This window comes from Suncus etruscus, chromosome 17 (assembly GCF_024139225.1).
Source record: "Suncus etruscus isolate mSunEtr1 chromosome 17, mSunEtr1.pri.cur, whole genome shotgun sequence".
Taxonomy (NCBI): domain Eukaryota; kingdom Metazoa; phylum Chordata; class Mammalia; order Eulipotyphla; family Soricidae; genus Suncus; species Suncus etruscus.
In genome coordinates, this window is record NC_064864.1 from 11,354,864 (window position 1) to 11,426,952 (window position 72,089).

Sequence of the window (72,089 nt, forward strand, 5' to 3'; positions counted from 1 at the left end):
TACCAGTGAATGTCCCAACATACATCAGTGCTGCATCGGCCCACCCTCCACCCCATGTGTTCCCCACCCCTTAGTGTAAAGAGAGAAAGGGGGAAAGCCTGAGGACCACTTTAGAGTCCACCTAAGCCGGCAACCAGGGAAGGCCTAGAATAAAGGGGAGAAATAGGAGAATGGCTGGAGGCCTGCCAACCCTCCCAGCACCCCCCAACCTAGGGAGTAGGCCTATGGCATGGGGTGTCCCCTAACCCCATACCTGGGAAGATCTGGCCTCCAGGATCAAGGCACCAGAAACCAGATATCTGCCTGGCCCCTCCCCATGGTCCTCCCCCCTACTCTAGGGGAGGAAGACTGAGGACACCTAAAAGAGTCCACCTGAAACCCACTTCAGGCCACTTGAGCTGGCACTCAGGGAAGTCCTAGAGTCCAGGAGGAAATAGGGGAATGGCCTGCCAAGCCTCCCAACACCCCCCAAGCTAGGGAGTAGGCCTCTGGCATGGGATGTCCCCTAACCCCATACCTGGGAAGAGCTGGCCTCTCTATCAATACATTTTAACATGGATTGTATTATGCTATTTAAGGAGGAATATTTTTATATATTCTATGATGAATCAATACAGTTAGGCCAGTTCAAAAACTACCTTGGTACATATAATTAATGGGAAAAAATCCACAAACTCTACTAGGTCATATTTACTGTGCCCATGCAGAAAAAAAAATAGAAGCAGCATAAAATAATTTTTTTTGGTTTTGTTATTGTTGTTTTCATCTTTTTGTGCTTTGTTTTGTTTTTATTTCAGGATCATGGTTATTGTGTGGTGGTTGCTACAGTGCTTTTCAGATTTTTTGTTTGATTTTTCTTTTTGTATTGTTGTCTTTCTCTCTGTTTCCCTTCTCTCTAATTGATATTTATAGCCTCTAGAAGGCCTCCGCCTATTTTTTGCTTGTTTGATTTTTACCCCATTTTATTTCTTTTTTTTCTTCAAACAGAAGCACATAACTTGAACCATTTTGTTTCCCCTCTCAAATTGAGGGGGAAATAATGGAGGGTACCAAGTCCAAACAGTTGTATGATCACTAAGTAGTAATAAAAATGATCGGACTTAAACACCAAATCCAAAGCCAATGACAACAGAATCGATACTCAATCTATAACAAGCTAGACATAGAGGGAACCACTTATATTAGTAGCCTGGGGGATTAAGGAGGGGGATATGGGATGTATGCTGGGAACGGGAATGGAGGGAGGACAACTTTGGTGGTGGGAATTCCTGATTCAATGTCAATATATGCCTAAAATATTACTGTGAAAGATATGTAATCCACATTGGTCAAAATAAAAATTATGACATAAAAATAAAAAATAAGGAAGAAAAAATAATATTTTTGATCTTGTATTTTAATAATTTCTCTTAATAGCAGGAAATAAATTTTACTTGCAGTAAAAACAAAACAAAAGATGATCACTTTATCAGAACTGCATTCAGTAATGAGAAAAGTTAATGTTTTAAATTAACAAGTGTAGAGACATGATACCTAGTAATAAACATGATACCTGACTCTCACAGATTCAAAAATATGATTATGATGATTCCTAATTTAAATGCACTAAAGTAATACTTCTAAGCATATGAATGATCAAGTCCTATTGATATTTATCAATCCAATCTAAGGCGACAAATTTTTACCATACTCAAGTACTTTTATATATGGATGTATCTATGTATGTGTTGGACTATTTACTTTCTAAGGCACACATGGCTAAGCTCAGGATTATCTCCTGGCTCTGCTCAAAAATCACTTCTAGAAGTGCTTAGGGGATCATATGTGGTGGCAGGGAATCTACTGGATCACCAATAGAAGAAGGCAAGTGCTATCTTTCTGGCCCTCAGTTACGTTTAGTTTTTCAGTTTGTCTTATACTCATGATCTTTTAAACCATATGATTTTCTTAGATTTCCTCTCTATTCTGATCATGTCCATAGACACTTGCATGATTTTTAAATAATTACTTGTGTGAATGCATCTGCTTAACCACATTCATAATCAGGAAATTAGTCATATTTTGATTCTATATTTTGACTTCAATTGTTCAATAAATCAATAGGATTTTATTAATGTTCCTTTTATCTATAACTATAGCATTCAGTTTTATACTTTTGCCAATTAAATAGTCGAATGTTGTAGGATATATGTGTAAAACAGTAAGTTAAGCATTTTCTTAACCCTGAGCTTCAAGAACACAAAGATCTTTTTTTTTTTTTCATTCTTCTGGGGATCAGGGTTGTTAATATCTCAATAAGATTGTCACTCTTTTTATTTGTGTGCCTTCTATTAAAAAGACGTATCTATAATATACATATGCAATATAAACACTATACGATGAAAAAATTCTTCTGATTACTACTTTGCATGTGTTCAGTAAAATAAAATATTTTGGTCCTATGATATTGATTGTGATAACCAGGCACAGTCTTAGAATCAATATACCAAGTCCTAGAGGACTTATATAATGCAAAATATTATGAAGAAAACATTGTAAACAGTATTGAAATTAATTTCTGAAGTATGCTCATTCCTCAGTTTGCACACATAATAAAATATAAGAGATACATTTATAAGTCAGTGCTAATTTTTATTTTTATTAGGCATAATTTTATTCAAGAAGTTTAGCTAAAAATACATATCTCAATATTTGTTTATTTGAGGTACCTTTTTGTGTATCCAACATAGATTAATAGCTCTTAATGAATACATTTATGTTTTGGGCCTTTATTACCAAATCTTAGTCTTTTTGTGAACATTTATTCAGAATACAGATTTTTAGTATTGATTAGTCTTCAATTGATTTCTACGGAAAAGTTTTCCTTGCTTTCATTAAATATATCCCCTGGCAATTTTAACAAGGATATATTTCAATCATTAAGTGTCCCCAAGTAACTGGGGACTCATGTTTTGCAAAATATTTGCTGCAGTTTCACAGAATAGTTTTCTCCTTAGACCTGTTTCAGTGATTATACACTAACAAATGTCTATATAATTACTTGACTTTGATATGAAAAAATGTTGAAAGCTCATATTTTCTCTGCCATATTATCTAAACCATTCATACTATACAATTTTGCTATTTTATGTCACTTGCTAAATATCCCTGTAGCACGATTTCAAAGCCATGAATCAATGCATTGACATCCATTTGATTTCTATGGCTTCGGATCACTGTCAGGTCTGAAAAGTCTGACACAGACAGTCAAAAAATAGAAGATGCTTGGGAAAGTCTCTTTTGCAATTACACCCAGACCAAACTGCACCAAAAATACAGGAATAATCACAGAATTCATATGCTACCTCACAGAGGAAGTTCAAAGGGGTCATCAGCAAAAAAATCTTTGAGGACTCTCTGAAGATGAGGACCTAGGGCTGATGATGGTGTAAAACAAAGGCACACGCACACACATAAATAAGGGAAAGGAAAAAAGATGAAAGAATTGAGAGTTCAAATTTTCCTGAGCTTCCCAAATCTCATCATCACTGAACTTGCGTGGTAGGTGGATCTGGGCTTCAGGCAGAATTCTGTAATGATCTTGTGTCTGCAACCAGTTGACTAGGTGACCTGCAAACATACAGGCCCAAGTAGTTTCCCACTCCACTTCACAGCATATTCTGGTGTACCATAATTTTTCATTGGCAGGAAATTTCTGTGGACCAGCAGCTAAAAACCAGTAATCTACGTTGATTACAATATTGCATATTCATAAACTCTCTTAAATCTCCAGATTGTCCTAACATTAGATGCTAAAATATAGCCTTGAGAATTTAAGAGACAGTCCATGGTCATTTAATAAAAAAACCAGACTTGATAATGATGGCAGTAAAAGAATTTGCTGAAAATTAGTTGAATGAACTGAAAATAAATTGCTTTTAATGCACATAATGGATTTAACTCTCTTCCAGTTTTAATAAAGGATCGCTCTCAATTAAAAGTTTTTAAAATTCCTTGGGGATTCTTCTAATAATGAAATATTTTTTCCTGTTAAATCTTTGAATATTCATTACCTGAGAGTTCCCAAGAAAAATGTATTATGAGTTTACCAAGTATAACATGAAAGCTAGCCAACTGTTATATAATGTCATATTTTAACTTATTATAATAATATATAAAAACCAAAATCGACCAATTTAGCCTTTTTTGGGGGGTGGGAGTTACACCCAGCAGCACACAGGGGTTACTTCTGGCTTTATGCTCAGAAATCGCTCCTGGCAAGCTAGCGGGACAGTATGGGATGTTGGGATTCAAACCACCGTCCTTCTGAGTGCAGAGCAAATGCCCTATCTCCATGCTATCTCTCCAGCTCAAATTTAGCCCTTTTGAAGGGCACACATCAAAGAAAGTATTTACATTTACATTGCACAACATGTGAAAGTTAAAAACTAGAAAAATACTGCATACCAAGTATAGCTCAATAGTTCAGAGGGAAGTACTGTGGCTAGGACACTTGCCTTGCATGTGACCCATCTGTGATTTGATCATGCATAGCCTTTATGGTTTCCTGAGCATTTCCAGGATTAAATCCTAAATGCAAAGATAAGAGTAGTCCTTTAGCAAGAGTGGGTTTCAACCAAAACAATTAAAGACACAGTAAACAAGACTATATTTTGAATATATTTTTTAAATTAATTTTGTTTGTTTTGGGCCACAGATAATGGTACTTAGGGACTTACTATTGACTTTGTGCTCAAAATTACTCCTGGAGGGCCTGGATAAATATATCAGATACCAGAGGAAAATCCTAGTTTGCCTGTTGCAAGGCAATGTCCTACCCATTTCTGCCCTTCATTTAGAATTTTTTTATATTTTTATATTTTATTTTTGATCAAAGTGGATTACATATCTTTCATAGTAATATTTTAGGTACATAGTAATATTAAACCAGGGGAATTCCCACCACCAAAGTTGACCTCCCTATCCCCCCATTCCCAGTGTTCATCTGATACTCCCCTCATTTACCCCTGGGCTGCTAATATAGGTGATCCCTCTGTATCTAGCTTGTTGTTGGTTGGGCATCGATTCTGTTGTTGTTGGCTTTGGATTTGGTGATTAAGTCTGATCATTTTTATTACTATTTAATGATCATACAGTTATTTGGACTTGGTACCCTCTGTTATTTCCCTCTCAATTGGAGGGCAGAGCAAGATGGTTCCAGTTATGTGGTTCTGTTTGCAAAAACAGAATAAAAAATAAAAGGAAAAGAAATAGAATGGGGTAATGCCACAGGCCAAAAGTGGGCAGAGTCCTTCTCAAGGATCTAAACAGCAGTTTTGAGAGAAGAAAGGGAAAGAGAATGAGGATCACCACATTCTGCCCCTCATATAAAATTTTCATCTGAGGATCTATTGGATTTACATTATATCAGTTTCAGTTGTATCCATTCATACTTAAAAATCTCTTGCTCCTCTCCCTTCCCAACTCATAAAAAGCAGAAGTACTATAATTACTCCAGTCTATTTATTGCTGTCTCTAGTATCTTGGTGAAGTGCCTATTATTTCAGAACAAAGGAATAATACTGAGATTAAAGGACCAATTCCGATAAGAAAGGGCAGCAGAATCATTTGGAATCAGGTATAAAACAGACCTTTATTAGGAAAAGATAAATGACCCTCCTTCTTGAAAATTGGCAGGGGACTAACCTCTGTGTGCTGGTCCCTCAATTACTTTTCTTTCTTTTTTTAAACTTCACCTTGTTCAGCGTACCATATCATAATAGATGGATAATTCTCTGACTCAGGTGTAACTGACCTTTGCTTCTTCCATTAATGGCAAACACAGTTCAAAAATGGACCCACACCATTTACTCAGCGTTTTTTGATTTCCTTTCCTGGAACTACAGGAATCATATTTTTTTTATTTTTGCTATGATTAGATATTTTGGTATTATTTCTTGTTATTAGAAAACTCAATTTCAAGGTATGGAATACAAAATGTGTTCTATTTTAGACATTAACACTCAAGCCTTATTGAATAGTATGAAAGATATATTAAATAATAATTACTGACCTTGTTATGGATGACTATTACCTCTGAGATGAAGTTTGTCCCCCAACTTAGACCTATATCCTGATGAATTTCTCACTGCCTCTTGAACTGGTACTATGATGTCTCTAATAATAGTTAATATTCAGATGGTAGATAAATCATTTGCTATTCATACTACAAACTAGTCTATCTTTTAGGTTTTGGGGCCATAACCAAGAGTGCTAAGGGATTACTTCTAGCTTTTTATACTTGAATTTCTGAAGAAAAAAATCAAAACTTTTATCAAATGAGTGGGAAATATGCACATGTCATAATTAGTATATTGACAGAATCTATTCAGGTTATCGTAAAGTAATATATTGGTGTTGGAGAAATGGGGATTGCATTGAAGGGCTTATTTAATAAAATATTGCTTTTTCAGAAATTTAAAGCATTATTTTATTAGCATTTTTGCTTATTATTCAATTTATGGTTATTTAAATTTAAATAACTGCAGCAATGGTTTATAATATAAGATTTGAGATTTAAATATGCAAAAGCTATTATAAAATTTAAAAAAATTCTTAAAAATTGATGAAATATTTCTTTCATGCTGCAAAAATGTTGAAAATCACTAACAGATGTAGTTGCTTAACCATCTAAGTTTTGTTTCATATAGGCTTAATTGAATTCTGGGGTCGTTGCTTGGTAGCTTCATGATTTGGAAAAAAAATTTTTCTTTTTGTTGATTGTATTATACATTGAAATTATAAGCTCAATTTTCTTTTAAGAAAGTGTGGGGCAAAAATAATTCCCGGGGCCGGAGAGGTGGCGCTAGAGGTAAGATGTCTGCCTTGCAAGCGTTAGCGTGGGATGGATCTCTGTTCAATACCCTGGCGTCCCATATGGTCCCCCAAGCCAGGAGCGATTTTTGAGCGCATAGCCATGAGTAACCCCTGAGCGTCAAAACGGGTGTGGCCCCAAAACAAAACAAAAACAAATAATTCCCATTATAAAAGTGATTGTATGTATGTATGTATGTCATATGTATGTATGTATTTCAGTATTTCTCAGTGTGGACAATACTATACTCTCATTGTGGAACATTTTCTGCCTATTTTTTTTAAATTAGATGTATTACCAAGGTGCTGAGTTCTTTTGGTTCTAAGAAAGGTGTGTACAAATAAGTTTAGGAATATTGGCATAGATAAAATAAGTCATTCAACACAGAAACTGACCATAGAAAATCTTCAAGAAAAAAAATACAATCACTTACCCCAAAGATCTTGTGGTGGATTTTTCTGAGACACTGTATGAAAAAATACCAAGCATTATCCTTGATGAATGTATTAATTCTATCAATGCCAACAATTAATATGGTCATTATCCAGAACTTTTGTGTAATACCATCTTATTATATCACTTTATTCATCCTTCATCACTGCAACAACTTTATTTATCCGCATTGAAATATTTGTTTTTCAGATCTTTTGAGTAATTTCCTCTTGACTAACAAATTAAACCTAAGTTCTTATTTGCAAATTGTCTCAAATTGTTCTTAGAACAACTGTTGAAATTCTGACTTTATAAATAGCCTAATGAACAAAACAGTTGTTCAAGTTGCTTTTATAATGTAAGGTTCAATTATCTCATTTGTGAGAAGAGGGAAACAAATAGTCACTATGAGCCATTCTTCATCTTTTTCTTATTTTAGATAACTTTATTTGAACTGTCAAAGAAAACTTGTACCACGAAAAGGCAAACAAACTTAAAGGGCTTTATTTAAAACTGTGGCAATTGATCAAGGAGTCTGAATATGGTTCTGGTGAAATGAAGGACTGGAGAGTGTTAGGAAAAGAAGTGTATGGTTCCCAGATTCTTTCTATTGTGAACACTGTTGTGATGAACATAGGGGTGCAGACGCCTTTCCTCCATTGTGTTTTTAGGTCCCTCATGGTCCAAGAGGGCTGATCTATGGTAGGACGCTTGCCACAAAGAGTGGGAGATGGAAAAATAGAGTTAGGGCCGTGAAGAGGGCACTTTGACAAAGATAGTTGGAAAGGATCACTCTGGACAAAAACCGGGTGCTGAAATGATGTAAAATGATATCTATTTAGTAAAAAATTGCAAACAGTTGTGTCCAAAGGGAATAAAAAGACTGAGAGAGAATGAGAGAGAAAAGTCATTGAGGTCAGCAGTAGGGAATGTAGATGAGGTGGAAGAAAAAATGGGGACATTGGCGGTAAGAAATATGCTCTGAGCTGGTTAAGGGATGAAATGTTGAATATTGTATTACTGAAACTCATTCACGAACAATTTTGTGACTGTATCTCGTGGTGATTCAATTAAGATTTTATTTAAAAAATGGGTAGAGGTGTAAGATTTGATCTTAAAACCCAGGCTTGCTAGTTGGTCTAATTAAAGGAAACACAAATATTTTTTTTATTGTCACAAGTAGTTTTACAACTTGGAGCTATGCTCTTATTTGTACTATAAGAAGTGGGTATAAAGATGATATCCACAAAAACATAATGTACAGGCCCTTAGGAAGAAAAGAAAATGGATGTATTGTTTTATATGATGATACAGAGAAAACCTGGAGTCTACATATCAAGAAGAGAAGTCTTAAAGTAAACAAATTCTTGGGATACTTTAGCCTTTGACTTAGTCTCCAGAACTCCGAGGAAATAAATTTCTGATGTTATAGCAACCCAAATGAATAGACTGGCTTAGGAAAAATCTATAGAATATGGAATAAGAATATTCAGATCAAGTGTATTTGCAAAATTCAAAGTTCTTTCAAATAATCTTGCTATATATCTTACCTTTTATATTGACATCCTTCATTTTTTATAATTACCCTTTGAAGGTTTTATTGCTATTTTTAGTAGAATCCTTTATCAAGACTTTGCTAAGACATAAAGATCCATGGCATTTCCTCCTACCCCATAGTCAGGCACATACAGTCTGTTCTGGATTTAACTATTGATCCCTTTATATTGCATGTTGATTTTCAAGTATGTCACTTAACAGTCTGTTCTGGATTTAACTATTGATCCTTTTATATTGCCTGGTGATTTTCAAGTATGTCGCTTATCTTAGGTCCTTATACTTTTGCATATTCCATTGTGTCTGACTGTTCTGTCCTGTAACCTCTTCCTCAGTGCTTAAACTTTATTTCCCTGTTATTTGATGTTTAGAGTGAACACCATCTCTTTTGAATAATCTAAGGATCTGACACTGAGGAAATTTTTCTGCCCTTTGAATCTCAAGGATGTCCATTTCTACAGATGTCCTTTAATATAATGTTCTTGTTCTACTTTGTGTTTTCTCCCATCTTAGTATTTAGATGATGAAAATTCTCTTTGAGATTTGCATGTCATTCACTTTATCTTTCAACCTTCTTCAGAGTTAGTTCTTTGTATTGCAGATATCAAACAGAAATTTACATTTGGCAAATGGAACTGAGTCCCTTGATTTATGAATGAGATGTCAGAAGACCAAAAATAAAGTGTAAATGAATGATAATGTATTAGACATTTCTCTATCTGTTACCAGTTTGCATTTATTACCACCAATCAGTAAGGCCATTTAGTAAAATAATTAAACTAATTTATAGCAGAAGTTGATTTTTCTATTACCCTCCTTATATTTTATAAACCTATCTAGTAAGATTTATCCTTATAATTATTAATTTATTATGAACTATATCAAAATGAACTAAAAGATTTAATATTCAGATATTAACCAAATAATAAAGAAAAATGCCTACATATCAGAGAATTTCTAGGTACTTCTGAGTTTTAATCAACTTTTCTGCAGGGGGTAACCTAAGTGAAAATTGAAATTCTATAGTATGTAAAATTTTGTCCCTACCTTGGGAAAAATTTAATATGACTATGATTTTAGCATATTATAACTTGTAATATCAGCCTGTTAATGAAGGCACTGATGTTATTAAATCTTTCGAATGAAGAGAGACACAAGAACTTTTTGGCATAATCCCTGAGTGCAGAGTCAGGAGTAAGCCCTGAGCACCTACCTCCAGGTTTGGTGGAAAACAAAACAACAAAACAAAACTAGATCAAGCATCTATAGTTATTTAAATATTGAAATACCTTCATTAGCTTCATTGATGTTCATTTGTACCGAATTGTACATATGTACAGAATTGCAATTACAAGACCCTGGAGGAAATATATTTTACATGAATTATGATATAATAAAATGAGTTTGATGAAGTAATATTGTGTTATAGCCTTATATAAGTTTCAGGTGTGAATTGTTGAAAATTAACATATGTGATTACTAAGTGTGTACTATCTGTGAGAATAGTAATAAATATACTGGGCCAGAGAGATATCATACAGGAAGGCACTTGTGTTTAACCCTGCACAGAGCCCCCCAGAGTAACCCTGAGCACAGCAAATCTCTACCAAAGCCACTCCCAAGAGGAGTATGTCAAAATGTACACTAAGAAAACTTATCACATATTAGTCCACTTTTACCATATTTATACACCTCCCTCATAATTTTTTCAGGCAATCACTAATTGGTCTTACAATCTAAGAGATTTTTTGTTCAGCATTTTGCTTTATGCATATACGCATATAAATAAAATAATATGTTGTTACCTTTTTTTGACAAGGCATTATACAGATTTAATGCGATCTCTCTAAAGATACCCATGACATTCTTCAAAGAAGTGGATCAGGCACTTTTGAAATTCGTTTGGAACAATAAACAACCTAGAACAGCTAAAGCAATCATTGGAAAAAAGAATATGGGAGGAATTACTTTCCCCAACTTTAAACTTTACTACAAAGCAATAGTTATCAAAACAGCATGGTATTGGAATAAAGACAGGTCCTCAGATCAGTGGAATAGACAGACTTGAATACTCAGAGAATGTTCCCCAGACATACAACCACCTAATTTTTGGTAAAGGAGCAAGAAATCCAAATGGAGCAAAGAAAGCCTCTTCAGCAAGTGGTGTTGGCACAACTGGCTAGCCACTTTCAAAAAAATTGAACTTAGACCCCCAGTTAAAATCATGTACGAAGGTAAAATCCAAATGGACTAAATACCTCGATATCAGACCGAAACCATAAGATATATAGAACAACACATAGGCAAAACATTCCAGGACATTGAGACTACAGACATATTCAAGGAGGAAACTGCACTCTCCAAGCAAGTGAAAGCAGAGATTAACAGATGGGAATATATTAAACTGAGAAGCTTCTGCACCTCAGAGGAAATAGCGCCCAGGATACAAGAACCACCCACTGAGTAGGAGAAACTATTCACCCAATGCCCATCAGATAAGTGGCTAATCTCCAAAATATACAAGGCACTGACAGAACTTTACAAGAAAAAAAACATCTAATCCCACTAAAAAATGGGAGAAGAAATGGACAGACACTTTGACAAAGAAGAAATACAAATGGCCAAAAGACACATGAAAAAATGCTCCACATCACTAATCATCGGGGAGATGCAAACAACTATGAGGTACCACCTCACACCACAGAGATTGATACATATCAAAGAAAGAGAACGAACAGTGTTGGCGGGGATGTGGAGAGAAAGGAAACTCTTATCCACTGCTGGTGGGAATGCCGTCTAGTTCAACCTTTATGGAAAGCAATACGGAGATTCCTTCAAAAACTGGAAATTGAGCTCCATTCGACGCAGCTATACCACTCCTAGAAATATACCCTAGGTACACAAAAATACAATACAAAACTCCCTTCCTTACACCTATTTTCATTGCAGCACTATTTACCATAGCAAGACTATGGAAACAACCAAGATGCCCTTCAACAGACGAATGGCTAAAGAAACTGTGGTACATATACACAATGGAATATTATGCAGCTGTCAGGAGAGATGAAGTCATGAAATTTTCCTATATATGGTTGTACATGGAATCTATTATGCTGAGTGAAATAAGTCAGAGAGAGAGAGAAAGACGCAGAATGGTCTCACTCATCTATGAGTTTTAAGAAAAATGAAAGACATTCTTGCAATAATAATTTTCAGACACAAAAGAGAGAAGGGCTGGAAGTTACAGTCACCTCATGAAGCTCACCACAAACAGAGATGAGTTTTGTTAGAGGAATAACTACATTTTGAACAATCCTAATAATGATAATGTATGAGGGAAATAGAAAACCTTTCTAGAGTACAGGTGGGGGTTGGGTGGGGAGGAGGGAGATTTGGGACATTGGTGATGGGAATGTTGCACTGGTGATGTGTGGTGTACTTTACATGACTAAATCCCAAACACAATCATGTATGTAATCAAGGTGTTTAAATAAAATATATAAAAAATAAAAAAGAAAATATCTTTACAAGTGTTTTCTATTGTTAAATATTTACTATAGTATAATTTGGAGGATTCAGTAACGTTTTAAAACCCAATTATTGCTATCTCTGAAGTGTTAATACTTGATTCTTTCATTAAGTTTTGGAATTAGAAATTTAAATGTCTTAGTAAATAAACAAGAGAACTATTTTATTTGTATTTTATTGCTGTTTATACACTGTCAATCTCTTTTTTTGTCTTAAATAAAATTTAAAAAGAGTTATGAAACATTTAAATAAAGGAGTCATTCAGTATTTACAAAGAACCTGAATATTTCTTCTTGACAATTTTTATTATACTCTTGTTTTGGTATCCTTGAAACAGCATGTAATATCTTTGCGGATTTTGATGACAAATGATAGAGTTTTATATTTATCTTTACTGGTTTTCTTTTTCAATTTTAATAATCTTTTTAAAGCTTGCCCCTTAATTTTCTATTTAGTAATAAATTTGGCAGTTGGATTACATGTTTTGCAAAGGTTTAAAAACAAACAACTGTTAAAGGTACACTTTTTAATAACACTAATAATTTTCATAGTACTGAAAAGCACAACATAGGACTCGGTTATACTGAGTACCTCTCAATGAATCTTGCATTGAAGAAAAATGCAATGTTTATTGCCAGCAACTTTACTTTTGCTATAAATTCAACATTCTTATCCAGCTATGCTCTAGCACCATCAGTATGGTCCCAATGTAAGTTTTTGCACTGTAAATTTTCATTGGTTAAATTTCATTGTCTAGAGAGATTGTATAGTGAATAAAAACTTTGCTTTGCTAAAGGCTGACCAGGGAGTCAGGAGAAAACCCTGAGCATAACTAGCTGTGGCACCAAAAGAAAAACAAAATATAAAATTCCATCTACTTCAAAATTTATTCTTTCCCCTTTTATGTGCCCTTCCAAAGGTGATAAAATAATAATTTCTCATGCTCCCTTTATAAACATATTATGTAAAGAGCTGTGCCATGTTAAAAATAAGAATTGTTTCATATCATTGAATTTTAACTTTGGGATTCTCTTAAGCATTGAGTAATTGAATAATGTTCAAAACCAAATGAACTGGTCCTAGCACAGGGTATGGCACTTGCCTTTCATGCTGTTGGGACGACCTGGGTTCGATTCCTGGCAACCATTTGGTCCCCCGAGCCTGCCAGTGGCAATTTTTGAGCAATTTATACTCTCTGAAGACAAAGATACATCATCATTTAAGCAAAATAAAAACAATTTTCTACAATATCATGATAGTCATATAATAAAAATGATTCTTGGCCAAGTTCAGTCTGAGGGTTGAAGAATGTGGAACTTCTGGGAATCTTTCCTCTTCTCTGCATAGTTTAAGATTTTCCAGATCATTTCCAGCAGTGCTTGGAGAACTTTAGGTCTCCTTAACTGTACTGAGGACCCTGTGAATTACCTGTGGTACCTGAGATCTAAACAAGTCAACATCATGCAAGGCCTACCTCCTTGAAATATATCTCTGTTCATCTTTTTTGGTAATCTGTTTTTAAAATCAGTACATTTCAATTAAATCACCAAGAGGTTCATAGTTACAAAGTTGTTCATGATTGAGTTTCAGTCAGATACTGTATTTTTTATACCATAAGACTCACTTTTTTTTACCCCAAAGATGGGGGAAATGTCTGTGTGTCTTATATTGGGAATGCTGACTCTAGTGATGAGGAGTTCTTGGGGTTCCCGGAAAACTAGAAGAGTCCTTGAAACTTAAACTCTCTCCATTTGTTAATGACAGTCCTAATGATTCCTAATGTCACGTTGACTGCTGTTCACTTAACATGGTTGAAATATTATTCAGTTATAGTTTAGTAGACCATTTGCTTTTGAACTTTCCTTTCTTGTTTTCCTCATCTAAAAACTATGTGTGTATTATGCTCAGGTGCGTCTTATAGAGCAAAAAATATGGTAATATTCCAACTCTCATTCCATCATAGTGCCCATATCCTGCCACCAATGTGCCCAGTTTCCCTTCTGCCCCTTGACCACTCCTGCTTTCATGGGAGGCTTTTGCTTCTTTCTCTTTTTGTTCTTCTCTCCCACACTTCCCTTTTTCCTTTTAGACACTCTAAGTTGCAATATGCTACTGAAAAGATATCATGCATATAGTTTTACCTTTTTTTTTGAACCAATTTCTTGACCACACTGATCTCTTCCAACTCTCAACGTCATAGTTTTTCCATCTCTACCCTAATTCCACTTGCTCCTCTTTTTGTGGCAATCTTCCAACCTAGTCCTCCTGGCTCTTGAGCGTGGGTTAATAAGGTCGTCAGGATTCATCCAGATAAATCAGGTAGTAATAAAGCTGTTTTCAAGTGACAATTACTTTCATTGAAATCTCATGTGTGCAGTCTCAAAAAGAATGAAATAAATTGAGTAATGTTCAAAACCAAAAAAAAAAGTTACCATTATTAAGCACTACAAAAAATATACCAATGGGAATGTTGCTCTGGTGAAGGAGGGGGTTATCCTGTTTATGACTGAAACCCAACTACGAACAGGCTTGTAATTATGGTGCTTAAATAAAGATTTATATAAAAAATATACCACTTGCTAAATTACTTTCTTGAATATTATGCCTACTGATAAATACCTATCTTAGTAGAATAGTAAATTTTATTCAAATTTTGTCAGATAGAAAGAATAGAAATATTGTATATGTGCTAATTTATGTTTTTCCATATGAAGTTTATATGCCTCCATGGCAACTTTCAGAAATAATAATGATAGTTAAATTTTATTTATTTTTTTAATTTATCTAATTATAGTAAAATCCTGCATATTAATAAATTGTTTCAGTCATATTTGATACTGAGTAGACTTGATAATTGGCAGTGACAAATAGTACCTCCAGAAAAATAATCCAGGTTTGGTTTCTGGAAATATAATAAAATAAAACTCATTTAGACATAGAATCTATACCAAAGACCATCTTACAGGAATCTTGGACTATGGCTATTTACAAGGGTATAACATACAGAAATAATATTTTGTAAGAGAAGAGTGTAGAATTTGTGAAATATACAGCTTTCCATAGCTTCTTTTTTTTTTTTTTTTGTCTTAAGAGAGCAACTCTAGGAACCTAGTTAGATAATGGAGATAAAGGAGAGACAAGGACAGGTTTTCTGGGTAGAAACCACAGGAAAACTCATTTGACAGTTAACATCACCCCCAAAGTAACAAAGAGCAAGACTTAAAATTATCTTGGCTTCTTGCCATTACTTCATTGCCTGTCTTTTAGTCTTTCCATGGGAGACTGTATAGCATAGAAGAAAAGCATCCTTAAAGAAAATGAGCATAATTAACAAACAGTTGATTGACTTTTAGAGTAACTATTGAGTAGTCATGGTAATGGAAAGGGAAACCGAATTTCAAGTAAATAGTATATGAAATATTGGAAAGCATTACCTCCATTAAGGAAAACCAAGAAAAGAGTATGTTATAGCTCAACCTTTTATAGAACTGGAATTTTTATCAAAATTGTAAATTATGTATAAAATATTGGTTATCAGACTCACTGGGTTTGTGTATCCTATATCTGCATTTAGTCACTATGTGATCAGAATCAGAATAGGAAAAATAACATACTATGAATGTAGAAACAAAGAAAAATTGATTTAACATAGCTAAGGATTTTCTTCATTATTTTAGCCCATCATTCCATCCAACCAGGCAAACTTCCAGACTTTTTTATTGAAAGGATAATGGATTCGTTAGAGATCCCAACAGGCCCTCACAGTGGAAACCCTGGCATTCTATAATTACCTGACAGAAGGTAGAGTGTCTGGCTGACTTCTCGTAACCTCTTGATTTTTCTCTATGTTCATTGACACAAACTCTGAAGAAGTCACCTCATTCCGTCACCCAAAGCACTTAGATAGGATTCTTTAAATTTAAAGTTGGTTTAAGAGAAAAAGAGCACTTAAATCGTCCATATTTATTAACTTATAACAACATGAATTTCATTCTCAGGCCCATCAAAATTCAGGATACATATGCATTTTATTTGATCTATATTCAGCCATTCTTCTTTTCTTGGCTTTGAGCTCAGCAATCATTCCTGGTAGAACTCAGAGAACATATCTGGTGCCAATGATTGAATTCAGGTGGACTGCATGCAAGGCATACATTGTACCTGTTATACTATCTTGCAGACCTTCCCAAATATTTTTTAAATGACAAGATTATAAAATCTGAGTAGTCCTGTATATACAGACTTTTTGCTCTTTGGGGTCTCAAACTCCATTTACCTAGGGGCCGCAGGAGGCAAAGTTGGGGTGATCCTTGAGTGCAAAGTCAATAATAAGCCTTGAACATTGGGGGGTGTGACCCAAACAACTAAAACAAAACAAAACAAAACAAAAAAAGATTCCTCTAGGGCAGGGCCACAAAACGTATGGAGGGCCATTTGCGGCCCACGGGCCCTGAGTTTGAGACCCTTAGGGATTACTCCTGGTTTTGCACTCTGAAAGTCCTCCTGGCTCAGGGGACATATGGGATGCCTGGAATCAAAGACAGACTAGTTGCCTGCAAAGCAAGTACTCTACCCTCTGTACTATCTCTCCAAGTCCCTGGCTTTTTATTTGAAACAGTAAACTCAATTCATTTCAGATTTGTTTTGTTAGAAAGCCATGTATATGGGGCCGGAGAGATAGCACAGCGGCGTTTGCCTTGCAAGCAGCCGACCCAAGACCTAAGGTGGTTGTTTCTAATCCCGGCGTCGCATATGGCCCCCCCGTGCCTGCCAGGAGCTATTTCTGAGCAGACAGCCAGGAGTAACCTCCTCTGAGCACCGCAAAGTGTGGCCCCAAAACAAAAACTATGTATATATTCTTTTTGTTTATGTTTTTGGGTCACACACAGCAGTGTTTAGGGGTTACTCCTGGCTCTACACTCAGAAACTGTTCCTGGCAAGTTCGGGGGACCACATGGGATGTCGGGATTCGAACCACCGTCCTTCTGCATTCAAGACAAACTCCCTGCCTCCATGCTATCTCTCCAGCTCCTAAGTATATATTCTAAGAAGTACAAAAAAGTTCTTAACTATGTGACATAAGATGATCAATCTTATCTAAGCATACTATGAGTCAGCCTGGGTCACGCATTCTCTATGTTATTTTGGGACCATAGATAAATTATAAAAATGAAATTGTGCATTGCAGAGATATTACAAGTGTTAAGATGCTTTCCTTCTATATTCTGAGCCTAATTTGAGCTTCAAAAACATATAGTCTTCCAAACACTGCTATGGACTGCCTTCTGAGCTCAGAGCTAGGTTATCCCATGAGCATCCTGGGGTATGTCCCTAAATACCTCTTCACACCACAAAGAACAAAGAAAGGAGAAAGAGAAAGAAAGAAAGAAAGAAAGAAAGAAAGAAAGAAAGAAAGAAAGAAAGAAAGAAAGAAAGAGAGAACGAGAGAAAGAGAGAAAGAGAAAGAAAGAAAGAAAGAAAGAAAGAGAGAACGAGAGAGAGAAAGAGAAAGAAAGAAAGAAAGAAAGAAAGAAAGAGAGAAAGAGAGAGAGAAAGAAAGAAAGAAAGAAAGAAAGAAAGAAAAAAGAAAGAAAGAAAGAAAGAAAGAAAGAAAGAAGAAAGAAAGAAAAGAAAGAAAGAAAGAAAAGAAAGAAAGAAAGAAAGAAAGAAAGAAAGAAAGAAAGAAAGAAAGAAAGAAAGAAAGAAAGAAAGAAAGAAAGAAAGAAAGAAAGAAAGAAAGAGAGAAAGAAAAAGAAAGGGGCCGGGCGGTGGCGCTGGAGGTAAGGTGCCTGCCTTACCTGCGCTAGCCTAGGAGACGGACCGCGGTTCGATCCTCCGGCGTCCCATATGGTCCCCCAAGCCAGGAGCGACTTCTGAGCGCATAGTCAGGAGTAACCCCTGAGCGTTACCGGGTGTGGCCCAAAAACCAAAAAAAAAAAAAAAAAAAAAAAAGAAAGAAAGAAAGAAAGGAAGGAAGGAAGGAAGGAAGAGAAAGAAAGAAAGAAAGAAGAAAGGAAAAGAATGAGAGAATGAAAGAAAGAAAAAAGAAAGAAGAAAGAAAGAGGAAAAAACTGCTGTAGATATTAGTTTTGAAATAAAATTTGAATTGGAGTTTATTAGGGATCAAATATGGGGATGGGTTGTAACCACCCCAACTTTTTCTAACCTATAGATTTTGGTTAAAGGGTAAGGTGAATTTAATTTTAGTAGGTATAAACACTTTCTTCTTTCTTTCACCCTCATTTTAGCAAAGAAAGACCATTTTGCTACCTTCTGATAATTGCTACAAAAATTCGATATTTTCACACATCTTAACCATCTGTTTAATTGCACTCAGTAAAAATAAAGATTTAAAATGAATTTTAATTATATTTTTGTAAATGGTAAAGAATAGCTTTTCTGATAGCAGTAAGGTTCTTATTAAAAAGGCAGTGTGACATAACTTGAATTATCTAGTCCTGCCTCCCAGTTAGAGGGGGAAATAAAGGAGGGACCTAGACCAAGACTATTAAGTAGTAAACTAGGTACAGAGGGGACCACATTTTCTAGCAGCCCCGGGGGTGAGGGAGGAGGATATGGGAGGTAGGACGAAAATGGAGGTGTAGGGAGGACAAATGGGCGATGGGAATCCCCCTGATTTTATGTAAATATGTACCTAAAATATTATTGTCCAATATGTAAGCCACTATGATCAAAATAAAAATTATATTAAAAAGGCAGTGTGAAATAAAATATTTCATGTTGAAAACAAATATCATTGATAGAGAGTGGCATTTATCCATGTATGCTGAAAATAGAGACTTGATAAAAATGTAAGGGATTTATGGTTAATATGTAAAATTTTAATTCTATGAAATAGTATGAAAACTTGTAATTTGAAAGCAGCTTATATTTAGAAATCAGAATTTGGGATTAGATTTTATCATATGGGTATACTTTTAATTTTGATAGCTAGTGTAAAGTTCTAGCCCTTAATATGTTGGTTTGATGTTTTTAGTTTCCCACTTTATGTCTATAATGATATTTCAAAATTGATTCTTAAAAAAATAGAAGCAGCTAGGAAATGGAGGGGGCAAAGAATTAGTTAAGACATACCTAATCTATAAATTAAGGGCAGAATTATTTTGTAGAAATATTAGATCTAAATTTCTACTAGGCAGAAGGAATTTAGATTTGGATTAGACATAAAATGAAGACATAAAAATTACTCTCATCTAGAAATATTCATGATATTTTAGAGACCTGTGAGTGTAAATAGTTGAACTTTAGAAATAACACATAAAAATAGAATATGGAGTCGTTTTTATTGTTAAATGATCTAACTATATACCATATTTTTAGTGCCATAAGATGCACTTTCCTCCCCCAAAAGTGTGTCTTATGGAGCAAATGTCATCTGGAACTGAGGCCTGAGTGCAGAGGAGGAGCGCATCTAAAAATTGTGTGCTTCAGCACAGAGGTAGGGTGTTTGCTTTGCATGTGGCTGACCAAAGACGGATCCTAGTTGGATTCCCAGCATCCTGTTGGAGTTAAAATTGGAGTTTGTATGTACTTGAACTATTCTATCTTATTAAAGTCATGCATATATTTTAAACAATGGGTCTCTGTTGATTAATCTTGGGACTCTAATGATGAGAAAATTTAAAACATTTTTTTAAAATTTAAAATTTTTAATCAATAACAATCTCTAAAAACGTACACAATGATAATCTTATGAAAGAGAGCTAACTACTATAGACATTGTCACTTCGTGACAACTTCAAAAATTCGACGGAGTTTTGGTGCATTGCAAAAGTATAATTGAGATAAAATATTTCTACCCTCTTTTGGAGAGAGTGCATCCCTCCCATCTCCCTTCTTCTAGGAAGCCAGGCAGCTGTAGCCATGCCTACAAACAAAATCACCATATTCAAACTGGGCCAGTTCCAAAGACTAAATCTTTTCTGAAAGTGATGTAATCCAGTCTGTGAAAGATCATATATGGACCCATTCAACAGAAATCTGAACATCTCAGGAGAAAAGGCTAGTCCAAGCCACCGCCCCGCCAAAGCCACTTCTGTTACCTCCATCAACCAGAATCACAATTTCCCAATGGCCCTGACTCATCACTCATCTAAGATTCCTTTCAGAAACACCAAACTGACCAAAATTCAGGTATGCTGGTCACTGGTCTGATATCACCAGGACTTTTGGGAAAGAATGCAGCACCGTCCCTCCCTCCCCTCTACCCCCATATCTTACTTTTGAGAAGCCTAGCAGCTGAGTAGATGCTCTTAAAAATCGCAGTAACAGGGGCCCGGAGAGATAGCACAGTGGTGTTTGCCTTGCAAGCAGCCGATCCAGGACCAAAGGTGGTTGGTTCGAATCCCGGTGTCCCATATGGTCCCCCGTGCCTGCCAGGAGCTATTTCTGAGCAGACAGCCAGGAGTAACCCCTGAGCACTGCCGGGTGTGGCCCAAAAACCAAAAAAAAAAAAATCACAGTTAACAGTGTTTTGAAATTCTGGAAAACTTCATTTGTCTGATGCTGTCATCCTGATAGAAACACACCAGTTTAACAGAATAGACAGCTTACATGAGTTTACTAAAACTTTTGCCATTATATTAATAGCTTCATTGGAGATACAATAATTTGGAGAGGCATTTTTCATGGCTCTTAGAGTTTTTTCCTGGCTCTTTGTTTAGAAATTATTCCTGGCAGGCTTGGGGGGCCATATTGAGATACATTAATTTTCACAAATGTGCTTGCAACTGTACACTCTTCTTTTCTTTCTTTCTTTTCTTTCTTCTTTCTTTCTTTTTTCTTTCTTTCTTTCTTTCTTTCTTTCTTTCTTTTTCTTTCTTTTCTTTCTTTCTTTCTTTCTTTCTTTCTTCTTCTTCTTTCTTTCTTTCTTTCTCTTTCTTTCTTTCTTTCTTTCTTTCTTTTTCTTTCTTTCTTCCTCTTCTTCTTCTTTCTTTTCTTTCTTTTCTTTCTTTCTTTCTTTTCTTTCTTTCTTTCTTCTCTTTCTTTCTTTCTTTCTTTCTTTCTTTCTTCTTCTTTCTTTCTTTCTTTCTTCTTCTCTTCTTCTTTCTTTCTCTCTTTCTCTCTCTCTCTTTCTTTCTTCTTTCTTTCTCTCTTTCTCTCTCTCTCTTTCTTTCTCTCTTTCTTTCTTTTCTTCTCTTTCTTTTCTTTCTTTCTTTCTTTCTTTCTTTCTTTTTCTTCTTCTTTCTTTCTTTCTTTCTTTCTTTCTTTCTTTCTTTCTTTCTTTCTTTCTTTCTTTCTTCTTTCTTCTTTCTTTCTTTCTTTCTTCTTTCTTCTTTCTTTCTTTCTTCTTTCTTTTTCTTTCTTTCTTTCTTTCTTTCTCTTTCTTTCTCTTTCTTTCTTTCTTTCTTTCTTTTTCTTTCTTTCTTTCTTTCTTTCTTCTTTCTTCTTTCTTTCTTTCTTCTTTCTTCTTTCTTTCTTTCTTTCTTCTTTCTTTCTTTCTTTCTTTCTTTTTCTTCTTTCTTTCTTTCTTTCTTCTTTCTTTCTTTCTATCTTTCTCCTCTTTCTTTTTACTTTTTCTTTCTTTTTTCCCCCCAATAACTTTGCTTTCACTTATCTGGAAATAAATGTATTTTGGTCAACAATGTCAATTATATGAGGAATTTTCTTTGAATAAAGTAAAAAAATACATTTTTTTGTCCTTCCAAATAAAAGAAAAGCTATTTGATGTAGAAAATCTAAAAATAATACCAAACTTAATGATTACTATTAGGAGACTTCAGTTTTCATGTTATTAATAGAATCAAGGATTAAGAACCTGAAACAATGTGGCATAAATTAGACTGCATGAATATTTAAAAATTTACTTTGGCCTGAATAAAGAATATTGTGAAAATGAATGTAAATATCAGAGCTTATTACCAACTCCAAAGATTGGAACATCATAGTTTTTACTTAAAATAATATTAAAAATTTTAATTCTTCTTACATTGATTTAGTGGATACCCTTCTTACCACCAAATTACTACTTAGGCCTTAACTATAGTTAATTCGCCCTCTTTTTTCCTACTTTGATTCCTTTTTTCTTTGCTGTTCTAATAACCTTAGTTCTGTCGTCTGAATTCCAAGGTTTACTTATATTTGGGTTTGCTTTTTTCTTTTCTTGATGAGATCATCTGGCTTTTGCCTTTTTCCTTATTTGTTTGTTTTATTATACAGTCTCTTCAGTTCCATATATATTTCCTCAAATTATTTCATTTTTTTATCTGAACTATACCTCATCTCTCTGTGGGGACTTAGGTTGCTCATGCATTTCAGCTATTGTGAATATCCTGCAGTGAACAAAATGTGTGTATACTCACTGTGTGTGTTTGATAGGTGCCCAGTAATGAACTTGTTGGGTCATATACATCAACTTTAATTTTTATATTCTTTTCCATAGAGAATTGACCAATTTACATACCTCACAGTATAAGAATTCTTTTTTTCTACTCACCTACAGCAGCACTTTTATTTATCTTTTTTATATCATCTCATTGTATTTTTTTCTGATAAAAAGAGAAAATAAGCTTTTCACGTGTCTGCTGGACATCTGGATACATATATGTTTTGGTGAATTAGATAATTGGCTCTTAGGTGCTAGAACAAAGACCATAAAATACACTGAAAAAAACAGTAATATAGTCACAAATTTTATTTCAACTGCAAGAAAAGCAAGAATAATAAATACACTATGATATCAAAGCAACAGTTTTCTTCACAGCAAAAATAACTTATCATTAAAACACAGACACATTTGAGAGCTGGAGAGTTCATTGAGTAGGAATGTTGCCTTGCAAGCAGATATAAGTCTTGCAAGCAAGGTAATTCCCCAAGCCCACCAGGAGTGATTCCCAAGCGCAGAGCCAGGAGCAAACCTGGGCGCCATTATGACCCAAAGCTAGAAAAAAATAATGCCTCATACTTGAGTGGTAAAAAATATCAATACTCCATACAATTGACAAAGAGCTAATATTCAAGAAATTTAATGAACTCATGAGAGATATAGACTTTAGAAATATTTGGATTTTAGAAAGTTGTGGAGAATCAGTAAAAATGATTTAAAATGATTACATGTTTATACTAGCTGAGTTCTTAATTAAGTGCATCATAAAGAAAAACTATAATATTCAACTTTTATTTTATCATGTGTTATAGTGAATAGCAATTTGATAGGATTCACCCCATCCTAAAGTTCATTCTGTTCTCAACATCAGTTATATTTTAATTCATAATTCTTAGTAATTTCAATATATGAGCAGATTTATTTAGGAACTGGGAATTAGTCCAGGTATAAATGGTCTGTTCCTTAAGTTCCTGTACTTTTTGAATTTATTTTTAAAGCACATTAAATATTAATAGGGAATATATTTATGAAAAAATAATTTTTAAACTATTAATAATACTTACTGGAAAAGTTATCATGAACTGCTTGGATGTGTGGACTTTTGTCTCTGATTCATTAGATAAATTTAATAATTGACAAGTAAGCATTTATAAAGTTGTTTAAAATTATACTTTCTATTTGTAAAAAATAACAAACATAGAAAAAGAATATACCCTTAGAGGTCAGAGAAATACTACAGAGTTAAGGCATCGTCTTGCATATGACTGATCTCGTTTGATTCCTGGCATCACATATGGTCCCTTAAATGCTATGATGTTATCACTGAGGATAGAGCCAGGAGTAATGCTGGAGCACCAGTGAGTGTTTAAGTGGTTGGCAAGTGCGCTGGTAGCCTACCCTGGTTCCTCAAATAAACATTTAGTTATGAGTTTATAAATTAATATTTATAAAATAGAAACTTATGTTAAAATCAAGGTTCTATATTAAATGTTCAGGTTACAGGGGCCAGTGAGTGGTAGGGCATTTTCCTTGCATGCAGCCGACCTGGAACAGACCCGGGTTTGATCCAGGCATCCCATATGGATACTTGATCCTGTCAGGAGCAATTTCTGAGCACAGAGTAAGAAGTAACTCCTGAGCACTGTGTGTGTGGCCCCAAACCCCCCCCCTCTTTATATATATACATATATATATTCTTAAATGCCCAGGTTACAGAATATTTAAATATTATATGTATTTTTATATTTCTCTTATAAAGTTTTCTTTACCAATATCTTGTGATTATTTGTTCCTTAAAATATGTAATCTTTTGTATATAAAAATAAGATTTTTAATTTATCTGTGAAACTATGACTTCTCAAGTCGATTGTCTGAATAAAATGAAGTTTTATTTTAATATTAAAAAGATTCATTTTTATCCATGCTTCTGGCTTTATCTGAATCTAATTCAGTCTGCATGATGGTGTCAAGAGATCAGAAAACGAGCTCTTTTCTAATTCACAAGCTCTTTTACAATTTAGACCTCTAAAAACATCAAGGACACAGAGTTCACTGAGAAAATTAACCAATGTCTTGTGACTAAAGTGTGGACATAAAACACCATGCAGTATCAAATTGAGTTAGACAGTTGGCAGGATGAAGAAATCAATAGCATCTTGGAATGAAGATGAGACATACTTACTGACTTTTGGCATTGTTCTGTGCTCTGGCCTTTTATAAGTTTTCTTTTTAATTATGTAACCTATAGTATGTTTTCTTACAAAAATATTATTCAATCATGATAATAGAAACTGTAATCATTAAATCACATGAATTCTTTTTTTTTAAATATTTTTGTTTCATTTTTTTGGGCCACACCTGGTGATGCTCAGTGGTTACTTCTGACTATGCCCTCAGAAATCATCTCTGGCTTTGGGGGACCATATAGGACTCCAGGGGATCAAACCAAGGTCAATCCTAGGTCAGCTGCGTGCAAGGCAAACACCCTACTGTTGTGATAAAGCTCTGGCCCCTAAAATCACATGATTCTTACTACTTTGTGCTATTGTCTCCAGTGTTACATATGCGAATATCTCCTCTTGATCAATTAATGTTATTTATATAGTACATTTCTATCTTCCCTTTGCTGTTGGCATAGTCATGCACATTCCTATTTGTGGTGTGGAGGGGTTGTGTGCTTGACTGTGGGCTCACACATTTCTTTGTGGTGCTTGCCAACAGTTATACTCTTTAGTTGTGATGGCTAAACGACGTGGTCACCAGGGACCATGCTTTTTGTCTATGTTGTCCATATACATCCTGACTGTAATAACTGTGATGACTTCTGTAAAGTTCACTCATATACTAGTTGGGTGGAGTTAATGCTCATACTTTCTGGGTTTAGTGATTATGGTGTGTGTGTGTGTGTGTGTGTGTGTGTGTGTGTGTGTCTCACACCTAGCTATTCAATGGGGTTCCAGAGAAGAAAGTCACAGGGACTACATTTAGTATATGGAAATAATATGTGATTAGAGTCATGACTTCTCACTTTTAAGGCAAGCAATGTATACTTTTGAACAATCTCTGGGTCCCTGTGCATAAATTTTATAGTCATTATTATTATGTTTTGGTGTTGGGTTATACTTGGAACTACTCAAGGCTTACTCCAGATTTTGTGCCGATGGGATCACTCTTGCCCAGTATCAGGGGACCATATGTCATATTAGGGATTAAATCCGGATTGGCTGCAGGCAAGGCCAACATTTTACTGGTGTACCTTTTCTTCAGCCTTTATAAAGGCTTTTTAATTTAGGGGCCAGAGCAATAGCACAGAGTAGGTAGTTTGTCTTGCACGTGGCTAATCCAGGAAAGACGTGGTTTGATCTCTGGCATCCCATATGGTCCACAAGCCAGGAGCAATTTCTGAGCACATAGCCAGGAGTAACCTCTGAGTGTCACCAGGTGTGGCCCAAAAAACAAAAAAAAAAAAAAAAGAAAAAAAAGAAAAGAAAAAGACTGGATTAATTTTTTAAATTTAAATTTAAATGTATTTAAAAACATTATTGTAAGGCCTGCTTCAATATTTATTAATATACTTCTATATTTTCTTCATTGGTGAACATTTAGGTTGATATTATTCAACATACGTACTTTTCTGCATAGCTTATTAATTTCATGATTTATTTATAAATTTTCTTTCATTGATTTCTTTATTTTTGGAACATTTAATTCTATTTATTAATTTTTAAAGTCATTTATATATTTTTTGTTTTTTTGGGTCACACCGGCAGGGCTTAGGGATTACTCCTGGCTCTATGCTCAGAAATCGCTCCTGGCAGGCTCGGGGGACCATATGGGATGCCAGGATTCAAACCAATGTTTGCATGCAAGGCAAATGCCTTACCTCCATGCTATCTCTCTGGCTCCTAAAATCATATATTTTTTAAATTATTTTAGTACCTTTTGCCATTCTAAGATAGATCCAAATTCTTTCAATTTTACTCTTAAATTTTACACAATAATAACATAACATGTAATATAAAAAATACGAAGAGTACTCACATTTTTGTATATATTCTAGCCTTCTAAAATATAATAAATATTAAGTGTTCTTAAGTTATTTTAGTTGCCTCTATCATGTTTAGTGATACTGTTTATAATAATTCTTGATTTATAAATATTTGACATTCTCTGTATATTATAGTTATGAGAGATAAGGATGTCTCTCTTTATGCTCTCCTAATATTTTATCTATTTTTAAGTTCTGCATTTTTATATCCTACTTTTTAACCACTTATCTCTGTAACTTTATGCAATTAGGTTACTTTCTCCTGTATCATCTCTAGCAAGTTTAGTGAATTTGATACAGAAGTTAAAATATTAATCCACATTATTATTACATTCTCAAGAATAAAGACCTGTACATTCCGTTTCAAAGTAAAGTTTAACCTCCCAAGTTTTCTCTATCTGCTTGTTAAAGAAGTGGTAAATAGAAATAAACATTTCATTAATTGGAGATATTTTAAAAAAGTTTATTCAGGCAAGAACATGATATTTAAGGATTTTAACTCCTCTGAACTCCATTGAGGAGTTATGAGATGACTTATGTAATGAAGAAGTATCAAAAAGAAAGAAGTGTCAAAATAAATAGAGGAATATAGCTGAAATTAAGGAAAGGAGTAAAATTGTTTTTCAATACCATTGTGGTATTCTAGACCGTTTGTTTCTCTATATGATAGTAGAATAAAAATTTGAGCTTCTACCAAAAATGTAACTTTTGTTATCTATCGATCAAAGTTGCATTGAATTATTGGGTAGTTTTGGGGAAAATTGTCTTCTTGCAATAGTGAACAAGTTCTATGAACATACGTATTTATATCAATTTTACCATATCTAATTTATTAAGCAGAATTTTGGAGTTTTAGTGTGCATATTTTACATCTTGGTGAGAACCTATAGCTAAAATCAAGCTTAGTTTGCCTGAAGGATTGTAAACTAGGTAGTGTATGACCTGATGCATATTAGGAAAATTATGATTTCCAAAGTCCTTCGTAGTTGGGTTTCAGACATAAAATGAATCAGCGCCAATCCTACTATCAGTGACAACTCCCTCCACTAACTTTACCCAAGTTCATCCCATACCAGCTCCTCTGCTCCCCAGGCCATTTTAAATTTAGATTGTTAAAGTTTGGGTCTCTTGATTTCATTGTTGTGGTCTTTAGCTTGAATATTTATTTTTGTTCTTTTTTAACACTACCATTACACTTGAGACTACTTGATCCAGGCTCCCATTCTTTCATATTTCTATTTCTCCTCTTCCACTTTGTTTTCTTCTCCTTATTATATGCTGGGGCCAAGAGTGTTCGAGAGTATTCTCATTTAGACCGTTGCATTTCTTCATGCAGTTATTCTAAATACTACATATAAGTGATATCATAAAGTATTTATCCTTCTTATTCTGACTTACTTCATTTAACTTAGTATCTCCTAGTCCCTTGCATGTTGCTGAAAATTGAATGATTGTATTTGTATATGAATAATTTATGGGCTAGGATTCTTGCCTGGTGTGGAGTCAAGTCCAGTCCTCATTCTATCTCAGAAATACTATTGATCTTAGAATATAAATCTTAAGTACTATAACCCTGCTTCCATTTCAGTAGCTAATTCATAAATGATACATGCTTGTCTACACAGTTAATTATGTTATCTCTAAAAAGAAGACATGTACATCTTATTTTCCACTTAGGTTATCTCTTTTCTCTTGTTCTATTAAACTAGTTAGAATCTCCTGACAATCTTCAATACTTTATAGAAGTAATAAGAATATGTAAAACCTTGTTTTGTTCCTCATAATGAAAAATATTAATTATTTCATAATTAACTTCCGTATAACTTTGTTTTATGGATACATTTATCAAATATACGAAGTTCTGTTTTCATTCTTACTACTGTGAACTTTTATTAAGAAAGAACATTACATTTTAGCATCATCTAATATTTATTAAGATATTGAAATGATTCTACCAGTTAATATTTATCTTGACAGTTCTGAGTTCTATCAAAATCTAATAAAATCAAAGTCATGTACATTTCCCCTAAAAAATATCAAAGTAAAATTGCACCAAACTTAAACATGCAGGGCAAACTTTTTTCAAGAAAATTGCAATGAAGTTGAGAGCAGAATAAAAGTTGGAATTCAGCTCCAATTAAAAAAAATCATGTTGTTACTTTCTGTTGTAAGTGAATAAAAACGAATACAGTATATTGGTAGGGATATCAAGTTTAAGCACTGAGTTAATCCTGTTTTTTCAAATGTTATGCTTTTTAACTGAGTTTTTAGATTTTATTGGCACCATTTACATTTGGACTTCTCTCTCTCAAAGACTGCAAGATAGGGGTGCAATTTTCCTCAACATTTCCATGAAATAAATTTTATTTTATTAAGACCTTGCGGTTTACAAAGTTTGAGTTTCAGGCATACAATGTTATAACACCAATCTCATAGCCAGTTCAACTTTGTTCATGAATGTTGCCAGGTTCCTTTCAAACCCCACAGCCTTCTTCCTTAGCAGTCACAGAACTAATACCGGTACTTGGAAAGGCTTTAAACAATGGTAAATTAGATTAGAAATTACATTATTCCTTTTAATTTAAAAAATTTGAAAAAGTTTTTGTGGTCTATGTTATTCCATTAATTAGATGAAAGGGTATAATTTGTTTAACCAGGCTGAAGGTAGTCATGGTTGAGTTGACAGCCAAATTAAAAAAAATATAGTTCTAATTAAAATGCATACGCAAATGTATAGAGCGAGAGAAAGAGAAAGATTACACTTGCTGATAGAGAAAATGGCAAATGTGGGGTGTTAGGAAAAATATATAAATTAAGATGTTAAATCTTTATGTATCAGCAGTGGAACAAGTAGAATTTTAATTAATTTTGCTTTCACATAGGTTAACTCAGCAAATGAAATATGTTTCGATCTGGTAAGCACTAAAATTTTTTCCATTCTTCTTGTTAAAACTTTTTGCAATTTATCATTTCTTCTAGTCCAGAAAGATTAGAAGGACGGGTTAGGAATAGTAAGGCAGAGTGGGCTGAATCATATCTGAAGATGTGACCATCTGTCTCTGGGAAAAGCTGCCCAATAGTTTTGCTGTAATTTGATTGGATCAAGATGGGATTTTAAGAATACTTCCGGATAGATAAGTATCCCAGACACCTCACTCAATAGGACCAGGCAGTGAAGGCTACACAGTGGAGCCCTTCTCAAACTTCCTTCTCTCTCTTCCACCCCATATTAAAAAGTGCATCATCCCAGGGGCCGGAGAGGTGGCACAAGTGGTAGGGCATTTGCCTTGCACATGCTAACCAAGGACAGAATGCGATTTGATCCCCTGGAGTCCCATATGGTCCCCCAAGCCATGAGCAATTTCTGAGTACATAGCCCAGAGTAACCCTTGAGCATCATCCAGTGTGGCTCAAAAACCAAATAAAGTGCATTCTAGTGATGTTTCTCTGCCTGTGTCTGTAAATATAATGCTCATTTTATGAGACTCCACAATAAATATAAAACTCAGAGTAAGTAAAATTAGGCAATTGAAGCTGGTATGCCATACTAAACTAAGGAATGGCTTAAGTGTCTGAGGGCTATAAAGAGGAAGAGGATAATTTTATATAGTTTAGTATCTCTTTATTTGGATCATCATACTGGTAAGCCCTTCAGATTGAAAAAAATATTATGCTTGATAAAAGCATCTTTTTTGGGTGCAGATCCTCAAATGTCTGATTAATTTATTAATATCTATACTACATATTATATCTATATCAAATGATTATATAATTATATAATATCTATATTGGTTGATTAATATCTAATTAATTGATTAATGTCATACAGGCCCATTATTGTAGCCTTCAAGTTGTATCCGAGACGGCGATCTTACAGTGTGATAAGGTTTCTACCTCTGAGTTTGGAAGACCCATGAATCTCAGGTTGAGGCAAGGTGAGACTCTTCATAGAAAAAGGAAAGCAGGTGTCAATTTACTCCTACGATTTAGGTTCATTGCCTATTCGTGTGGTTTGGAATTTCCTGGATAAACAAAACAAAACAAAACAACAACAACAAAATAGATAGAAGCAATAAAATTTTAATGAAAGGAAAGAGAAAAGAAAGGCATCCAAATGAGAACGTGGGCTTCTTTGGCAAGTGAAAAGAGCCCCATAATGTAAAGTACACACCTCGGGATGGAATGCGAGCAACTTCAGAATGGAGTTTTTGCAAAGCTAATGCTATAAGCATTTTTCCAAGTTGTCTTGAATGTAGTTTTCTGTGCAAGAGAATCATTGCTAGGGTGTTTTCAGCAATAAAAACTGGTGGCCTTTAGTCTTTTGTTTTATTTTGGGGCCATACCCAGCAGGGCTCAAAGCTTACTCTGTGCTCCCAGATCACCTCGGAGGACCATGTTGAATGCTGGGAATCTAATACAGATTGTTCCTGTGCAAGGCAAAGCACTCTACCCACTGTATTATCATTCTGGCCCCATGTATTCCTTCAGTCATTTTGTTCCTACTATTTGGTCCTTAATGGGTTTCTTTGATGGATCTGAACTTAGAGTTTGAGCTGGTATCCCCTGAATGGAGCTGGGAGTAGGGGGGACAGGAACTCCCAAACTTCCCTTGACTTTTTAATGACCTCCTGAAATTCATTATCAAGGTGCCCTCTTCCTTGACTATCTACTTTGCCATCTTTGGACTTTTTTTTCACATGGTATGTTAGTCTCCTAGAAATTCCTTTCCCACTATTCTATAACTACTGCTTAACTCTGTTTTCAAGACTCAATTTGTCTTTTCAAATAAATAATTTCTATTATTCTCAGTCATATACAATTATGATAGTATTATTATTCCTGTTCTTTCTGGGGCTGAAAAGTTTTGTTGGTTATAGTCTATTCTTAGTACTGCGAGAAGGGCTTTATACTAATTGCCTTTATAATTCACTTATTATCTCAATGCAACTTCTGAAAATGAGAAAGCTGAAGCATAGAGATGTCATTACTCTTATAGATAAGGACTGTGAGCCAGAAGTAGTGGCACCGGTACATAAATTCTGTTTTGTTTAGCTCCAGAGTACTGATCTCTTAAACTTCTAGAATGATAAATTAAATGCAATTATTGACGAATGGCTATTTTTTCTTTAGTCTGTGTTTAGTTTTCTCTGAGATGATTGCATTTGTAATTTAATTAATGCTGTGCATCCATCCTTTATTTCTCTCCAATTGTTTCTGTGGTTACTGTTGCTAGATACTCTGCAATTCTTTTTTGCTTTACAGTTCTTTATGGAAACATGTTAAAATCTGTATTATTTCCTTATTCCAATTAATGAAGCAATATTTCCTGGAAAATTGTTTATATAAAGCAAGAATAATTTATTTTAAATTGTGTTTTATTTCATGCTTTTTATATACTTATGTTGTTTATGATCTTATTATTTATGATTAATTAAAAATATTTTCTCAATGTCTGTTATATGCTCTGGATTGAATAATTAATGTTTAGTGAAACTTGAATAATACCTGTTACATTCTTCTACTCAAAAGAAAACTCTCTGCACAATCTTCTTGACAAAAAACTTTTCTATTTCTGAGTACTTATGGCAGTAAAATGAAGAATTTAATGCCTCAATGCATTCAGTTTTTTTTTTTAATTTTTATTTTGATCATAGTGGTTTACATAGTGTTGACAATAATATTTTAGGTACATATTTACATAAAATCAGGGGGGATTCCCATCACCAAATTGTCCTCCCTACACCTCCGTTTCTGTCCTACCTCCCATTTCCTCTTCCCTCACCCCAGGTCGGCTAGAATATGTGGTCCCCTCTGTATCTAACCCACAACTTAGTAGTCTTGCACCTGTTTGGTCTTGATGCCTCCCTTTGTTCCCCCTCTAACTGGAGGCAGGACTAGCTAGTTCAAGTTGCGTGGTTTTGTTTGAAAAAGAGAAAAGTAATAAACTGGGGTAAGGGTCTAATACCCCGAAACTGGGCGGAATCCTTCTAGAGGCTCTCATCATCGATTTGAGAGATGGAGAAAAAGAAGGTGAAACACTCCACCAGTACCAAAAGAAGTGTCAAATATCCAGTGAGGGCTCGAGCTATATCGATAAGCACCACAAAAAAAAAAAAAAAAAAAAAAAAAAAAACAAACAAAAACAAACGAAAAAAACACGCCATGGTCTTGAAATGAGAAACATGGCATAGCACATAACGAAAGAAAAGAAAGGCAGAGAAAATATAAGTATGATTGGGACAATTTCAATACTCACTCCCAAACAGAGAAATCGCCCAAAATAGATAGGTGAATAAAAATAATAATAACAATAATAAATGGAGGTAAAAAATATATAGATAATAACCAAGGTTTTGTGCTTTTTGTATTTTTATTTTTTCCCTCCTGCCCTGGCACAGTAAATATTGGGGTCATTCGAAAAGGAATTCACTTGGCCTAAGAGATATGGGGTTTCTCCGTCCTTGGAGCATACTGTCATGGGATCAACACTAGACCTTGCTCAGGAACCTTTACTCTCCCGGTGGTGTTTTTTTTTTTGGTGTGTGGAAGACTTCTGTTCTGTGTTTAGAGGTCTCAGTATCTGCACAGATCCTGAGGTAGAAACATAGAAACGGCACAGTTCTTCACAACAGCGGCAAGAAACAAATCTCAGCCGGGACAGCCTTAATACTGCGGGGTCAACAACAAGGGCCAACTCTAACATGATATCCTGACAATGAGGAAAATGCGAACATCCTGACCTTAGAGCAGATTAACCTACCTTACCAGCTAACGACAAGACAAAACCAGAAGTCTTGGCACCCTTTGGTAGGTCCAAAAGCCAAGATTGTGATTTATAGATGACTGGCTGCTAGAACTACGACCAGACGGTATACATCTTGGGACCAAAAAAAAAAAAAAAGCCCTAGTTTAGGGTTTGAACTATGACCTGCATTCAGTTTTTTAATTAAATAAATATACACATCTGATGTTATCTGTAATAGTTGGCTGAAGTCTTCCCCTAACACTTTTCTACTAACGTTACCTCCTTAAGAAATAAAATTTAAGATGCACAGTAACTTGAAGATTGCTATCATATGCCTTCTAAAATTTCTTTCTTCAGAATAACTGGGCTTAGTTCCCTCTTCCTATTGCCACTGTTTTCCTTTCTTTCAAAGGATTCTATTTCTTTACCCAATTAAAGGAGATGTATATTATTATTATTATGGCCTATTGATATATGACAATAAAACAACTGACAAATGCCACTAGGATTATAACCTAATTTTTTGATCATAGCTAATTCTATGTATGTCCTGATTATAGGCAGTTGATTAAAGTTGCACAAAATAAAATGATTTGTTGACATAAATCTCTGCATAGGCAAAGTTATTTGCCTACATTATAGGCTCTCCACATTCTCTCTGATAAATTTTATTCTTACCCTTTGACCCTTTACTTTCTTATGAAGAAGAGATTCGAGGTTCTGTCAGTCTGTCTCTGAATCAGGACTAATAAGGATATCTACTATCCATTAAATATCATTTTCATTTTCTTTGTTGTGTTTTTCTTCCATATTAATTAATTACCATATTCCATCTCATATCTTGGTTAATGTTGAAGGGAAACTTTAAAAATTGATTTACACTGGAATATCTTTTACATATGTAGTTAATTATCAATATTCACCATAGGGAATTAGAAAGCTACTATATTCCTATGAAATATAAATTCCTAAATAAAATTAATTTTTTAAATTTCTAAAAGCTCATAGTCACATTTTTATCAATGAAACAAATCACAGAGTTAATCTTACCAACAATATCCCTGAAACACAAGTTTGGTTTTTAATATACATTAAAAACTATTCTTCCATGAAACATTTTTTCTGAAATATATACAGCCCAAATTTTAAAAATTCTTCCACACTTTCTTAACTTTTAGAAGTTTCTCATTTGCAAATTTAGTATATTTTATGCTCTATTACCTTTAGAAAAGTCCAAGTCAGCTAACACTAGCTGGGAGGCATTTAGCTTTTCTTGATCCTGTTTAATAACCATAAATTTCTTTGGCTTTCTCAGCTTAGTAACAATTCTGCTGCTGGACTTTTTTCAAAAATGGGTCATCACTTCATGAAATAACAATTCAATTTCTCATCTTTCATCTAGGTTTATAATGAACTAGAACTATTTCTTAAAAGTTTCTGGAGTGGTTTCATAAAAATATAAGTGAATTTTCTCTTAGCCAATTCCTATAGAAGTCGTGACAAAAATAAGGATATTTAACTTAAGCTTTCTTACCCTTTTGCCCTGAAAAAAATGCAACTCAGATGAGTGCTACCAGAAACAGCTGATTAATTATTTCTTTGATTTTTTTTCTATTTCTGTGATTTTTCTCTAGCACCTGTGGCAGTGTTCAAGGGTTACTTCAGGTTCAACACACAGTAGTCACTCCTGGCAGAGCTCTTGGAACTTCATAGGATGTCATGGAATTATTGAACACTGGTTAGCCATGTGCAAGGCAATAACCCTATCCTCTGTACTTTTCCTGAATTTCCTCTTTGATTTTAAGATCAATTTTTAGTAATTGTATGATCAGAAAACTCTTACTGTTGTCTGCTAAATTCCCACATTCAGTTAAGCAACCTGTAATGGGTTATGGCTCACAATTAAAGAGGTTAAGATCTGTCATGTGTTTTCTTTGTAATGAATAGGTGAACTTGCATTATTAGGAATGCAAATTAGAAATTTAGCATTTTAGAACTTTGGTTGCAGAACACTTATAGTAATCAAGTTACTAAAAATTAAAACAAGTGAAATAACCCTGGCACTTTGAGAGCTGAAACTGGAAGTCAAAACTACTTAATTGACTATAGCCATGTATGTATGTTTTCACCACTATAGTTTTAGTCATTTGGGCCTGCCCATGAGTAACCATGCAAGTACCTGAGTATTCATTTGAAGGGTACAAATACATTTTAGTGTTTTGGGTGGTTTATAAATAGATCATCTGAAAATAGTGAGGATGAAATAATCAGACTCAAAGGTATGAAACTTCAAAATAAAACAAATAGCCAGAGTCCTAGCACCAAATTTTATACCATGATAGTTTGCTAAGCTTCAGATCATTTAATTAACAGAAGAAGATCAAGAAGAGTAGCTTAAAGTATAGAAAAATGTGTAAAGCTCTGATTTCAATCTCTAACACTTCCTTTATTTATTTTTTGGTTGTTTTAATTTGTGGGGGCATACCTGGTGATGCGCAGGGGTTACTCCTGGCTATGAGCTCAGAAATCATTCCTGGATTGGGGGACCATATGGGACAACATGGCATTGAACCAAGGTCCCTCCTGGGTTAGTCACTTGCAAGGCAAATGCCCTACCACTTGTGCCACTGCTCTGACCCAATATCTGACACTTCTTGAACCCGTGAATACTACCAGAGTATCCCTGGTGAACCCCAACACTGACACCACTAGATTTGAGCAGAATCACTTTGCCAGGACTAATCAACTGAACTGTTGACCTGCTTAGCCAGGTGGAACCTTCTATGGGAAGTAATTCTTTGGTCCCTTTCCTAAACTTTGCTTGATAGTCTCCCTGTGTCAACCCCAACCCCTCAAAAAAAGGTAAAGAAATTCTAAAAGTTTTCAAAGAGAAAAATTAATTAATACTATTTTATTTGAAGAGTTGGGGTCATTCTGGCTATGTTCAAGTCTTACTGTTGGATCTGTGCTCAGGGATCAATCCTGGCAGGATCTGGGGATCAAAATTGGTACAAAAGATTGAACTCTGGCTTGCCAGGTGCAAGGCAATTGCCGTCCCTACCCACTGTACAGACCCTCTGCCCCTGAAAAAAAAAAGAAAAGCTTTTGATATAAATATTCACATTAGTCTTGTTCTAGTAATAGAGTTTACAGAAATTTAAAATATGTTCTTAAGTTATAAATATAAAAATATAAGAAGGAATTAGTCTACTAATTAGTTTTCAACAGAAGGAGTGAGTCAGGAAAAGAGGTGCCTGAGTAAAAATAACACACCTCATATAGAAAAAAATTGATATAGTGAAAAAGTGAACTGAAAAATTGCTTAACTTGATTTGTAGCTGGGTCAATAAATGTATGTTTCTAAACATGGTAATTGATAGAATCATTTATATATTTCTTTGAAGGAGGTAAGCGTTTTTATGGCAAGCAGTTTATTTTTTATTGTTTTTTGGGACATACCCTGTGTTGCTCAGGAGTTACTCCGGGCTATGCACTCAGAAATCGCTCTTTGCTTGCGGGACATATGGAATGCCATGGATTGAACCAAGGTCCCTCCTGGGTCAGCATTGTGCTATTGCTCTGGCCACAGGTAAGCAGCTTAGACTAAGAACTAACCATCTAAGTGGGAGCAAAGAAAACCCAAATATAAAGTTGTCACTGTCAAATAAACACATTGTTATGACAACTATGATATAATCATTAGTTGTTATTATTAGTTCTCACAATTTATTGATATTTAATATAGGATTTGGTTTTCTATTGTTTTGTAGAATTCCAGGAGATTAGAGTGAGAAAGAGAGAAAAAGAGAGGGAGAAAGAGTGAGAGGTAAGGGAGGGAGAGAGAAAGAGAGAAAAGGAGAGAAACAGTGAAAGTTTCGAAAGTGAATTAAAAAATTGTAAGGGAGCAAAAATGGTGGTTAAAGTAATCAGAAATGAAGATCTTATATATGGAACTGAGCTTACATGAAGAGAGAAGTAGGTGGAAAGTTGAAAGTTGAAAGTTGAAAGTTGGCATTCTGGGGGCAGGTGCAGGTATGGTGCTGGAATGATGTGCCCATAAAAATGTATGATTAACAGTACTGTAAGTATAGACACCTCTACAAAAATAACCTAAAGTAAATACAAAAATGATAAAGTGAAAATAATGATAAACTTTCAAACAATATTGGAAGGTAGATGAGAAGCTTGGAACGTCTCAACAGTTATGATTTTCTCAATCTTTATATCTTGCAGTCAATATTGAGATAAGAAGTCTAAATTTTGAGAGCAAAGCCAGTTTTTTTAAAAAAAATATCTTACTGTATTACTTTTTAACTTGGGAAATATTTCTTCTCAGAAGCTATCATGCTTTGGGGAAAATAATCAAGAAAGTTTTATTTAGTCATTTTTAGTTATAGTTAAATTAAAATTTAATATTTTAAAATTATAAACATGTAATTAGATTAAATAAAATTATTTCTATATACGTATATGTGGGAGAAGAAACCTATACGTGATTATGGCAAAGGGCTGCTAACAAAATTTACTTATTTTTCTAGTCACATATGCAACATTGAATTAGAACATTGTTTAATTGAGTTATCTTTAAAAATCAACTTGTAAATATACAAGTTTACCACTAAGGTCCTATTTTGTTTTCACCAAATAGCTGACCCCTTTTACCTAATAGACATATATGGGGAAAATACATGGTTGAAGTATTAAAACTAGATTATTTATATGTTCTGGTTATTCCAGTTCTAGGTTCTTATACAAAAAATACTAATAAAAGGGCTAGAGAGATAGTATAGGGAATAAAGTACTTGCCTTGCATGTAGCTGACCTGAGAAAGATTCCCAGGAATAACACAAAATCAGGTGCAATCCCTGAGCACTGACATGGATGTCCCCCCCCCAAATAATTACAAGCAGTATTTTAAAGGATAAAGATTTATTTTTGCAACTCTTATGATAGCAAATACCTGGACATGACTTACATGTTACTCAGTAAAAAAATTGAATACAGTATATATCCAAAATAGACTACTCTTATAAAGTGAAAACTGTCATTTTGAATCACATGTATAAATGTAGTATGTAATATGCCTAGCAAAATAATTCGGGAGGGAAGAGTCAAACACCATATTATTTCACTCACATGGAATGTAGAGAAAACAAAAGGATGAACTAACTAGAACAAAAACAAGCTTTTAAACTATTTTAGACTAGATAGTTCTAAATTCTCTTTTTGGGGGAGGAGTTTCTTTTACTTTTTTTTTCCCTGAAGACCTGGCAGTACTCTGGGTTTACACCTGGCTCTGCCTTCAGGGATCACTTCTAACAGGATTCAGACCTAGGGGATTACCTGTGGTGTTGAGGATTGGCCTGGTGATGTAGAAGTTGAGTGGGATAGCTCTGTCCCCAGCATAAATATTTTAAGATAAGTACCAAGAAGATGCAACATGTCTGGAATGAGAGAAGGACTCCAGCATCATCTCCAATATGCTGTCTTCACAATGAGCCTGCAGCCGCAAAGTGCCCATCATTGAGTTCCAAGGTCAATTGAACTTTCTTTATGCCTACATGGACAGTCCTTTATTTTGTTTCATTTTTCCTTTCTCCTTGTCTGGCTCTGCTATGATGCTGGAGGATGTGGTGGATGGTGTTGGGAAAATCCATGGAAGGACTGTGATTAGGGAATAGCTACTTCTCTGCTGGGCCCAGTGACTCCCCAAACTTCTCCAACTCCATCACCCACAGGTGCTCACCCAGAGGCAGAGCATAAAGCAGAAGCACAGTAGCCTTGACGCTGATGTGGAAAATCAAAATATTTTTCATAAAAGGTATATGACAATTGTAAAGAAGTATTCATATTAACATGTCTTTGCAAATAGTACATATTCATATATATATATATTCATATAGAATATTGCATATGTATATACACCTATGAAAACTTTTTTTTGTCTTGGGGCCACATTCAATGGTGTTCAGGGCTTACTCTTGGCTGAACTGAGCAATGACTCTTGACAGGACTTGGGAAACCCTTTGGGGTGCTTGGGATTGAACAAGGTAGGCGCATGCTAGGCAAGTGACTTACCTGCTCTACTCTCTTCCTTGACCCTGAACAGTTTTGAAAAGCATTGGTGATGGGAAGGTTATAATGGTGAAGAGGGGTGATCTATCTTTATTACTGAAATGCAACTACAAACATGTTTGTAATCATGATGCTTAAATAAAGATATTACTAAAAATTAAAAATTAAAAATGCTGAAAGAGATGTTATGGAATATTTGTAATAGTTTGTCTATTTCACATAAAATTGTATCCCATATTAAAGAACACAGTAGAAATGGAAAATTAAAATTGCAATGAGATGAGAAGTAAAACAGGGCATGAATTTCTATGCAGTATTTATTATTTAAAATTATTTTATTTTCTCCATTTTTTTACATTTTGCATGTATTTTAGTTCTTACATTAGATTATTTGGTTTGGTTATCTTTATTCTACATTTATTTCTCTGACATTCATGATATTTTTTCCAAAATAAGTTTTCATTACACTTAAAGTAATATATATTTTATAATTGCTTAGTTTCAGGCAGAATTTTTTGTTTTGTTTCCATTTCATTAATTCGGTTTTCTTGCTTTGTAGATTAAATAGTTTTTTTGTGTATGGGGGCACATCCAGTGATGCTCAGTGTTTACTCCTGGCTATGCACTCAGAAATTGCTCCTGGCTTGGGGGACCATATGGGATGCCAGGAATCGAACTGAGTTCCATTCTGGGTCAGCTGCATGCAAGGCAATATATATATTTTTTTGGGGGGGGGCTACACCTGGTGTGCTCAGGCGTTACTCCTGGCTATACGCTCAGAAACTGCTCCTGGCTTGGGGGACTAAATGGGATGTCAGGGGATTGAACCAGGGTCAGTCCTAGGCTCTGTGTAGTTTGTTCCAGGAGTTCATAGTCCAGAATGGCTATCCCTGCTATGTAGTAGTTTGAGAATTGGCTTCTGTGCAGATGGTTTTCAAATTCTAAAATTCAAGAAATTTACTTGGTAAATATTCATCTTCTTTGGAGCAAAGTCTCTGGGTATATCACAAAATAGCCTAGATTTGAGCTCAATTCTTGCATCTTCATGCCTTCAGTCCCATGCAGGTTACTCAATTCCTTGAGTATTTGGCCATTCTGATTCCAAGAATTTAGGGGTTACAATCAGATTGGTTCCTTTTAGATTGTATGATGAACCTTACAGAGGCAAAAATGTTTTCTCAGATATACATTGTTCACTGTTATTCTATCCTTAAAGAAATATTTTTAAAAATTTATATTCTATCTACCTTTTATTGAAGACTTTCTTCTCAAATTCTAATTAGAATTTTATAACTTAGGTAATTCTACAATCATTTTAGAGGAATTATAATGCACAGGGGGGACATGCATATTTGTTCAAACTGTGCTCTATTGTAAGCAAAAAGTAGATAAGTTTCTGAAAATTCTTGAAGTATGTGTTCTAGGAAAGCTAAATTAATCATCTGAACCAAGAAAGAGAGAGCTGACATAGATATACTTTATTTTAGAAAACAGGAGTGATGGTACCATCAAGAATTTCCAGAAACTTATCTACTTTTTGCTTACAATAGAGCACAGTTTGAACAAATATGCATTCCCCTCTATACATTATAATTCCTCTAAAATGATTGTAGAATTACCTAAATTATAAATATGGGTAGGGCTCTGGCCTTGTACACAACTGAAGAGGTTTTTTATCTCAAACATTCCATATGGTCCCCTGAGCAATGCCAGGAGTTATCCCTGAGCACAGAGCCAGGAGTGAGCCCTGAGCACTGCTGGCTGTGACCCAGAAACAAAATAAAATTCAATTCCAGACAAAACAGAATATAAAGTATAAAGTTAGTTGAAAGTTTGCGGAAAACTGGAGTGACTCCAATTTAATATTCTTTTTATCTATTCCCAAGTAGCTTGAAAATACTTAAAACATTTGGAAATATATTGTGGAACCCTAGGAATTTTTTTCTAGTGACATACCATGTGCTTTGTAAACTAAACCACATAAATTTATTGATATATTTGATTTGATAATGTGACATTAATTTTATGAACAAAACCTCTACCTACTTTAAACCAGATGAAATGATTTCTTAATGAAATTAATGTTGGAGTAAAAGTATCTAAAAAGACAAATTGTCTTCACCTAGGATTCTTGAGACTTCCAAAGAATTTGTAGAAGGATATGCATGTGGGAATAACCTACTAGTAAAATATATTAACGATTATAAAAAGCAACATAAACAAACTATTTGATAGTTATATGAGTCATATTGTCCCGATAAGAAGTTTTTGAGAAGAAAGCATGTCTAAACTGTGGATTTATTAATATTGTGGTTAATACTTAACTATTGCTTTGGAAATGAAATAAAGAAATGGGGCATATACTTATAATAATAGTGAAATTAAATTAAACAATGCTGGGGCTGGAGTAGTAGCACAAGCCGTAAGGCACGTGCTAGCATACGACTGATCATGGTTCAATACCTCCCATACGGTCCCCCAAGCCAGGGGTGATTTCTGAGAGCATAGCCAGGACTAACCCCTGAGCATCACTGGGTGTGGTCCAAAAATAAAAGAACAAAAAAAAATTAAACAATGCTATGTGCTAGGAAAGAGGGATTTGAGAGAGCAGTGAAGAAAAGAAATAAGAAACAAAGAAACAGAAATGAAGCAGATGAGATTATACAGAAAACATGGAAAATGATATTTTTGTTCTCTAAGTAATTTTTTTACTGAGATCAAAAATTATTTTATTAATCTCAAATATTTTTAGGATGTTTGAAGTATTAATTGCAAAAGTTTAATGAACAGAAAAAATTAAATGATATAGTGACAAAACTCAGGGTTTTAATTGTTTTGAAGTTACAAATAGTAAATAAAAATATATATTTAATTTATCTGTATATAAAATTTTAAGAAGCTACTGATATTGAACTTAAGTTAGTCTCTTTCTTAACTTTGATACCATGTTCATATAATTTATGAAATAAAGCAATATTACTGGGAAAAAGCACTTTGAGTTTAAATTTTAGCACTCTTAGATAGTACAGAGATTAGAGCACATTCCTTGCACTTTTCCAACCTGGTTGTATTAACTTGAAGAGTCAGGAGTTACCTCTGAGCAATATGGGGCATGGCACCTAAATAAAACAAAACAAAAGAATTCCAGAACTTATAATTATTCATCTTTTGTACCATTTTTTTAGTTCTGGATATCATAGTTAGGGCCTTCCATAGGTGAAATATGAACCACACCTTTATATCCTTGAATTATTAACCTTTTTATAGGCAAAATAAAATTACTTGTACATGAATACCTATCTATGCAATTCATAATAAATATGAATGCTCTGAAAAATGTGTTTCTTCACAAAACTAAGGGAAAGCAATTCATAGAGGACATCAATATGTAATTCATCTTACTTTATAAATGAATTTTATTCTTCTTACACATTCCAAACTTTGCAAAGAATGATAAAAATCAATCTTTGGGGGGCTACAGAATAGCTCATTCAAAACTCTATTCAACCATTTGATTTACTGTTTTGCTCCAGTGAGCAGTATAAGAATCTTTCTATCAAATGCTCACAATTTTGAAAGGAGATAGACCATAAATAATGGTGCACACAACAACATTGTTTATTTCTAAGCTTTAAGAATTAAAATAACTCGATGTGATGAGTTACAGTTAGTCTCCCTTTACTTCTAGTAGTTGGTTATTGTGTGATAGCTTAGATACCTAATAAAAAAATTCTGAAGAGCCAGGGGCATTATACTAAAACAGATATGGAATGATGGACAGGAGACATTACAAACATATGGGGGACAGCAAGTGTCAGAAGACTATAACATTTTAACAAAATTGTAAATAAAAATAGATCTAGATTAAGAGACACATATGGGAGGCTTGGCAGGCCCCCAGTCGTCCTTGTCTTTTTGCCCTGACTCCAGGCCTTCCCTGGGTGCCAGCTCAGATGGCCAGAAGTGGGTTTAAGTGGACCCTTAGTGGTCCTCAGGCTTCCCCCCTTCCTCCGTACTTTAGTGGGGAGGTGCATGGGGAGGAGGGTGGCCAGACATCTGGCTTCCGGTTTCCTCCTTCATTCTGGAGACCAGCTCTTGCCAGGTATAGGGTTTTCCTCCCCTGGACTTCAGGCCTTCCCTGGGCACCGGTCTAGGTGGACTCTATAGAGGTTAACAGGCTTTCCCCTATCTCTCCCTACACTAATGGGAATGAGCTCTGGGAGGAGTGCGGGCCATTCTAGTACTGGTTTATGTTGGGAGAGTCAGTGGAAATTTTTTCTCCTTGCTTTCATATTGATAGTATTGTATGCATATATTCTATATATCCATAATATCCATCTTGTATTGTGACCTTGATACTGCCCTACAAAGTTCATTTCTAATATTTTACTGCCTCAGTCCCAACCCTTACTTCCCCCCATCTTCCCATGTAGGTACAGCTAATGACATGAAGCTCACCACATAGAGTGATAAGTGCAGTTAGAGAAATAACTACACTGAAAACTATCATAACAATGTGAATGAATGAAGGAAAAGGAAAGCTTGTCTCGAGTATAGGAGTGGGTGGGGTGGGGAGTAGGTAGATCTGGGAAATTGGTGGTGGGAATCCTGCACTGGTGAAGGGAGGGGGTGTTCTTTACATGACTGTAATCATACAACTACAATTATATTTGTAATCACGGTGTTTAAATAGAGATAATTAAAAAATTATTATTAAAAAAGTTGTGTAAAATTAAAAAAAGATACACATATGTATACATGTACAATATTTATGGTGCCTGTAATTTTTGTTATTGTTTGTTCTTTTATTATTATTTTGGAACCACACCTAGGGATGCTCAGGGATCACTCCAACTCTGTGCTCAGAAATCTCTTTTGGCAGGGTTGGAGGAGAATATGGGATTGTGGGGATCAAACCCCAGCATCTTCTGTGTGAAAGGCAAGCACCTGAGCTGCTTTGCTATCTCTATGGCCCAGATACAACTTTTATAATAAATGTATATTATTAGAAAATTACCAATAGTTTAAAAGAATTCTTATATGTGGCCAAAGTTGACCAAGTTGACCAAGTTGTGAATTTCTCAAAATATGATCTTAATATTTATCAAAATATGAATATAACTTTTGAATATTCTCTGGAATGCATTATTTGTATACTTTTTTCTTATGTGTTGTTTCTTAGTCTGGTGCTCACACATTATACTGCAGTATTACTTTCGAGTGATTATTATTCTTCTGACACATTGAAAAACTACATTATGTTCTTTCCTTCTGAAATTCTACATACAAAACTTCTGCTTCAAACGTTTGGATATCTCCTTGTTCTACATTATTTTCTTAACAAGGTAGCTCCTAGCAATATACCTCTATATCGAATAATCAGAATGGTTCTCAAAATTAGGAAGGAAGAGCAAACTATATCACAATGATAATTTTCTAAATGGCTATTTTAATATTAGGGAGGTTTCATATGTATGTGTGTAGGAACACTAGAGGGTTTTTTTCTCAAAGGAATTTGACCTTTATGTTTGACTTAATAATCTTTTAATATATTTTTAAACTTTTTAAATAATTAATAAAGTTAATAATCTTTTTGGCCTCTATTTTATTGTTCTCAGATTGTAAAAGTTTCACAATCTCAATTTATACTTAGACATATATTTATAATAATAATAAATAACAATATATACCTTTTTCCTACCTGTATGAGACATAAAAACCAAGGAGAAGTGCTAGAAAGATTTTAGCATAAATTTCATGGGAACTATGGATGACTAAAGTTATTTAAATACATACTGCTTTTCAAATATCATTTCTGTTATGGTCAGCATTATCTCATTTAGATCCAAGATTATTAGCTTGGCTTGTATTGCTGGGGCCATAAAATTTAACGAGTAAACATTAAAGACATAACTGTCAAATTATTTATGGAATTCTCTTTAGCATAAATAATTTTAGCAGTGGTTCTATATATCCAAATAGATTTGACAACAGATGGACCAAAGCAATCAAAGAAGAACATATAAAAAAAGCTCTCTGGGTCCCAAATTATTTAGCAAAAATGTATTGGTATATACAGGGCAAGGAGGAGCCAGAGTGGGCTATTATTAAGCTAGGCTAAAATGGATAATATCATTTATAAACAAGTGAAAATTTCAGGTGGAGTTTATATATGATTCTTGCTATCTTAGTGCTTCAGTTAATACTTAAAATTCTTTTTCATACAAAAAGCACATACTATTCTCACCCATTACAGACCAAAAGTAGACATATAGGCGGTGATTATCAAGCACTTTTATTGTTGTTTTTGGGCCATACCCGGTGATGCTCAAGAGTTACTCCTGGATATATGCTCGGAAATCGCTCCTGGCTTGGGGGACCATATGGGATGTTGGGGCATTGAATCACGGTCTGTTTAGGTCAATGCGTGCAAGGCAGATGCCTTACCACTTGTGCCACCACTACAGCCCCATTGCACTTTTTTTAAATATAAAATATTTATTTAAGCACCATGATTATAATCATGATTGTAGTTGGGTTTCAGTCATAAGCAGAACACGCCCCTTCACCGGTGCAACACCAATGCCAATCCCCTTCCCAACCCCTGCCTTTATTCAAGACAGGCTTTCTACTCTCTCACCCATTACCATTGTCATGCTAGTTGTTAGTGTAGTTATTTCCCTAACTGCACTCACAACTCTTTGTGGTGAGCTTCATACTGTGAGCCAGTCCTTCTGGCCCTCATCTCTATTGTCTCTGGGCATCATTACCATAATGTTTTTAATTTTTCTTAAAACCCGTAGAGGAGTGAGACTATTCTGTGTCTATTTCTCTCCTTCTGACTTATTTCACTCAGCATAATAGATTCCGTGTACATCCATGTATAGGAAAATTTCATGACTTTATCTCTCCTGATGGCTACATAATATTTCATTGTGTATATGTACCACAGTTTCTTTAGCCATTTATCTGTTTAAGAATATCTTGGTTGTTTCCAGACATCTCATGCACTTTTTAAAATTAATATCTTTATTTAAGCACCATGATTACAAACATGTGTGTAGTTAGGTTTCAGTCATAAAATGTACATCCCCTTTCATCAGTGCAATCTTCTCACACCAATGCTCCCCTTCTATCTTCTTGCCCACTTTTAATAGTAAATTCCTTTGAAATAAATGCTATGGAAAGAATGGAAGGGGCACAGCTAAAATTACATAAAGTGTAAAAGAGAGAAGTTGTACAGAAAACGTTTTTTAATTTTTCTATTTAACTGGTGGACTTAAACAGGACACGCTCCTTTATGGTGAGAAGTTTAAGCAATTCTCTCTCTTTTTTTAAAAAAAAATTATCTTTATTTAAGCACCATGATCACAAACATGTTTGTAGTTGGGTTTCAGTCAAAGGAAAGAACACCCCCCCTTCACCAGTGCAACACTCCCACCACCAATACCCCGATTTACCTCCTCCCCTACCCCCTGCTGGTATTTGAGATGTTCACTCACTCACTACCATAGTCATGATAGCTTTTAGTGTAGTTATTTCTCTAACTGCATTCACCACTCTTCCTGGCAAGCTTTATATTGTGGGCCGATCCTTCCAGCTCTCATCTTATTGTCTCTGGGTATTATTACAATGTCTTTATTTTTCTTAAATCCTATAGATGATTAAGACTATTGTGTCTATTGCTCTTTCTCTCACTTATTTCGCTCAGCATATTAGTTTTCATATTCATCCACGTATAAGAAATTTTCATGACTTCATTTTTCCTGATGACTGCATATATATACATATATACATACATACATATATATGTATATATATATATACTGTTTATGTACCACAGTTTCTTTAGTCATTCATCTATTAAGGCATCTGGGTTGTTTCCAGATTCTAGATATTATACATAGTGCTACAATGAATACAGGTGTGCAGAGGGTATTTTTGTATTGTGATTTTTGTATTCCTAGGATATATCCCTAGGAGGGGTATTGCTGGATCATATGGGAGCTCAATGTCCAGTTATTTGAGGAACCTCCATATTTTTTTCCATAAAGGCTGGACTTAAGAGCATTCCCGCCATCAGTGAATAAGAGTTCCTTTCTCTCCACATCCCTTCTAGCACTGTTTGTTCTTGTTCTTTGTGACGTTTGCCAGTCTCTGTGGAGTGAGAGGTACCTCATTGTTGTTTTGATTTGCATCTCCCTGATGATTAGTGATGTGGAACATTTTTCCATGTGCCTTTTGTCCATTTGCATTTCTTTTTTGAGAAGGTGTCTGTTTATTTCTTCTCCCCACTTTTTGATGGTATTATATTTTTTTCTTATTAAGCTCTTTCAGTAACTTGTATATTTTAGCTATTAGCTCCTTATCTTATGGGTATTGGGTAAATAGTTTCTCCTATTCTGTGGGTGGCTTTTGTATCCTAGTCACTTTTCTCTGAGGTGCAGAAGCTTCTCCGATGAATATAGACCCATCTGTTTATCTCCATGACATTGAGACTAGAGGCATCTTCAAGGAGAAAACATCACTTTCCAAACAAGTGGATGTGGAGAAGTTTTAGCAATTCTCAAAGAAAACCCTGCACTAAGGACCAACTTCTGATAGGCACCTCCAAGAACTATGGAGTTCCATTGTTTATCCCTGAAATGAAGTCTCCAAGTAAAGCATACCTTGAATTTCTTCCATTGATTTTTTAAATATATTTTTAATTTAAATTCCTCTAATATGTCAGAGTTTTAATTAGCAAGTACCTTTCATAGAAGAACACTATGAGCTGTGAGGAAATAGGCTATGAGTTTCAACTTATATTTCCTCACAATACAACAGTTATTAGAGAATAGGAGAAAAATGTTTTTCTGTTGACTAAGAACTATATTTGTTATAACAAAGTTAAAATATGATTTAGACCACATCTTTGAGAAGTCTGAGTTGATAATCCATGCTTTTATCTCAAACTTTATCTGCATTGCTTGTTAATAGCCAACAAAATTAGGCAAGGAAAACCAAGAGGCTCATACTAGGTCATTTAGCTATCCAATTATCTTTCCATAAATTATGAATATGGTGCATAAAAACTAGCAGGATGATGACCCCTTGTCTGTGGGGTTAGCACAAATGTCATAGAGTACCCAGAAAGCATCATTTCTTTTAATTTAGTGAAAATTTTGCTGTATATTCTGACTTTATGACAGTAGACTGCTACATGTATAGAACCTGGGAATCTGGGAAGCACATGTTTCTTAATAGGGATAATGAAATTACAATATATGAAAAACTCCCGCTTTACCTCTTGAATTTTGAGAAACAGTGATTATTCCTATTGGTGTCAATGATATGTCTTGATTATGTATAAATTACATTAAGGAAAAAGAATCCTCTTCTGAAAAAGTTTTCACCTTCAAGCTAATACATAATCTGTGTCAAACTCTGTCCCACATTTTGGTAGTTTTTCAGTTACATCTTTCTATCTAATTATCAAAACTTACTTGCTATCCATGTTTCATTGACTATAGAATTAGGAATTTGGAGGACCTGTGAGGACAGATTTTTTTATGGGGAACAAGTGGTCCTACAAGGTGGTGATAAGTCTCTACAAGGTCTTCAGATTTTTTTTAAATGTCTCAGAGTTTTTGCAACAACTAGTGTATTAATTAAAATGAGTAAAACTTATGCTTTAGCATCAAATTTTTTCCCATGTTGGAATATAACAGAGAATTTAATATTGATTGATATTCTAATACTCTATTGACTTAATATTTGGCTTTTTTGTGCTGTACTTTCTCTGCCTTTATATTGCAAAGGATAAGAATACTTTACTGTATTCCCTAAAAGACTTTTGCATGTTAACTTCACTTTCAATACAGATATGTCTCTGTTGGTCTTTCATTTTCTTTTTTCAAGATGGTATACTTGGAAATAGCCTTTAGATTTCACTGTTCTTATAGTTATTGCTTCTTTACAATTTTCTCGATATCTGACATGTGTCTCATAAAAGGGATATTCCAGTTTGCCAATATTAAAAATTTTAATGTAGTACATTTATTAAATTATTTTAGTATCAACACAATTTCATTGATAAACTTAGATAAAAGTATAGTGACTGGATAAGTTTAATCTATTTTCATGTGAAATGACACAAGCATTTGAAATTGCTTTTGCCATTTTACTTTTTTTATCATGATATTTTTTAGGATGTTTTTTAGTTTTAGTTTCCTTTATGCTTATAGTGAAGTAATTGCTTGTTATTGTATTCTTCTGATTTAAAGTTACAGACTATTTTGAAATTATTTTAGAAAATTATAAAACTTTTACTATATGATTTAACTTAATGATGAATTTTTTTGGGGCCACACCCGATGATGCTCAGGGGTTACTCCTGGTTATGCGTTCAGAAGTTGCTCCTAGCTTGGTGGACCATATGGGACGAAGGGGATCGAACCAAGGTCCATCCTAGGCTAGCACTGGCAAGGCAGACACTTTACCTCTAGCACCACCATGCCGGCCCCTTAATGATAATTTTTTAATTAATCGTTATCTTCAACTTCTTCCTAGATAAAGTCTTACTTTCAAATAATATATACACATACATCACATGCATGCATGATGCTTTTCAGTCTTTTATTATTATTGATATCTTATCTACTGTTTGTACAATATATATGACATACAAATGTATTCTATACATACCTTATACATGAGCAAATGAAGTTCTATATTCTTCCATCTATAATAACATATATTGAAATATGCATTATTTTAGTGTTGTTCCGTAACAGATTATAATAATTAATGCAATTAAAGGGATCAGAGAGATAGTATAGCAGCTAAGGTACTTGCTTTGCAAGCAACCAACTAGGGTTTCATACACATATAATTAGCACATATGATCTTCTGAGCACCCCTAGGAGTGATCCCTGAGCCAAGAATAAACTCAACTACCACTGGGTACCATCTTAAAACTACAACCACCACCACCAACACCACCGCCACCACCACCACCACCACCACCACCACTACCACCACCGTCACTACTTCTACCACTACTACTACTACTAATGATGCTACTATTACTTCTGCTGCTACTATTATAAAAAAAAAAAAACGACTACTGCTACTAAATGACACAAATATTTCTTTTTTTTGACACAAATATTTCTTTAAAGTTCTGAAAGACTCTCATTCTGAAGTATGTTTAAATGACCTAAAATAAAGTTGGCAGAACTATGTTTCTACTGGAGACAGTAGAGGAGAGACCTTTTGTTCTCTTCTTTACTTTTTCAAGACTATCTTTATTCCTTGCCTTGTGTGTTACTACTCCATATATGAAGTTGCCAATTGAAATTTCTTATTTTTGGGGGGGGGGTTTGGGTCACACCCGGCAGCGCTCAGGGGTTACTCCTGACTCTATGCTCAGACATCGCTCCTGGCAGGCTCGGGGGAGCACAAGGGATGCTGGGATTTGAACCACCAACCTTCTGCATGCAAGGCAAATGCCCAACCTCCATGCTATTTCTGTAGCCCCTTCTGATGATTTTAAATATTCTTGCTGTTACATTGGACCCTTGGAAGTAACGCATAATTCTCCATCTTACAGTTTTCCTCTGAAGTGAAATTATATCTTCAGAATCTACATAAAGTTCAAATTCTCTGACCATAATTGGGTAACAAATTTATTATATTTGATGAGTAAGATTTGATTTTCTTGATCATAAATACTTTTGGTTATAAAAATGCTGACTTCACAGGCAAATTTGGTTAATCTTGATCATATTATTTTGGGTGTTTATAAAAACGCTGACTTTGAAGACAAACTTGGTTAATTGCTTACAAAAAGTGTGATTTGGGACATACTCATTGATAATCAATAACTTTAACATCCTCAGTCACAGAATGTACAATTTTACCTATACTGAAAGGTTTTTTAATAATAATAATAATAATAATAATAATAATAATAATAATAGAAAAAAACTCACATCTTTTGAACAAAAAATATCTGTTACAGTGCTGGGCATGACAGGTAGAGATCAGGGCGTGGGATGAACTTTCTTACTACAGGGAGAAATTTTCTCTAGTACTCAAAAAGAGAACAAAATTAGAGGTTGTTATACTGCTAGGTTGGGGAAGCTTCAGATAACACTGGTATATTGGGAAAAACTTCTTGAGAATTGGACTTCTCTCAGTTTTGAAGCATCAGCTGCCATCTTGTTTATTCTGCATATTTTTTTTTTTAGTTAACTCCCTCTCCTCCATTCTGGAGGAGGTCTTACTCCAATTTTAAGCAATTGGGTGGAAGACCAGGGAACAAGAGTGCGTCAGAACAGCCTAGCTAAACCTAAAGATTAATCCTTGGGGTTGTCTTTCTAAACTCCTCTGTTTTACTTGTATTGATGCTGTTTTAATCTCATCTCTTGAGGTAATCAATGCATTTGAAAGATTTATTTTAGCCTACTCTTTTATAGATTTTTCCTTTGATCTTCAAGCTGCATTGACTAAGCAGCTGATAGATGTGAGGTAGCTACAGAACTAAAAATAATTTGGTAGTCCTTATTATTGTGTGCTGAAGGTTAAAGTTGTTTGTGGCACATGGTTTATATGAAAAATAAACCTATCAGTTTTATTTAGTATCAGAGGGGCAACCTTAGTAGAGTTGATGTGAGAGTGGGGATTACTTCTATAACACTTGACAAGGTAATGCTCAGTTCACCAGGCTCAGGAATGCCCAGAGCTACACCCAACCAGAAATATGGTGCTGGGTAAGGAAGTCAGGAGCTTCTTACACCTAGGGGTATGCTCGGCTCTTTGAGCCACTGTCCTGATACCAAACTACCAATTTATAATTTGAACATTTTTGGAAAGGTGATTGTGGAATATGTAATGAATATGGTTTTTTTTTTTTTTTAGAAAATCTAAACTTAGAGATTCTGACAAGCTGTTACAACTACATTCTTTAAAGTAACATCTCTAACTACATAACTAAACATCAAAAATCATGCGTTTCAGGCGAGAAATATTTATCAAGCTGCGAATTGCTTCTGAATCACTGTGGAAAGTAGGAGCAGAGGTGGTTATTTCCTACTCAGATCAACTAAGTCCCAAGCTCTGACTTTAAGACACCAATAAAACCTTTAGTTGTTGATATCTGTAGATTATCCAAATAGCCACCAGAGTTAGAGGGTAATATATTTAATGATAAGCACAGGAAATATAATTTATATTTTCTAAAATAGTTTCAAACAACAAAGGTTATTGTTGGTTTTTTTTTTTGGTTTTGGTTTTTGGGCCACACCCGTTTGATGCTCAGGGGTTACTCCTGGCTATGTGCTCAGAAATCGCCCCTGGCTTGGGGGGACCATATGGGACGCCGGGGGATCGAACTGCACCGCGGTCCGTTCCTTGGCTAGCGCTTGTAAGGCAGACACCTTACCTCTAGTGCCACCTTCCCGGCCCCCGGTTATTGTTGTTTTTATTCATCTACTTATTTTTACTATCTCTCGACCAGCCTGTGCTTATTGTTCCTAACTTTTTGATATTCTCATTTAATACTGCATTGCATTTCCCTGATAATCAGTAATGTGCTTTATTGTAATCATTTGTAGAGGTAATAACTGATATTTCATTTAGAAGTAACTACCTGTTGGGCTTTTAAATGCAAATTAGTGTTTTAATTATTTTAAATTCACAAATTCAGACAAACTCAACTAATCAGTTCAGTTGAATTTTGCTGACTATTGTCCCATGCTACAAAAAAATTTCTTGGTCAAAACGGTTTATATGTGCCAAAAATTAAGACAATCTCTTTTTAAATTGTCATTTTTCTGTTTTTTTTTTCACTTTTCCATGATATAAATTGATGATTTTAATCGGCTGTAACTTTTATATAGCTGCCAATCATGCCATCTCCAGGCAAAAAAAAAAGTTGGAAAAACAGAGGAGACATGTTGGCATTTCTTTCTTTAAAGTATTATTCTTGGTGGCCGAGCGATGGTGCAGCGATAGGGCGTTTGCCTTGCACACTGCTGACCCAGGTCGAACCTGGGTTCTATCCCTAGCGTTCCACAAGGTCCCCCAAGCTACAAGCGGCACTCAGAGGTTACTCCTGACTCTGCGCTCAGAAATCACTCCTGGCAGGCTCAGGGGACCATATGGGATGCCGGGGAAGATCAGTTGCAGGTTGGTCGTGTGCAAGGCAAATGCCCTACTACTGTGTTTTGTCTTCTATCACTCTGTCCCCTTCTTTTGGGGGGCTATCATTTTACCATGTGGTTATATTATCATTTAGCTCTAGCAACTCTGATAAATTATGTTTTAGTGTCAGTCCAGATAAGTCCGTAATAATAATATTGAACCTTGATCTGATAAAATTAATGACTAGACTCTTATTTTTAAATGTCTTTGACTAGGGATATGTTAATGACTAAACTCTTTAAAAGGTCTTGGATTAGTGATAAATGAATAAGATCACTCTAATCATCATTAGACATCAATGGGGGGATCACAACTGGTGATGCCTGGGGTGTTTCTGCTGCTGTGTTTAGAAGTCACTCTTCTTGGTGCATGGGGAAATCATATGAGTGGAGGGAATTGAGCCCAGGTCAAGACGTGCAAGGTAATTTCCTGGCCTGCTATACCATTGTACTATCACTCTGGTCTCACAGATTCTTTCTGTATTGGCGGGGACTCTTCTAATGATGCTTGGGCTCTGTGCTCAGGAGTGATACTCCTGGCTGTCTCAAGGAATCACTCCTGGCAGGCTCAGTGGGTGATAACTGGTGGGGTTTCCAACCAAGATTAGATATGCAGTGAAGTAATTATCCAGTCATATGTATGCTTGCTCTATAACTATACATATATAACTATACATTTAAATAACAGTGCATATGCTATACATATATATTTCACTATACATATATACATATATAAACTATACATATACTACAGAGAGATAGAGAAGGAAAGAAATCAACAGGAGAAAGATGAGAAAGGAGAGTAATAAGAAAGAGATCAGGGGTCACAAGCCTTTTTTATACTGTAAAGTATGGAAATGGCATAGCTATTTATTCAAACCACAGATTTAAAACACTAAAACCATTAAGTCAAAACTATCACCACCACAGCGGTAGGGCATTTGCTTTGCACTGGGCCGACTTGGGACAGACCCGGGTTTGATTCCCAGAATCCCATATAATCCCCTGAACCTTCTAAAAGCGATTTCTGAGTGCAGAGCCAAGAATAACCCTTGAGCACTGCCAAGTGTGGCCCAAAATTGAAAAAGAAAGAAGAAAGGAAAAAGAAAGAAAGAAAGAGAGAAAAAGAGAAAGAAAGAAAGAGAGAAAGAAAGAAAGAGAAAGAAAGAAAGAAAAAGAAAGAAAGAAAGAAAGAAAAAAGAAAGGAAGAAAAAAGGAAGAAAGAAAGAAAAAAGAAAAAGAGAATGAAAGAAGACAAGAAAGAAAAAAAGAAAGGAAGAAAGAAAAGAAAAGAAGGAAGAAAGAAAAAGAAAGAGAAAGTAAAAAGGAAGGAAGAAAAAGTGAAAGAAGAAAAAGAAAAGGAAAGAAGCAAGAAAGAAGAAAAGAAAGAAAGAAAAAGAAAAAAGGAAGAAAGAAGAAAAGGAAAGCAAGAAGAAAGAAAGGAAGAAAGAGAGGAAAAGGAAAAAAGGTACCGTTATGATAGTTCAGTGGTAGGTAGTTTGCCTTGTATGTGGTTGACCCAGGATGGAGCTTAGTTCAATCTCCTGCATCCCAGATAGTCCACCGAGCCAGGAGCGTTTCTGAGCACAGAGCCAGGAGTAATCCCTTAGAGTCACCAGGTGTGGACCCAAAACAAACAAAAATACAAACAAAAGAAAGAAGAAAAAAAAGAAATACACCATTACCACCAAACTTCAAAAAGTGCCTTACAAGTGATAGTCTAGGGAGAGAGATGGGAACTTGAGAACACCAGTAGAAGAAAATTAACACTGATGGTGGGATTGGTGCTGGAATATCATATGGCTGAAAACAACTACCAATAAATCACAGTTCTGTATTTGCATAAAAATAAATAAATGCAATTTCTTAAGGAAGAGATTATTTTGTCTGTTCTATTACAAATAACAGACTTATGTGGATGTTGTACTGGAGATGGTACAGTGGGTAAGGCACTTGTACATGGCTGACCTGAGGTCAAAATCTATCACTATAATTGGTCCTCCATACCCTTCTAGGAGCGATCCCTGAGCATAGAGCCAGGAGTAAAGTCTGGAGCACATCTAGATGTTGCCTCCAACTTAAAATACATCTATAATATGCATTATATAATCTACATAATCTATAACATTATATAATGTATTATATAATATATAAAATATATCAAAATATTATTTAAATAAATAATTTAAAATAAAATAAATATTTAAAAATTTTAAATATTTATTAAAATAAAATATATAATATGTAATGTGGATGTTGTCTGTGATTTTATCATTTTTATCTATGAAACTAAGTATTTTATTATAATAAGTCTTTTATAATTCATTGAAGATTTTAATTTAAGAATGTAAGTTTATTCCACTACTTTGAAAATATGACTTAGTTCTATCTTATTAAAAATTAAAACTGAAGCTATCGTATGGTTTATACTTGACATTTGCTTATAGACTAACATGATTTTCATCTATGTTCATATATTGAACAATTGAACTTTGCTATTAGATAGTTTTGGGTTAAAATCTCTACTCTACCATATTGTAGCTAAGTAGCTTTGGGAAATTTATTTTTCAGAATTCTGAAATGAATTATTATAGACTTAAATATTTTAAACTATATTTGGGTCTATTTGAAATGTTTTGATATATTATAGAGTCAATGGTTTAAGACAGCGTATGTTTTGGAGGTACAATTTCACACCCCTACAAAAACACCAGTATACTACCACAGTGTGCTGCAGTGTCTCTTAAATATGAGGTTTTTAAGAAAGTGAGACCATTAATATCAATGTGCAATTTAATGGGGGTGCAGAAGTTGGAATTCCTGGAATGTTTGCTCACACCACTATCTTCTCAGAAGTCACAATGAGTATTTCTCTCTTTTTTAAAATAATGAAAATGACTCATTTAACAGTAATTTATAATGGCAGAATATTATTTTAAGTCATGAGTAAAAGGAATAAAATAAATCTATGTCTTTGAAAAGTCATTTTCTGAAGTGGCAGCCCAACGTACAAAGAAACATCATGCTTGTGCAGTGACATCAGATATTAAATGGTATTTGTGGAAAAGGCTCAGTTAACTTTGAGGACAATATGATTAACAGTTTGGTGTTGAAATATCTATAACATATCTTATTTAAGAGTATGAAATCACAATTGCCTGAACTGGTTGCCAGATATTGGAAGATGTAAAATATACAAGTGTTTCTCTGGAGTGGAGTAAATGGGAAATGCAAAAATATCTTGACATCATCCTTCTTCTTCCCATTATCAAGGTCTCTTTTCAGTTAATGGTATTTGCTGGGTCAGCTTTATAGTAAAACAAGCACAAGTTGGCCAGAAAAATCTATTGATATGTAATGAGAATTTTGGATTGACTCTCAAAATGTTTTATAATATAAATTAATAAAAGTTTGGGGGTGGAGAGATAGCATGGAAGTAAGGCATTTGCCTTGCATGCAGAAGGATAGTGGTTCAAATCCTGGCATCCCATATGGTCCCTTGAGCCTACCAGGAGTGATTTCTGAGCGTAGAGCAGGAGTAAACCCTGAGCACTGCCGGGTATGATCCCCCCCCCAAAAAACGAACAAAAACAAAACAAAACAAAACAAGAAAATAATAAAATTTTAAATCAAGGAGTTTTCTTAATATAATTTAGGGACCACAACTATAAGCATAATTAAATGTGTGAACTATTTAAACCATTTTAAATCATAATTTTATCAAAATATATGCTCTATGCTAGAAAGTTTAAGAAATACATGAATGATTCAAATTTAAGGAAAAATTTGAGTAACCTTACAACTATAGATGTCTATTATGGTTAGAAATAAAAAGTTAACAATAAAATTGATTTATTTGATAAAATGACTTAGTATCCAGAAATTTAAATTTATCTGTTTGTCTTTTCTTAAAGTTTCAAATTCAAATGTATATATTTGATTATTTTTCATCACATTTGATTCTCTGTTATTCCTAATGGTAAAATATCCACAGTTTATATGTACAAAATATTTTTGAAACTTATAAAAAATAAAAATTTATGGTTTGATTAGTCCAGGCAAGAAGTTACTTTTGATTACTTGAACTTTAACAATTAAAGCAAGTCTAACCAGCTTTCTCTACAGGAGTTGCTCTAACATTATTTGCTTATAACAGAGTGAATCAAATATCTTTATATTCTGGTTCCTAAAAACTGTAAACATTGGGGCTGGAGAGATAGCATAAGGCGTTTGCCTTTCATGCAGAAGGTCATCAATTCGAATCCTGGTGTCCCATATGGTCCCCATGCCTGCCAGGAGCAATTTCTGAGCATGGAGCTAGGAATAACCCCTGAACACCGCCGGGTGTGACCCAAAAACCACACACACGCACACAAAAAAACCCTGTAAGCATCGTATCTCACCACATAATTATTTAACTGTATTAATTTATTACAGCATCATATATTTAAAATTTTCACATGATTTTATCACCTACATTTTTACAAAATAAAAAATGGGGCATATAAAATTTACATATTTATGTGCTGAATTACAGTCTGATCAAGGATTTTAAGAGGAGATTTTGAATATAGACTCAATGAAATTATCCAGGAAGAGTGTTATAGAGAAGGTATAAAGTCAAAAACAGAGATAGAACAGAGATCAGAGTCAGAGACATATTACAATGTTGGCTTTTGTGTTTGATTTTTGGGCCATATATCAGGGATTATTCATGGCTCTGCATTCAGAAATTTTTCCTGGCAGGCTCTGGGGGACCATATGAGATGCTGGGGATCTAACCCAGGTTCAGCACTCTTTGGCAGCATGCAAGGCAAACATCCTACCACTGTGCTATCACTCCACTTGGCTTTAAATATTGCGACTATTGGCAAAAATAAATAAATAAATAAAAGACATGTAGATATCTTAGGAAGACAGAAAAGGCAAGGACATAAATTCTGTGTAGAACATTGAGGAGAAATGCAATGCCAACATTTCTGTCAATATACTGATTTTAGACTGCTACCCCCCACATGGGGGGGGGCATGCACCAGATGTGGCTTTTGCCTTCCTGGTGCAGTGCCTAATTTTTTCTCCCAAGAAATATCTGCCAGAAGGCCCGTTTAGAGGTCTATCATTGACCCTTTGCATGGATCACTGGTAATATTTCTGTCATACTTTCTACATGGTAGTGACTAAACATTTTTCCCTTTAATTTGTTTCTGCTTACTACAGATATTCGGCTTTAGCTATACTGCACTCACAAAGGAATTTCAATACCAAAGCAAAACTGCCAGAAGTTCCCTGCTGGTTTGGTATATTTGCAACTCAAAGCTCACCAGCTACTTTTGAGCTTCAAAGCATAATGATTTCTGTCTTAGGACACTCTCTCTGTCACTTTGAAGACCTGCTTGCAAACAGGTTTGGTCAGTGTAGAACTAGATTATTTCACTAGGTATAATTATTGTATCCCTTTCTTTAGTGTTATTCTCTTTCTATTATCAGATCATAGGAAGTGGGTCTTAGCCCCTAGCTAGAATACTATTTCCCTCAGGTCAAGAATATTTGTTATCAGGAGTAAACCAGGATTCCTGCTATCCCTTAATTTACATCAGAAATAACATCTGATAACACCTAGGGCCAGGAAACTTCTTTGATATGTAAGAATTTAGTCTTCCTTTTATCCTCTAACTGAAACCTATTCTATTCTAAGATTACAGACCACCTAAAGTTATGTGTATTTGTTCTGAAATCAAACAATGTACATTACATTCCTTTCATGTTCTGACTGCCTCTCTTTTCCCTTTAAATACTCCTTTGCCTAAGATTAAATTTTTCACACTCTTGCCAGAGATGTGTTGACCCCACACTTACTGCATGTGGTATCATTTCATAATCGTCTACTTCGTGTTTCCCGCTTATTCCTAGTGGGAATTTATCTAACCCACTAAGGTTTTGCCTGTGAATGCAACACGTCTGCGGCAATAGACTTTTATTTTCAGAGACATAAGTTAATAAATCTGCATTGTTTAAAGTAACTGAGATCGTTTTACTGTACAAAAGTAATAGGACACTTAGCCCTAAACAATAATGTGTAAAGGTATTATTTTACATATATGAACATATATATTTATAATGTTAGTTATAAATTTACTTATGGCAGTGAAAAGTATTTTAATATTAACAATTATTTAATATTTATTTAAATTAATGATTTATTTGTAAATAATTAATTAACAATAATTGTTATTCAAATTATTTTAATAATATACTTTAGTGCTTGACTATGGAATATGAACCCTTATGAATATCTTTTAGTTTGTGGAAGTGTTGAAAAGAATAAGTTCTTATTTTTATATTTAACTTACTATTTAAAGAGCATGTATCATATAGTTGACATAGTTTATTTTAATAGCATCTGTGCCCAGATAAGTGGGAGTGAATTGTCAAAAAAAATAAATAAAAAGAATATAACATAAGAAAATTTGTAAAATTTATTTTATATTATTGAGGTTAATAAGTCATTGTCAGAAGAGCTCTTATTGCTAGTTGACCATTCTGTCACTTTGTTTCTGAACAATTCAATTGATCTCTAAATTGATGTGTTCCTATGGTGTATGTGTGTATGTGTATGTGTGTGTGAGAGAGAGACAAAGAGAATGAGAGACGGTATTAATACAATATGTAATTGTCATGTAAATACAGCTATTCAGTCCATGAATTCCAAGCACTATCACTTATATTGTGTTTTTTAAGGATCATGTTTTGGCTGCCAGGACTTCTGGGAATACAGGAAGGTGGGGAGGACAGTGCCAGCACTTACTCCAAAAAAAGTTCTGGTGATATCAGCCACATACCAGCATACCTAGAGTTTTGGTCAGATTTGTGAAGTGTGGCTGTGGGTGATGAGTGCAACAAGCATGGCCTTGGCAGGATAGGAACTCACAACCTCCCATCCCAAGATAGCCAGTTTTCAGTTGTGTGACCCATGTACCCATAATTTTGTACTGCTTTGTTGACCTCTCTTTTGAGAATAGAATGAGTGCATGGAGCTGGTGGGTGCAGACATAGTAATGGAAGAAAAAGTTCTTAAAGAAAATAGATGTAAATCCTGGATACTGTGAGGTTTTGATATTTTGATATATCATTAAAAGATTTTATATTTCGTAAAACTTAGTGACCTTTTGCAAGTATTAAAATTTTTAACTGTGAGATCACTTCTAATATTTTCTATCATTTAAGCAAAAAAATTGGTGACTAAGAGTTTGTATTTATTCCAAACTTCTGGTGTCCTAAACAAATAAGTTTGATGATATTGTATTAATCATTCTGATTATACAATAAGGCTTTTCTATTCTAGACAAAGTCATGTTGGAAATTCATGAGTTGTCTGACATTTTGCATGTCACAAATAATTTATAAACCTAAAGTGCTTATTATTTTGGACAAAAACCAATTAATATTTATGTCTCATCAAATGAGAGAAAATTGGATTGGCATTGCTATGTGAGTTTGATGTTACGATATATCAAATTGACAATTTTGGAAATTTGCGATTTATTATTTTAGCTTGATATCTAGTATATTAAATATCAGGGACTGTACTCGTACGAACTCTAACCTTAACTCCCTGCAATTTGAATGAAGTTATTAGCAGTTTGATGCATATAAAGCCTTTCAATTCACTAACAAGTTATGCACTTGTTATGTTTGTTATGTGAAATGAAACATCCAGAGCATTAAAGTTTAATATGAATATTATATGTAAGGAAATTTATTTTATATTTTATACTCCTTTTTTATTTGAGACAAACAAAGCCTTGATTATTGAATAGACAAAGCAAATCCTGAAAATGAGTCAATTTTCTTGATGATATAAACATAATGGCAGTCAAAAGTCATTGTTCAGAACATATAATTTTATTTTTACAATTGGTTTTATTTACAGCATCTTTCTGCTTGTTCAGACCACACATTTTGATTGGGTTATAGAGGAGTTAGTAAGTGATTCTGTTTTAATTAAACAGAAAAAGTAGTTAAGAAAACTACAGTTGGGTGATTTATTTTAGACATTTTTGTTTAGTTTGTAGACATAATTTACCTCATTATGATTTCTATTCTACTGAGAGTAAGTGCTTAAAATTGCTTTAAATGTTGATTTTATATATGGGTAAGAGTTTGTGATTGTTACAGTGATAGATGTCAACTTACTTTGTTTTATGTTATTTCTTTTTTCTATGAATCATTTTACTTTAAAAATATGCTTTTTTAAAAAATAAAAAAGTGCTTTGTATATATTTAACAGGTTGGGACAATTATTAGAAAATGGAATTTTTATTTTAAACTTTACATAATAAAAGATAAAAAATACAATAATTTTACAATTTACCCTGACTTTATTTTGGTTTTTACTAGCTTTGGGTGTAGGGCACACCTGGTGGTGTTCAGGGATTACTCTGGGCTCTGAACTATGGAATCACTCATCATATTTGGGGGTACCATATTGGATTTGGAAATTAACCTAGCTGTGCCCAAAGCAGGATCTCTACTCACTTGTATTATCTCTTCATCCTCATTTTTATTTCAAAGTTTACATAAGAAAAGAAGCAATTTGCAGTAATTTCACAACTTACACAACTCTTAATAGAGTCTACATCCAGCTGTGATCTGGGGTGCTCGTGTCCACTCCCAAAGATGCTCAGTCTGTTATTCAGTTATAGCATTTCAGTGGTCAGGTCTAACAATGATGGAGTTGGTTGAGCTGTATGGGAGTTACTTGGTGGTGCCCCAGAGCACACTTGGTAGTGCTCTGGGACTCTAGCTGTATGGGGTATGTGGTAAAATGAGAACATCACACATGCAATCAATGACCACTCTGTCAGATTCCTAGTTCTCAATATTTCTTTCAAAACAGGTAGTGATTTCCTGTTATAACTCCTTTTCCTATCTGAAGCTCACACTTAATTTTTCATCTTTCAATTTTGTCATGTGATTCATTATAAGTTAATTGTATTTATTTTTATTTTTATATAGTCACTATGAAATTACAGTTACTCATGATAAGGTTTCAGGCAATGTTTCAACTCCATTTCCTTCACCAGTGCCCACTTTCATCCGCCAATTCTCTCTCCATCCCAACTTGCCCCCCACAAGCTGCTACAAGAGGTGCTTATATATATAAGCATATATATATATATAAATTTTTGTACCAAGGTTTATAGTGCTGTTGATGATAGGGCATTTTAGGCATAACATCTTAAATTGCCATTCATTTAATAATGCTTATCTGAGATAGATCTTCATGGTTGAAATTATATAAATTTTCCCACATCTAATTTAGCAATTATCTTAAAGATGGAACAGTTAACCTTCATAATCTTAATAAGCCCTTTATATTTTTCACAAGAACATGCTTTTTGAGAATCGGAGAAAATAGTGAGACTGTTGATCTTTCTACACACCTCATTACTATAGATTTGGAAATTACATTTTCACTGGAAATTTTCACTTCCTATTTCATGTCATCTTCCTATTATTTTTTTACACTTAATCAACCATTCCCCTTAAATCTTATTCAGTCATTAAAAAAATCTTATCCCGTCAACTTTATTTGACTACAGTTCACTCTCTTCCTATAGTTATGTCTCAAACATCATTATTTTTAAAATGTGTATGATCTCTGAAGTTTGTTTTTAAAGTTTCACTCTGTCCAACGTTTTATTTATACTATTCACGTGGTTTACTGTCAACACTATCAAATATGACTTGTTAAGATCCGAAAAACACTGACCCAGTAATATAAAACAAATATTTAATTTTCAATTCAGTTTAGTTCCTTATTCACCTTGAAATTAATTCCATTACATTAATCACAGTATTTATCTTCTTGACACCTTTTCCATAATTATGCCTATGACTTTGCAATTAGAGTTACATCTCAACTTTCTTACTATTTCTTTCTTACTATCTCATTCTTACTTTTTCATTGGTTTGAAATAAATAAAAGTAAGATATATTTACTACGTAAATATTTATATAATTACTAATAGAAAGTGATAGTAAAATCTGCCTATATTTAAATATATAATTGTTCATGATAACAAAAATATATTGATAGAAATCACTTCAATTATAGTAATTTAGTAAGTTTCTTCTTATGATAGACCTTTCTTTTAAGAACTCAAAAATATTTATCCTGAGGTAGGAGTTAGCATGCTTTTTCTCTCACTCCTCTTTGGTTCCCTTGAGAAAAAAATAAAGTTTATGAATATTAATGACATTAGAATAGCAGAGCAAGGGCCAGATTAATAGCACAGCAATAAGGCATTTGCCTTGCATGCAGTTGACCTCGGACGGACTCAGGTTCAATCCCTGGCATCTCATATGGTTCCCTGAGCCTGCCAGGAGCGATTTCTGAGTGCAGAGCCAGGAGTAATGCCTGAGCACTGCCAGGTGTGGCCCAAAACAATAACAAACAAATAAAAAATATCAGAGCAACACTATAAGGCATTTTTCACAGGGACTTTACCATTGTCTAACAAAACAAGTCCTTATGTACCATATAAAAATATTAAGGTTAAACTGATTATTTAAGATACATTTCATGTATACTAAATTCAACAATTGTATTTTCAAAATTCATATCAAAATTATATTTAAAAAAGAATGATTATTTGACTCAATATAAAGTTAGGACTAATTATTAAAATTTTCTTAGTAAGGAGAAAATAAAATACTTAGGATTTCCGTGATGGAAAAGGCAACATTTGAATTCCTCTACTCTGCCAGGACACTTCATAATTTATATTTATTTTATAATGCTGTTGCTTGTAGCATGTCTTGAATCATTTGGAGTGGTATCTCAATTTTATATCTACTTGTATTTCAGAAACAAATCTCTCTTTTCTTTTTCATCTGTTTTTCCCCTCAGGCAATCATATCATAGCATATTTAGAGATAGAACCAGCCAATATTTTTATCTCTTTTATTCTGGTTAGAAAGAATTGCACCCTATCATATATATCATGTAAGCTTCTGTTTTATATGCAGGATAAAAACACATTGGAAGCAGAGTGAAGTAGAACTTGAACTGAATGGGTTTTTTTCTTTCTCTTTTTTTTTTTAAAGGAGGCTCCCCAGTAGTATTTGGGGACCTAGCTATACTTAAGTGGGTTCTATAGGCCTGCTCTTTAGGTCTAATAGTACTGTGGTACCCTACCTAGGACCAAAACCAGCCAAACTCAGGGCTTCTGAAATTTCCTAACATTGAACTCAGAATCCTGCACATGCCAGATAAGCACTCTGCCCATTTCAGCTACTTTCTCCCCTACCCCCTTTTATCTTTTATTTTTAAGAACAGGCAGAATAGCACTTCTAGATTTCTGTGAAATCATAAAACAAACATGTATTTTTAAAACATAACAGTCTGGTATCATCTTCCAAGGATCAGATCCATTTGTGAGTGTTTGTCAGTTTTGACAGTTAATGATGGGACATGCTGGTTTTTAACTTTGTTAAAGAAAGAACAAGACATGACTAATTCAAAATTCACTTGGCTCTCTCATCCAAATATATGCTGACTGAGAATTGATGCTTTTAAAAATCAAATTAACATATTATTCTGTCCAAAGTGATTTATTGTTAGATTACTAGTGAGCTTCCTTGGTCTATTTTGATATTATGAGTGAAATACCGATTTTCTAACAATAAATATCATTAATTTAATCTTATCATATGCATTCTTACACACATATGTCCCAGTTTAACAAAAGAAATAAATGAGGTGAGATAGCCCAGCTGTAGGGCATTTGCCTTGCAAACATGGTCTACTCAGGATCCTCAAGTAACTGAGGATCACTCCTTAAGGAGTGATTTCTGAGCGCAAAGCTAAGAGTAACTGATGAGCATCACCAGGTGTGACCTCAAAACAAAACAAACAAACAAAAAGAATTAAGTGAGATTTTATAACTTTTCCTATTGGGAAGAGCAAAATTTGAAATGTTACTGCTACAGACTGGAGTTCACTCTATTCATATTATGACTGTCAAAGAAAATGCTATAATATTCTACCCCTTTTGTTTTCTTACTCTTTAATAAAAGAAGCAAAATATCTGAATAACTGGAGGTACTGTAAATGACATTTAATTAATTTGCCAGATGTAGCAACCAGATTATCATTCCCATAAGGGGCTAGACTACATCAGTTTATTCAAAAAGTGGCACATTTTCCAAAACTATAAGAGCTATTTAATTTTTACATAGATATTTAATATATTTAATTATACTAAAATAAATAATAATACATAATAAATCAAAACAATCAATATATCAATGTATATTAATATATAAAACCAATATATTAAAATACACAATATATTAAAATAAATATTAAATATACTCAATGCTTAAAGATTACTTCAGATGATCCTCAGAAATTAAAACAGTTGTCTGTATGTAGGGCAAGCACTTTGCCTCTGTACCATTTCTTCAACCTTAAAAATTATTTTTAACAAATAATTAAACTGCTATAATTAAAAAAGAAAGAAAAACCATAGTCATAGTGACAGATGATGATTATAGTTGGCTGGGAGGCATCTAAAATTGTGAAACACTACAGACATTATTTCAGACTATGGGAATGAGCCATTTGGTGGAACTGGACAAATACAAACACTTTTTTTCCCCTTAATAAGGCTGTGTCTGCCAGAATATGAGGATTCCACTAAATCTAGTCCACTAGATTTATTACTGTGTTAGTCGGTTTGAACTGCTATATAAAAATCTCCTTGGTTGGGTGCATTAAAGAATAACTTTTTATTTTTCACATTTCTAAAAGCTGGTAATCCAATATTAAAGTGACAGCACATTTGATTTCTTATGAGATTTCTTTTTACATGTATAAGGGAAGAAATAGATAATCACTTCATGAGCATGGAAGGGCTTTTGGAAATAGCTTCTGTTTCCCGAGATGATGTCACAAGCAAAATAGAGACATCTCAAAATGAACACTTCTGTGATACTATGAAAAAAAGATGGATGAAGGGTGATTTTATTTTCAAAATCTAAGTATTTTAGCATATCCATGTTAATAAAGTTAAAATAAAATTAGGTCTTTTTATTGCCCCAAATATTTTCCATTTCTCTTTGTCTGGTCCTCTCCTCTCACTTTGTCCTTATGTTTAGTTTTCCTTGGTGCAAACACAGATATTTCAATGGTCTCTTTTAATAGGAGGATGGAAAATACCAGATTAAGACCCAAACTTCACATCTCATTTAACCTTACTTATATTCGAATCCTTGATTTTTCTCTTCCAAATACAGTCACAATGAGAATTAGAGTTGCAGTATATAACGACAAAGAGAGCGACTGAGAAGAATGGAGAGATAGCACAGCAGTAGGACATTTGCCTTGCATGTGCCCAACCCAGGAGGTACCCAGTTGAATTCCTGGCTTCCTATATGGTCCTTATGCTGTCAGGGGCAGTTTCTGAGTGCAGAGCCAGGAGTAATCCCTGAGCACCACCGGGTGTGGCCCAAAAACCAATCAATCAATAAAGTTTTGTTGTTGTTTTTAATAAAGTTTCTCTTTTTAAAAAAAGAGAGTGACTGAGAGTTTTGAGCAAGGAGAAAGTGAATGTTTATTTGTATATTTTTGTTTGAAGGAGAATTGTATGTGTTCATTCAGTTTATAACACTTCTCCTCATAGTTCTACCACCAAAGAATCTAAGACATATCCTCTTTCTTCTAAAGTAATTTTTCAAAGCAATCATATGTATTAGCTACATTGGAAAATATTTTGCTTTGTGTTGCTCTAGTATAAATCCAAACACGTCATTTTTTTCATTAAAAAATGTCCAGTGATAGTGACTCACTGAATTTTTTTAATGTAAACTAAATCTACACTCTTGATATATTAAGTTTCTCTAAAGAATTTCTGAAATGCTATCATAGTGTCTACTTCCTGAGATGATGTCACAAGCAGAATAGAGACATCTCAAAATGAACATGTCTGTGATACTATAAAAAGAGATGGACAAAGGGTAATTTGTTTTTCAAAATCTAAGTATTTTAGCATAATATCCATGTTAATAAAGTTAAAATTAAAAATTGCCGGTAAAATAAAACTTGACACAATATTTCTATAGGTAGTACTAACACTCATATGACAGTCATCTTTAGACCCAGAAATATCATTCACTATGGATTTTTGCCATTACTTAAACAGTTAATTCATCATAAAGCATTGTTTTCAATGAAACAAAAAAATAATTGATTGATAATTTATTTTGACAGTATGAAGTATGATTTTCACTGAAGTAGTACTCCTGTTTTTTATTTATTTATTTATTTGGTTTTTGAGCCACACCCATTTGATGCTCAGGGGTTACTCCTGGCTAAGTGCTCAGAAATTGCCCCTGCTTTGGAGGGACCATATGGGATGCCGGGGGATCGAACCATGGCCTTCCTTGGCTAGCGCTTGCAAGGCAGACAGACACTTTACCTCTAGCGCCACCTCACCGGCCCCAGTACTCCTGTTTTTATATTAGTCACATGGTGAAATGAAATATCTGGAAATGTAAAATAAGAGGTTAAAGGCATAAAATGGTGACATCAATTTGCTAATCAGTTGTTGTGCTTGATTATTCTTTGCTACTCATTAAAATAAAAATTTCTTCAAGCTTTATTATATATAAAGGGGGCAACAAAAATTAATACTTTATTGAGGTTGGATTGGTCAAATTGCTTGCCTTGAAAGTTGTTGAACTGGGCTCAAACTTCAGCACTCCATATTGTCTCTTGTGCCTGAGCACAAAGTCAGGAGTAATCTCTGGGCATAGCCAGGCATATCTCCCAAGTGATATCCGCAAAATTAGAAATTAACAGTAACTTCCAGAGCATTTATTTTCTATCTAGATAATTTAAGCAGATTTAGATTTTTAGATTTATTGTTATTTATTAATTTTATATACTTATTTCTCATTTAGATTATTTAATTACTTTTTATTAATTATTATTTTGTTTATATTATTAATATTGATACTAAATTTATTATATTATGTATTATAAATAAAATAATCATGTAATTCATTAATCCATTCAAAAAATTAAATGTCTGGAACAAAAGTAAGTGAATAGGATGCTTGCCTGGCTAATGGCTAACCTGGCTTTGATATCTGGCATCCTATATAGTTCTGTGAGCCTGCTCTGTGTGATCCTTGAGCAGAGACAGGATTGAACCCTAAGTAGAGCTGACTGTAACAACAAACAAAACACGCAAAAAGATAATTATGGAATTGCTGAAGAGTGTGTTTTATAGACTTGATTCCTTCCTTCCTTCTACTTCCTTCTAACTTCCTTCTTCTCTTTTTGCAATTTGTTAGTGGTAACGTTTATTTGAAAATTTCTCTTTAATACATATCTTACCTAGAACTATATGGTAGGAAATGTAATGACAGAGAATTCACATGTAGTTCAGATAGGCAGATTGGTGTTCTTAATTTTTGTTTGTTTTTGTGCAACATCCCATGATGCTCAGGGGTTACTTCTGGCTATGAGCTCAAAAATTGCTTGTGGCTTGCAGGACCATATGAAATGCCTGGGATCGAACCCAGTTCCATCTGAGTCAGCAGCATGCAAGGCCAACGTCCTACCGCTGTGTTATTGCTCTGGCCCCTGTTTTTAATTTTTCTGGTGAGTAAAGGGAGTGACTGAGTAACATCCAGTAGTCTTCAGAAAATATTCCTGGCTCTGTGCTTAAGAATTATCATTGGCAGTTATTGGGAAACCATATGAAATGCCTGGAACATAACTGGTGTAGACTTCAAATATATCCTCACATAATATCTTGCTGGATCATATCTTAACTATTAACTGTGGGCTACAAGCCAAGTTGAAAATATTTCAGAACAATATATATATATATATATCTTATTTAAGAAAAAATGCAGTACTTGACAAAAATAATCTGTTAAACAATATATTTGGTTTTAAGCAGTATATTTGGTTTTCACAGCACACTACAAGGCTCATTTACAAATCATATCATATAACTTCAAAACTGATATAAAGCTCTTTAAAATGAATGACCAATGTTACAAAAATAAAAATATGTTAATATGCACTTCATTAATCTCTTATTTATTATGTTATTTTATATCTTTAAGCCAATTGACAGTGAAAATGTTTGCAATGTAAAGTATGTGGCAAAAATGCTTGCAATAAAGAACTAAGGCAAAGCAGTGTATATATTTCTTGTCCTGCACATGGCTGACTTGGTTCAATCCTCAACAATTTCTATCATCTCCAAGAGCCCCAACAAGAGTTATCTCTGAGTTCAATCAGGAGTAAGTCCTGAGCAGAGTTCGGTATGGCCTCAAATCATACAAACAAAGCAAGTGATTGGAAAGCAAACTTGAAAGCATCTTTTGTGAAGTGGAATGACATTCCAATCATTGATTTAGAATATATCATGCGAGAATAAATGCACAAGTTTATAATGATTCATAGAATAGCTTTGGATCAAGCGAGAAAATTAGTTATTTAATTGATTTTATGGTATTTTAATGTATAATTGACAAATATCATTGTAATATATTTAAATTATATAGTGTACAGTGTGATAATTTGATATATTTATACATTTGACATGATGCTACAATTGCACAATTACACAATTACTCACTCATTACCTTTCAATTTTGTTTTGGGAAAGATAATTTTAATTTTTAAAGTTTACTCTCTTGTTACTAAATTCTAATATAAAATTTCAGGGGTGTAGCTTCATACCTCGATGCCTGTCATTGTCAGGATTTCTAAGAATGCTGTCTTTCCAACACCAAACAGAATTCTTTGTTGGTATCATAAACTTCCATCTCTTTAATTATATACTATAACTTTATTATTTTATTGTTAATGCTGTTGTTGCTGTTACTGGTAGGGCTACACCTTGCTTACATCTAGCTCATGCTCTGAGATCACTCCTGATGGGGTTTGGGGGTACATATCCCAAAACATTGAGTACATTTTTTCCAGTGCACAATGGATATTCTCTAAGGTAGATCACGTAATGGAACACAAATCATATCTCCATAAAATCATGAAGATACAGTTACAACAACTGAGGTAAGGGAGATATTACAGCTGATAGGGCACATGCCTTGCATGCTGCCATCTTGGGGATAATTTTGCTCCCAACAGTGAGCACAGAATTGTGTGGCCTCCAAGAAAAATAAATAAATAAATCAATTATATCAATCTATTCTCAGATCATAAGGGTTTGTAAATGGAAATTAATCACAGACAGAAGTGGGAGTAAATCTCAAACAGTCGAATTTATCTTTTTTTTGGTACTTTATTGGCCTATATCAGTTATTTTTTAAAATGTAAGTATTGTATATATTTAAAATTAAAGCACTGTAATTTTCAATGTTGTACATAGTAGAGTTTTAAGCATATCCAACAGAAGAAACACATCTTTATTTTTGTTTTGTTTTGGGGCCATACCTAGTGGTATTCAAGGATTACTCCTATCTCTGTACTCAAAAAATCACTCCTGGCAGGCTCAGGGGACCATATGGGATGTTGATATCAAACTTGGTTAGGTCATGCTCAAGGCAAATGTTCTACTGACTGTTCTATCACTCTGGGCCACCAAAAATACATCTTAGCTTACAATGGTTGCCTGTTAAAATTTAGTGCATACTTATTTGGGTTAGCTTCTTTCATTTTCTGTAGGTACAACATTGACTTTAACATGGATTTTTGTTGTTGTTATTGTTCCTACGGTAATGACTGGGAATGGAAAGGTTGGTGGTTATGAGATGGAAGACATCAGTTGATAGATTATTGTATATCAGTAATAAGTAGGAAAGAAAACACTTGGAAGTATTCTGAGTTGTTGCTCTGATTCTGAGGCAATTTTCATATACATACAACAATTGACTTTTCAATCCCCACCTATGAGCTTCAGCTTGATGAATGTTCTCAAATAGAGGAGAGAAGATATTCAGCTATCCAGAAAATTTTTATGCATTAAAAATGTTTTTATGGACCTGGAGCAATAGTTTAGCAGTAGGCTAGTACACATGCCTTGCTTCCAGTTGATCTAGCTATCATCTCTGACACCCTACATTATCTCCTGAGCACTTCCAGTGGGTGATCTTTGAGCATAGAGTAGAAATAAGTCTTGAGTGTAGCCAGAAGTGGCCGGCTAAAGAATAAACAAAAATCCTTTCATAAAAGCATTATATTTTCTGACTCAATCTATTTTTAACTTTGGGAGGATAAACTTAGAAACATGCTTAATATACTTTTAAATACTAGTGTATGATTTTATTTTATT